We start from the raw sequence: 64,778 nt of genomic DNA, 5'->3' as shown, positions 1-64,778 counted from the left end.
ATGTTAGCAAACCATTCGTTTTATTTTCCCAGGGTTTTTTTTTTTAAGGACGACACTTATACCCTAAAGCCAGTCCCACAAAATTCCAGAAAGTTTCTTTCCCATTAATTGATTCTAGGATTGTATTTTAAGCAGGCTTAAAATGCAGTTTTATGCACACTTGGAAGGAAAACTCGTTGAATTATCTGACTGGGTTCACATATTACTTTTAAGCAGTGTTTTTAAAATTATAAAAAAAATGTTTACATCTGCAAAGAGAAGGGCTACCAGGTTAGGAATGCAAAAATCTGGGGGAAGGGGGGTGTTTCGTTCCCCCAAATTCAGTGGTGGGATTCAAATAATTAAACAACCGGTTCTCTGCCCTAATGGTATCTTCCAACAACTAGTTCACCAAGGTGATCAGAAAGTTAACCGATTCTCCTGAAGGGGTGCGAATTGGCTGAACCCCACCACTGCCCAAATCTCTTCAGAAAGGGTGGGCCCCACAGTTTCAGTTGTGGGGTGGGGGCATTTTTATAAAATATTGGACAGAGGGTCAAGATCCGCATGGGGCCTTAATTCATGCATTTCCACTCTTTATTCCCCCAAGCGCCCCCTTGTTTTGGACTGAGCTGCCATCAGTCATAGCCCCCCAAGCAAAGACCATTTGCCAGAGAGATATAATCTTGGGTGGCAGGGAAAAAACATTATAATATGCCCAAAGCAGACCAGATCTTGTGGGGTACTAAGTCTTCTTCTCGCATCACAAAGCCCTGCAGTAGTTCTTTTCTAGCTTTCACCTGTAGCTCCACCTGGCTAAACCTAAGCAGGCCTAAACACAGACCCCTGGAAGACACATTCAACAGGTTCTGACAGGCCCGGCGTGAACTCTTGGCCCAGACGGATGGAGGCCTCACCAGGTGTTTCAGAGGCACCAGCTGGTGAGCAAAAATGCAGCTGCCTCCAGGCAGCACTTGTAGATGAAGGTAAGGGGGGAAATTTTTCCACTTGATGTAGGAAGACTTCAGATGGAGGAGGAGACAATACAAATTTCTTTAAAGGGAGAACTGAGAGGGTCTGCGGTGGAGGAAGGATTAGAATGCTAGACCTGGCATTCCGTTGCCTCCTCACCCATATGACACCCACTGAACGATAATGGACCAGACATTATCCCCCAACCTATCTCACACAGTTGTTGTGAGAATAAAATGGGAATGAGCATCTTTAAGATCTTCCAGGAAAAACAAAACCTAATGTAATAACCAAATATGGGCTATATTTATGAAAGAGGAATTGCAAAATGTTGTATATTGGAATCTAGTTTAATGAAAAGAAGAACTAGGGGTGATATGATAGCATTGTTCTCATATTTGAGGGGCTGCCACAAAGAAGAGGGAGTCAACCTATTCTCCAAAGCACCTGAAGGCAGGACAAGAAGCAGTGGATAGAAACTAATCAAGGAGAGAAGCAACCTAGAATGAAAGAGAAATTTCCTGACTGTCAAACCTGAAGGGAACCTGGCTGAGGCCATCTTTACACCTTCAGGGTTGCCACAAGAGAGAGTGGGGGGAGAAAATAGTTAGCTGGGGTTTTGTAGTCAAAACAAAAAGTTTTCCTGTGGGAACCAAGGACATTCAACAGGTGGCAGGGAAGAGGAGGAAAAGAGTAACCGTGCAACCGGCCGGCACTTTTATTGGATAATGTGACTGATGCATGGGGAGAGGGAAATGGGGAACTTTCATTTTTTAATTAGGTGAAAACCGTGGGAGCTTTCAGAGTCAGTTTTCACTAGTTGTGCCAATATGGTGTATCCAATAAACTGTTCTTTGAGGAATCTGAGGAATAGGGCCTCTGGTGGCTCAACAGGCTAATGCAGCCTGTTATTAACAGCAACTGCCTGCAATATTGCAGGTTCAAGTCCCACCAGGCCCAAGGTTGACTCAGCCTTCCATCCTTTATAAGGTAGGTAAAATGAGGACCCAGATTGTTGGGGGGGCAATAAGTTGACTTTGTATATAGTATACAAATGGATGAAGACTATTGCTTGACATAGTGTAAGCTGCCCTGAGTCTTCGGAGAAGGGCGGGATATAAATGCAAATAAATAAATAAATAAATAAATAAATAAATAAATAAATAAATAAATAAATAAATAAATAAATAAATAAATAAATAAATAAATCTACCTGCCTCGGAATTCTGCTTTCAATGGGTGCATTACTTGGAACATTGACACTGACAGTTGCAACAATTAATCAGTGGAACGACTTGCTTCCCAAAGTTGGGTGCTCCAATGCTGAAAGTTTTTAAGAAGACATTGGACAACCATTTGTCTGAAATGGTATAGGAATTCCTGCCTGAACAAGTGGATGGACTAGAAGTCTTCTAAGATCCGTTGTTCTGTTGCTCTGTTATTCTGAAGCCTAAGCATCCAAACAACCACTGGCATTATATTTATTTATTTATTGATTGATTGATTGATTTTGTCACAACAGTATATATAAGCATAAGCATGAAATAACTATACAATATATAAGCATATATATAAGCATAAGTATGTAATAACTATATTAATTGGATATAATGAAAGGAAACAATAGGACAGCTTGTGCTCTTATGCACGCCCCTTACAGACCTCTTAGGAATGGGGCGAGGTCAAATAGTAGACAGTTTTTGGTTAAAGCTTTGGGGATTTTGGGAAGAGACTACAGAGTCAGGTAGTGTGTTCCAAGTATTAACAACTCTGTTACTGAAGTCATATTTTCTGCAATCAAGATTGGAGCGGTTAACATTAAGCTTAAATCTATTGTGTGCTCGTGTATTGTTGCAATTGAAGCTGAAGTAGTCTTCGACAGGAAGGACGTTGCAATAGATGATTCTATGAGTTAAACTCAGATCATGTCGATGGCGGCGGAGTTCTAAGTTTTCTAAGCCCAGGATTTCAAGTCTGGTGGCATAAGGTATTTTGTCGTATTCAGAGGAGTGGAGAACTCTTCTTGTAAAATATTTCTGGACACATTCAGTTGTATTGATGTCTGAAATGTAGTATGGGTTCCAGACAGGTGAGCTGTGTTCAAGAATTGGTCTAGCAAATGTTTTATATGCTCTGGTTAGTAGTGTAGTGTTTATGGAGAAGAAGCTACGCAAGATATACCTAAATCAACTCCCTTTTCTCATTCGTATCTGTGTCACATTATATTCAGAGGTGAGAAATCATCTTGAAACCATTTTAGACTCAAGAATTTGAACTGACATTCTGCTTTCCAATTCTGAGATGGAATCATGCCCTACCCTGTTCTGAAATGCTGAAGTATGTGACCTTGACTACAATCAAGATTATTGACTACAATCAAGGAATCAAAGAGTTTCCTTCTTACAGTCTTAGGCTGTGGCTGTGAGGATCAGTTTTGGATGAAATGCTGAATGTGAAACTCTGCTTCTAATTTCATATATCTAACCACTTCCATCTTAATCAGTGTGATAATGCTGTTTGTCAGGCTACTTTCTTCTTCTTCCTCCTGCCAAACAGCACTATTCTTTGTAGAAATGCTTCCTGAGCTCTTGTTACAATATCTTCCTTCTCAACATAGCAAGACCTGAAAATAAATTCCTAGGATAGCACATTCAAGAAGCTGTGGTGGAGTTCTGACACATGGAACACTTTATTATGTGTTCCTCACTACAAAATACTTCAAATGGCACATCCTCTCACACATTCTTGTTATTATCTTACCTGTCTTTTGATCAAATGCAGAGGAAGAACAGGAAAGCTATGCTAAGCTCTAGAAGTACCGCTACTATTTTTGTTTTACAGGAAATTTAATTTTTATAGGATAGGATAGGATTGGATTTTTTTATTGGCCAAGGGTGATTGGACACACAAGGAATTTGTCTTGGTGCATATGCTCTCAGTGTACATAAAAGAAAAGATACCTTTGTCAAGGTACAACACTTACAACACTTAATGAATTTAATTTTTATGCTGTTCAAAGAAAAGCAGAGAGTTAGGAAAACTTTGCAGAGCAATAAATGGGAGATGATAGACAAAGAAACCACTTAAAAAGTGAATTAGCCAAAAGTGATTGCTCCAGGAGAAATCTTCCAGTACTGAAACTGTTCTCATTGAAGAAAACTCTACCAGTACCATCCCATCATTCTCAAACATTAGCTATGCTGGCTGGGTATCCTGGGAACTAAAATCCCAGCACATACAGAGTACGTTAGATGGGAGGGGGCAGTGGTAGAATTCAAGTAATTTAACAACCAGTTCTCTGCCTTAATGATTTCTTCCAACAACCAGTTCACCAAACTGCTCAGAAAGTTAACAACCAGTTCTCCCGAAGTGTTGTGAACTGGCTGAATCCCACCACTGGGAGGAGGGGATGATCAGGCAGGACAGAAAAGTCTGCTTACATTCATATAATATAGACAATTATTCATAGCACAGAGATTTAAAAATTGGAATGACTCAAGTCAGTTCCCCCAGTGCACAGACAGGAATGGAGACGAAAGTGCCTTATATTCTTCTGCTACCCTGTTTAGTGTTGCTGGACAACTACAGTGGGGGGAAGGGGAAGTTTTAGCTCTGAGATAGGCCAGGTGAGGGAAAAGACAATGCAAGAACTATCGCAACTCTGTTGTTGTAGAGTATTAGAATCTCAAAACCCTATCAATTTCCCTCTGCACCCTCATTGTAGAGTACAAGTAGTCCTCTACTTACAACAGTTCATTTAGTTCACTTACAACCGTTCAAAGTTACAATGCTGCTGAAAAAAAGTGACTTGACCAGTGGTGGAATTCAAAAAATTTTACTACAGGTTCTGTGGCCATGGCTTGGCGGGTGTGGCATGGCTTGGTGGGCGTGGCTTGGTGGGCGTGGAAGGGGAAGGATACTGCAAAATCTACCATTCCCTCCCCACTCCAGGGGAAGGTTACTGCAAAATCCCCATTTCTTCCTGATCAGCTGGGACTCGGGAGGCAGAGAATAGATGGAGGCGGGGCCAGTCAGAGCTGGTATTTACCGGTTCTCTGAACTACTCAAAATTTCCGCTACCGGTTCTCCAGAAACTGGTCAGAACCTGCTGAGTACCACCTCTGGACTTGACCATTGTTCACAGTTACAACCTTTGTAGCATCCCCATAATCATGTGATTCAAATTCAGGCAACTGGTTCGTACTTATCACCATTGCTGTGTCCCAAGGTCATGTGATCACTTCTTGCAACCTTTTGACAAGCAAAGTCAATGGGGAAGCCAGGTTAGCAACTTATCAACTGCAGTGATTCACTTAACAATCGTGACAAGAAAGGTCGTGAAACGGGGAAAAACTCATTTAACAAATGTCTCACTTAACAAAATTTTGGGCTCAGTTGTGGTTATAAATTGAGCACTACCTGTATATCAAAGTAAGATTGAATTTTTTTCTCAACACTTTTCCTTCATTTGACGTTTACTAAGCAGTTCTTGCATTCGTTCCTCAAGCATAATCCACTGCCAGTAAGTGGGCATCCCTAAATGCACCGAATTGATTCAAAGAAGGCTCACCTCTCATAACTAAGTCCTAGGTTTTATCCTGGAGATTTGGAATACAAAATGATGCTTTAATCCCTGAGATTTAGCTGCATAACATTTATATATTACCTCCCCGGTGATTGTAGGCAGGCACACATTTGGACATAGAAAATAAAGACTTTATTATTCCCTTCTTTAAAAACAACTGGAGTGGTTCAGGACAGGGCTCCATTTGGATAGACCAAGTGGTTGGTCACCACTTAAACATTGTCAACTCTATATGATGGCAGAAGAGCTGCATCCAGAAACAGAAGAAATTGGCAATTCTGGTCAGTCAAGTAAGGGAGTGTCCTTCATTGTCGGCCATTTCTGGGTCTTATTTTGCCCTCTTAACTTGACTTTCCCAGATTTTGCACTCTCAGTCCCAACCTGATGGGAGGATTATGGAACTAGAAGTCAAGAGCGCCAAGATGGAGAAGGCTGGTTTGGAGCTAGCTGCAAGGGGGACTGAAGAAAAACAGAGCAGCTTGAATGAGGGAGCCAATTTGGGCAAGTCCTGGGTTTTTCTTCCAGCTGAGATTCAATTTGCAACACCCTGGCAGCTCTTTAGTGAGCCCACGTAGAAGCCCAGGCTAGCCTTCACTCACAGCTTCCCCTCCTCGCCTACAAAATGCCGAGACAGGATGAGGCGTGCCAGGCACTGGGTGAGGCAGATCTCAGTGCACCAACCAAGACCTGCCCGCCTTGGTGGATATTCCTTCCCTCGGGTGGTTGGGTGGGTTGGGTGGGGAAGGCCATTGGAATGCTGCTCAACTGCTTTGGGGTGTGCAGGGAGCCGGCCCTGACACGCGCCCCCAGCTGCTTGGCTCGTGGCTCCCTCACGCCAGGACTCGTGGGCCCCGCCTCTCCGTTTTAATCCAGGAGACGCCAGATCCTTCCACTAATCCCTGAGTTTCATAGCTAGTTATCATGGGACTTTGCATAAATATCATCCCCCATCCAGAGCAACCATTTCTTCCCATTTGCATAGGGAGATTAAACTCCAAAGCAGGGCTAGCTCAATTAAAATTTATCAGTGGGTAGCCCTAGGTTGGCTGCAGGGTCTCAGCCCCTTAAACTCAAAATAGCGATAACAAGGTATCTGCTTAATAGACTTCTGCCATCTCAAAGAATCTTATGCAGATGTAGATAAATAAGAATTTCACATGTGTAAAAACAAATGTGGAAAGAAGTATATTATATAATGGATAGACACACAGGCTATCACATCAAAAAGGGAAAGAACAGCCAGCTTATAGCCAGAGCCTTATCGTTGGGAAAGGCCATCAATTTTCCCACCCCCAGCTCCAAATTAAAGCCCCCCATCCTGGACACATGGTTCTCTAGTCCTTGTTTGAACACTTCCCAAGAAGGCGAGCCAGCTACCCCCTTGGTAATTAATGCCACGGTGAACCTATTCACAATGTTAGGCCGTCTTCTAACTGAAATCCCTTAGTCCATGTGCTCCCCTCTGGAGCAAGAGAGAACAGGTCTTAATTTTCTTCTCTGTGACATCCTTTGCTTTCAGCTATGTAAAGAATGCTTTCTCTTCCCTTCTCAGTCCTGTCTGCTCAAGATGTAGCATATCCAGAAGTCCCTCAATCTTTCTTCACTTCATTTCTCGTCCCCTGGTCACTTCTATAAGGCACCGAACTAGACTGTACACGAGCAGAATAAAATGGAAATATTTACTGTCTGTGATGCTGCTTGATGCCGTCTGAATTCTGCATTGGCTTCCTCTGTAGCTAAATCACACTGCTAACTCATACTAAGCTAGTAATTAATTGGGTTAGTCAACAATCTGGATCTGAAAAGGAAACGGTGTTTCAAAGGGCCCAAGAAGGGGAATGTTCAGGAAGTGTTCTGTTTCCCTTCCCCCAATACTCCCAGCAAAGAGTCCGTCAGAGGCCTTCCTTTTTTCCTTTTATTTACATAGATACATGTCCTGGCCACGTCTACCCACGGGCCTGCCAAGTTTCTGGAGATAACGAGGAAATTATAGATAAGGCCAGAATTACTCACGAATATATTCTTCCCTCCATTAAAACAGTTAGCTCGCGCCAATTCATTAGCTCGCGCCAACTCATTACTTTGTCCAAGACAAAAAACCAGGAAGTCCCGCCTCCTATTTATAGTCTCTGCAGATGTCACTGCATGACAATTATGACTTGGCTTTGTCCCAACTCTTCCGCTGCTGCGCACGCCGATCAAGCCTTCGTAATCTTGCGTCCCTCCAAAACTGTTCTTGGGGCGTTGCCAAATCAGAAGAAGGCCCGGAGAATCAGGCCTTGCCGGCCCCTCCCTTTGAGTGGGTGCCAGGGAGGGAGAGGGCTCAAGAGAAGCAGGGCTTGCCAGGTCTTCTCCCTCATTTTCTGAATCATCCGAGTCCAGGAGTCTGGGTCCAGGAACCTGGGTCACAACACTATACCTCACCGCAGGGCCCTTCCCCCGGGGCTGACGATCGGGATGCGGTCGGGCTGGGTTCTGCTCATGGAAGGCCTGCACCAGGTCAGGGGCATGAACGTCGGAGGCATCTACCCAGGAGAAATCAGTCCCGTATCCCTTCCACGCGATCAAATATTGGAAACGACCCTTTAGCCAGCGAGAGTCTCTTACGCTGTGGACTTCGTATTCCTCCGACCCGTCCTCGGCGACAGTGACGGGTGCTGTTGGGCACCGAAGGGGACTCGGTGTGGCCTCAGGAACCAGAAGGGACCGGTGAAAAACGGGGTGGATCCGCATGGATCGTGGCAGGGTCAGTCGGTAGGCTACCGGGTTGATGACTGCCTCGACAGGGAACGGGCCGATGAATCGATGGTCCAACTTCTTTACCGGACGGGAGGTGTTTGGTGGAGAGCCACACCCGGTCTCCAACTGCCAGCGGGGGCGTTGCCCGTCGGGAGCGGTCAGCGGACCGTTTGTAGTCCTCCTTTGCCCGATTCAGCTGCTGGCGTACCAACTGTTGGTCCGCATGCAATTCCGTCAGGAAGGTCTGCGTTCGGGAACAGGAGAGTCCGGTGGTGCCAGAGGAAGAGCCGGATGGTACCCACATTGGCAAAGAACGGGGTCATCTGAGTAGAGGTGTGCTGAGAGTTGTTAAAAGCAAACTCCGCCAGAGACAGGTAGTCGGCCCAGTTGTCCTGTTGCTGGTTGATGAAGCAACGGAGATACTGTTCCAGTATACCGATGACCTTCTCTGTACCCCCGTCGGTCTCCGGATGGTGCGATGACGACAGACATACCTGCACCTCCAACGCGGCCATCAGGCTCTTCCAGAAGCGGGCTGTGAACTGAACTCCAGCGGTCCGAAACCACCCTGTCCGGTAGACCATGGAGGCGGAAGATGTGCTGCAGAAAGAGGCGGGCGTTTTGCGGCTGTGGGCAGTCCGCGGCATGGGATGAAGTGTGCCATCTTGGTGAGCATGTCCACCACCACCAGCACCGTGGTGAACCCAGAGGACGGCGGCAGGTCTGTCAGGAAATCCATAGAGATCGCCCCCCAGGGTCTGTCGGGTGTCGGCAAGGGTTGGAGGAGCCCGGGAGGGGCCCCCGTGGCGGTCTTGGCTTGCCGGCACGGTACGCAGGATGTCACGTAGGCATGTATATCATGCCGCACTCGGGGCCACCAAAAGGTCCGTGTCACCAGGTGGAGGGGCTTGAAGAACCCAAAATGTCCTGCTGCAGGGTTGTCGTGGCACTGGGTCATGACGAGGGCTCGGAGTGGTCCTGTGGGTACATATAATCGCCCCCGAAACTTGAGTAAGTCCTCCTCCAAGGTCCAAGGAGACGTGGGGCCCACCTCCGCTCTCCTTTGCTGCGACCAGGCGTCCTGGCGCTGCGCCTCTCGCACCTGGGCCCGCAAGTCCACTGGCTCCCGTGCTGCGGCCAAGGCTTCTGCCGGCAGCACTGTCCGTGGAGGAAGGGGGTCCTTGGCGCAGAGGTACTCTGGCTTGCGGGACAGGGCATCCGCCCTCCGGTTGTGACCGCTGGGAATGTAGGTCACGCGGAAGTTGAACCGGGCAAAAAACAACGACCACCGGATCTGCCGCTGGTTTAACTTCCGAGCTGTGGTGAGGTGCTCGAGATTCCGATGGTCCGTTCGGACCTCCACCTGATGTCGGGCCCCCTCCAGATGGTGTCGCCAAGCCTCGAATGCAGCCTTGATAGCCAGCAACTCTTTTTCCCAGATAGTGTAGTTGCGCTCGGAAGGTTGAGTTTCCGGGAGTAGTAAGCGCGGGAAAAGTGTGCCACCATTCGCCGGAGCCTGTAGCAGCACCGCTCCCAGAGCCACATTGACGCGTCCGTTTCCACCACAAAAGGCCGGAGCGGGTCGGGATGCCTCAGGACGGGTTCCGTGACGAAGGCTTTCTTGAGGGCTGTGAATGCTTCTTGCTGCGGGGACCCCACGGAATGCAACCTTCTTCCTGAGGAGCTGGGTAAGTGGAGCTGTCAGTGTGGCGAAGCCGGGATGAAGGTCCGGTAGTAGTTGGCGAAGCCCAGTAGGCGCTGAACATCCTTCACCCGACGAGGGCTTCCCAGCTACACAAAGCTTCTACTTTACATGGGTCCATGGCTATGCCTCGGGCGAGATGATATGCCGAGGAATTCTATGGAAGTCCGGAAGAAGACGCATTTCTCCAGCTTCGCATTGAGTTGTTGCTCCATAGCGTTGCAGAACCAGACTGACGTGTCGAAGGTGGCTTTCCTGGACCGGGAGTAAATCAGGATGTCGTCGAGGTAGATAACCACGAACCGATCCAACATGTCTCGGAACACGTCGTTCATGAAGTGCTGAAAAACGGCGGGAGCATTGGTCAACCCAAATGGCATGACAGTGTATTCGTAGTGTCCGTATCGGGTGCCGAATGCCGTCTTCCATTCGTCTCCTTCTCGTATCCGCACCAGGTTGTAGGCCCCCCGGAGATCGAGCTTGGTGAAGATCGTGGCCTCCGCAACCTTTCCAGTAGCTCCGGGATGAGCGGCAGGGGTAGCGATTCCGCACCGTAATGGCGTTTAGCCGGCGGTAATCACAGCATAGGCGCAAGTCCCTGTCTTCTTCTTCACAAAGAGGACCGGGGCCGAGAGAGGGACTTTGAAGGCGGATGAACCCTCGGGCCAGGTTTTTGTCCAGGAAGTCCCTGAGGCGGCCAACTCGGGCTCCGACATGGAATACAGGCGTCCCACAGGCAGTGGTGCGTTGGGCAGAAGGTCCACGGGCAATCGTAGGGCCGATGCGGGGTAGTCGGTCCGCCTCCTTCTCGCTGAACACGCCGGGCGAAGTCCGTCAGCTCAGGAGGCAAGGTGATGGCAGCGGTGGGGACGTTCTGGCCGGCACAGGTGTGGCGGATGTGATCGACGCACTGCAGACTCGGGAAAGAGATGGCGTTCCGCGACCAGGCCACCTGAGGATCGTGGGTCCGAAGCCAGGCCAACCCAAGGACCAAGGGAAAATGAAGGTCCGCCGTGACATAAAACTGGATCGCCTCCTCATGGTCCCCAATAGCCAGGCGCAAAGGCTGGGTGGCGAATTTAATGGGGCCGGACACCAGTTCTCGGCCATCAATTGTCTCTACCGCATCGGAGGGTCCACGGAACCACGGGACCGCAAACTGGCTCACAGAGGCCAGGACCATAAAGTTTGTTGTGGCCCGTGAGTCCACCAGCGCATGCGCCTGGAGCCCGTCCGACTGGTTCCCCAACCATATCCGTGTGTCCAGAATCAGATGCCGAGGGGGCCCAGAGTCTACTTCCGCAACGTCCAGTGGGGGCTTAGTACGTGCCCGACCTAGGGTTTCCCCGAGGTCGGGCCTGCTCCGTTTCCCGATTGGTCACGCTGTGATTCGGGACCGGCGTGCGTGCCCCACTTCGCTTTCTGGGGCAAGAAGCGGCGAAGTGGCCGGGCTCCCCACAGTACAGGCACAATCCCCCTTGGCGCCTCCGGTTCCGCTCCTGGGCTGTTAGGCGAGGTCTGGCCGCTCCCAACTCCATGGGCTCTTCCGCAGCGGTTACAAAACGTGGGGCGACCCTGGGTGCTGGTGGTGCAGGAAGTGGGGGTGCAGATGTCGACGGAGGGTCCCGGGGGGTGCGACGGGACGGTCGCCGTTGCAGACGGGCATCGAGGCGGAGACAAAGGGCACCAAGTTGTCGAGGGTCCGCGCGCCTCCACGCCGGGCCAGCTCGTCTTGCAATTCCTCTGAGAGTCCCTCCTGAACGCGGCCCACCAGCGCTGCATCATTCCAGTCAGAGTCCTGGCACAAAAGACGAAATTCGCGATGTACTCCTGCAGGGGCGTTTCCTTGACGGAGTTCCTTAAGGCGCCTGGTTGCCGTCAGCATTCGAACGGGTCCTCATACATGGTGCGAGGTGCTGCCAAAACGCTGTTGGTCCGCCAGCAGGGGCTGTCCTGGAGCAAGAGGGGCGTGGCCCATCGAGCAGCCGAGCCGGAAAGAAGGTTAATCACGAAGGCCACCTTAGCCCGGTCGTCTGGGAAATCCTCTGGCCTCATAGCCATGTAGAGCTGGCACTGTCCCAAGAAGGTCGGGAACATCTCAGGCTGCCCAGAAAACTTATCCGGCACGGTTATCGGGCACTTGCGACGAGGAGGAGGAGTGGGAGGATGGGGGGGGGCTGCAGGCACATTCCTGGCAGCAAGTTGGCCTGCCAAGTGAGCCACTTGCTGCTGGAGCTGTTGATTAGCCGCGTGTAGCTGCTCTAACTGCTGCTGTACCTGCTGCTGATCCATCTTTGGTGGAAGATGTTTTAGTCAGGTCTTGGACAAAATGTTCTGTTTCCCTTCCCCCAATACTCCCAGCAAAGAGTCCGTCAGAGGCCTTCCTTTTTTCCTTTTATTTACATAGATACATGTCCTGGCCACGTCTACCCACGGGCCTGCCAAGTTTCTGGAGATAACGAGGAAATTATAGATAAGGCCAGAATTACTCACGAATATATTCTTCCCTCCATTAAAACAGTTAGCTCGCGCCAATTCATTAGCTCGCGCCAACTCATTACTTTGTCCAAGACAAAAAACCAGGAAGTCCCGCCTCCTATTTATAGTCTCTGCAGATGTCACTGCATGACAATTATGACTTGGCTTTGTCCCAACTCTTCCGCTGCTGCGCACGCCGATCAAGCCTTCGTAATCTTGCGTCCCTCCAAAACTGTTCTTGGGGCGTTGCCAAATCAGAAGAAGGCCCGGGAGAATCAGGCCTTGCCGGCCCCTCCCTTTGAGTGGGTGCCAGGGAGGGAGAGGGCTCAAGAGAAGCAGGGCTTGCCAGGTCTTCTCCCTCATTTTCTGAATCATCCGAGTCCAGGAGTCTGGGTCCAGGAACCTGGGTCACAACAGGAAGTATCCCTCAGACTTAAATCCATTCTTTCCAGGAACCACAAAAAAATGTGAATTATGTAAGCAGTTGTGAAGTGGACAACATCCCCTGTTTGCTTTGAGATTTTTTTCCCCCACAAATACCATTATACAACCAGACAGTGCTCCACAGACACAAACACACAGAGTACGCAAGATTTTGCTTTCTCACTGAAGAACCGGCATTTGTCACTGCTAAAATTCATGCTGCTATTTTCGCTCCATTTCTCTAACCAATCAAATTCTTGTGAAATTGACTTTTATCTTCCAGTATCTGAGTTACTCCACCCCTCTGCGGACATGGCAAACGGTTCCTCCACCTCTTTATCCGGGCTGTGTTCTTGTTCAGTCAGCAAACCAGATGCTCATTTTGGATGAGCAAATTCGAGGCATCTTTTGAGATTCTTTGCCGTTCAGCTAAACTAGGCAGCCTTTCAGATAAAGGGATAAAGTGCTGCGGAAAAGAGAACCCTTGACAAGCCTAATATACACGCTGCTTTGCTGCCCATCAGGATTTGCTGGGAAAGTTGTAAGCTCCCACATCTGAAGCAGTGTTAAATTCTAAAATAGGATTTTCCAACCTTGTGTACCGATTTAAGATCCCAGGATACTTGGTTAGCATGGCAAGCAACAATCCCATAGAGAATTATTGAATTGGTTGAGTCTAATACATTTGGAGGGCATCAGATTGGGAAAGTTTTCTTCAAAATAGAGTGCATATCTGAGCTTCTCCAGAATCAATTTAGGCAGTTTCTCTAAGCATCCTTCATTCCCATAAGAACCTCTGTCCATTTGTTATTCCAAACTCTTCCCCATCCCTTGACTTCAGAAATAATTGAACATGTGCACACAGGCATACATGCATGTGCATAACCACATGCATACAGATGCAAGGATGCGTGCACACATTGCTTGTTGCCCAGTCCAATTGAAGATGCATGAATGTTTGCTTATTATGTGGATTTCATGTCACTTTAAAGAGAAACTAGCTTGTGGCAGAAAGCTTTCCAGAATGTATCCCATGTCAAACGGACAATCCTCACATCTTTCTCCCACTCTGTAACCCCCTTGAAAATCCTCCTGCATGCAAATCCTGAATAATAATTCTCTCATTTCTTGACTTATACCAATAAGACAGTGGTGAAATCTAAATTTCTTTCCTACCGGTTCTGTGGGCGTGGCTTGGTGGGCGTGGCTTGGTGGGGTCATGTTACTGGGGGATCAAAAGACAGAAACTCACTAACAATGTCCTGCTGGAGCAGGGTTGGATTAGATGACCTCCAGGTCCCTTCCAGCCCTGGATTATCCTCTGAAGCTGCGTCTAGTGCCAGGTTTGTACTCCTTCCTTCCTCTCCTTTTTCCTCCCTCCCTCCCTCCCTCCCTCTTTCTCTCTCTCTCTCTCTCTCTCTCTCTCTCCCTTCCTTCATTCCTTCCTTCCTTCCTTCCTTCCTTCCTCTCTCTCTCTCTCTCTCTCTCAAATAAACCCCCCACCCCCCATTTTTTGCCTAGCAGGCTTCAGCTTTTTTACCTTTTAAAAAATACTTTTAAAAGTTAAAAAAAAAGCCTCTGACAATCAGGCACTTCAGCTGGGATCATCAGAGCCTTGTTTTAACCCTTTAAAAGCTTTTTTTTAACAACCTCTTCAGGTTGTTAAAAAAATGCTTTTAAAAGTAAAAAAAAAGGCTCTGATGATCACATAGCTCAGCTGGGCATGGGGGGGAGGGATTTTTGCTACTGGTTCTCCGAACCATCCGCCACCATTGCTACCAGATCGGCTGATCCGGTCCGAACCGGGAGCATTTTACCCCTGCAATAAGGCATCTTTCCAACCAACATGCTTCCTTCTTTCCATCAGTCTTTTCAGAGTCTTTGGGGAGGGCAAGTAAAGGAGCCCCCCCCCAACACACACACACAATTCAAAATGTAGCTTAGTATTTGAAATAATCATATGAACCAGTCCATTTGCTCAGTTGATTAATGGCTCTTGAATTCTTCAGAAGAGCCCAGCCTTTCTATTTGTCATTCATCAATTAATATAAAGAAAGCAATATAAAAATGAAACGAAGTGGCTGCAAAATTATTCCATTATATTCAGTTTTTCTGTATTATTTTCTGTATTATTGATGTATGGTAAAGCGATGAAATAAAATAAAATAGTTATCATCAGCATCACCAATACTAGATTAGCAAATCTTCCCCCAAATAATACAACTCTTCTGTCCGTTCCTTTCTTCTCTCTCTTCCTGTCAGCAATGAACCTCTAAATGCAGATCATTCCTCTGAAATTGATCACACATGTTCCCTAACAGAGCCAATATTTTCTACTCCTTTTGGACTCCCATCATGCCTGCCTCTGCCTTTTACTTCCATTCCAACCCACCCTGTACAAATATACACACACACAATTCAAAATGTAGCTTAGTATTTGAAATAATCATATGAACCAGTCCATTTGATCAGTTGATTAATGGCTCTTGAATTCTTCAGAAGAGCCCAGCCTTTCTATTTGTCATTCATCAATTAATATAAAGAAAGCAATATAAAAATGAAACAAAGTGGCTGCAAAATTATTCCATTATATTCAGTTTTTCTGTATTATTGATGTATGGTAAAGCGATGAAATAAAATAAAATAAAATAGTTATCATCAGCATCACCAATACTAGATTAGCAAATCTTCCCCCAAATAATACAACTCTTCTGTCTGTTCCTTTCTTCTCTCTCTCTCCTTCCTTCATTCCCATAAGAACCTCTGTCCATTTGTTATTCCAAACTCTTCCCCATCCCTTGACTTCAGAAATAATTGAACATGTGCACACAGGCATACATGCATGTGCATAACCACATGCATACAGATGCAAGGATGCGTGCACACATTGCTTGTTGCCCAGTCCAATTGAAGATGCATGAATGTTTGCTTATTATGCGGATTTCATGTCACTTTAAAGAGAAACTAGCTTGTGGTAGAAAGCTTTCCAGAATGTATCCCATGTCAAACGGACAATCCTCACATCTTTCTCCCACTCTGTAACCCCCTTGAAAATCCTCCTGCATGCAAATCCTGAATAATAATTCTCTCATTTCTTGACTTATACCAATAAGACAGTGGTGAAATCTAAATTTCTTTCCTACCGGTTCTGTGGGCGTGGCTTGGTGGGGTCATGTTACTGGGGGATCAAAAGACAGAAACTCACTAACAATGTCCTGCTGGAGCAGGGTTGGATTAGATGACCTCCAGGTCCCTTCCAGCCCTGGATTATCCTCTGAAGCTGCGTCTAGTGCCAGGTTTGTACTCCTTCCTTCATTCCCATAAGAACCTCTGTCCATTTGTTATTCCAAACTCTTCCCCATCCCTTGACTTCAGAAATAATTGAACATGTGCACAGGCATACATGTGTGTCAAATGCCATACCAAACTTGTCTGAACAGGAGCCATTCGTCACAGCGGTTATGCCACCTATTTTAATAAGGGCAGAAAAGTTCAGCTTAAACTTCTTCCCGGAGGGCTAATTTAGAGATTCGGGGAAAGTGTATGCCTCAGCCTGCCAAGAAATGCATTAGATCTCCTTAGCATGCAGGCGAGGAACCTACCTGCTTTTTTATTTATTTTTTTTATTTACATTTATATCCCGCCCTTCTCCGAAGACTCAGGGCGGCTTACACTATGTTAGCAATAGTCTTCATTCTATTTGTATATTTATATACAAAGTCAATTTATTGCCCCCAACAATCTGGGTCCTCATTTTACCTATCTTATAAAGGATGGAAGGCTGAGTCAACCTTGGGCCTGGTGGGACTAGAACCTGCAGTAATTGCAGGCTGCTGCTGTTAATAACAGACTGCATTAGCAGTCTGAGCCACAGAGGCCCTGTGAACCTGCTTGAACAAACCAAGTGTTTAGTTAGTGGCCCATGTTGAAACAAACAAGGAAGAAGTAGGAGAATCGATTAAGTACTTTTCTGGTTTTCCATAGGTATGCCACATGTCATGTAAACCTATAAAATCTGTGTTTATGATTCATCTCCGTTCCTCTTGGATGCCATAGCAATGGGGAATTCTGCAATTCCTGTGCCATTTATTCAGATTGCCTAATTCTGCGCATGCCGCACGCTCACCTTGGGCAATGTTGCTGGTCAACACGGCAAAATCATTTCACCCCAATGCATTATTTTAGTAAGTCTGACAATATTGCCTATAGCAGAAAGAAGTATCTAGCTGATCTTAGCTGATCCCTGAAAGCTAACCGAGTTTGGAATTGGTTGGTATTTGGATTGGAGACCAAAGTGAAATCCCAAGATTATAGACCAGACTTTAAAAAAAAGCAAACACATTATGGACAAAGGCAATAGTGAATCATTTATATATTATAGTCAAAAAAATTACATGGACATGCCCATATAGTCATAACATAGTAAATTTTTACCATGCCATGCCATACCATAGCCAGTGGTCCCCAATCTTCGCGGCTTGGTGGGCCGTCTGGGGGAGAAAGGGAAACTGTGCGTGTGAGCAGCGGGCTGGTCTGGTGCTCAAGCACACATAGCTCCACCCACGCAAGCGATGGGCTGGTGTGCGTGTGCGCCAGCCCACCTCTCACGCAGCCTGATTCCAAATAGGCCACTGCCCAGTAGTGGGCCACAGCTCGGGGGTTAGGGACCCCTGCCATAGCACACCATACTGTAGTATTATCCTTGCTAGATATTGGGAGCAAGGCAGAAAAGCTGAAAATATGGCTTGCCTAAGGCTACACGAATCCAAGACGTGATTTGATCTCTGGAAAGGATAGAATTTTTAGTTCACAGCTGGAATTGGAGCTGAGTTTAAGCTGACAGGGAATATTGAGAAGGTCTGGCCTGAGTTAAAGATAGATGCATGCCATGAAAAAAACTTTACGCTTGGTTTGGCTATGTTTTTCAGGGAACCTTTAAAACAGGGTGAAAGCATTGGCTTACTCAGGATGAAAACGAGGACCCTTGACTCAGTCTGGTGCTGATTTGAGCTACCTTCATATAAGTCGGCCCTTACAAAATTGTCAGGAAACTTAGTAAAGGTGATGGCAATCATCCTTGATTGGCTATATAGCCTCAACAAAGTAAGGGAGGGGGGGACATCAATGACAGTTTTATGAAATGTCTATTCCAGAAATAATAGGACCTCTGGGAAAAGAGACAGGTGGTACATTAGGAATAGCTCCTGGCATGGCAGGACCTGACATTTTTTGTTTCCCGCACACCCAGTTCAACACCTAATGTCAAAAGCAATAAATGCTAGAAGTACCTGCTTTGCTTTGACAGGAACTGAAATGAAATGATATCCATTTGTTATTTTTGACACCATTTCATTCTCCGGTGCTGCTTGGGAAATCAAATGTTTTAGCAGGAAGCTTTTTCGATGCAGCTGCCTACCTCAGATTTCTAAATGTCCACACGAACCTGTTTTCCCATTATTTTCCTATTAGTTTTTCTTACCAGAAAAAATAATAATGAAGGACAAAAAGGTGGAGTTGCAGAAAATCTTTTTTTCCTGTGATAGATAGATAGATAGATAGATAGATAGATAGATAGATAGATAGATAGATAGATAGATAGATAGATAGATAGATAGATATGTGTGTATGTGTGTGTGTGTATAATTTTATTTATTAACCTGGTAAAATACAAAATAAAAATAATAACTGAATAAGACTATCTGGAAGAACTCACAAATCTTTAACCAAGTGTGCTATTTTTAAGGCCTTAATATATCAATGCCTAACATGTTTTTTTCAAACAATGGATGACATTTGTAACATCAGCTGAATGTTTACAGACACCGGCCAAAAGTTCCAATTTAGCCCTTGCTCGCAGCCTTTCCTAGAACTGAAATACAACGGTATCCCCACATACATACACACACACCAAGGTTTCTCCACTTTTCTCAGCTGCCATCCTATTTTCTCTTGCCAGGCCACTCTTCCTTTGAGAACGAGCAGAGGTTCCACCGCCTCCCAGCCTACCGGCTGCCCACCTGTCCCATCAAGCGCAAGGCCGGCCTGGATGAGAGAAGAATCCCTGAGGGACAGAAGGCATCCAAAGTCAGGCGATTGTCATGCCGGCCTACTGCAGCGTGAGTATACTGAGTGCTCAGTAGAGGGCAGTGTAACCCTAGGAAAAAATCCGCCCCAGGGACTGAATCTTAGCATTGAAGAATGACAAGCCTTTGGGGAAGCTCCGAGGTTCTGTTCTACTTTCTGCGTATAACAACCCTGCAAGGTAGCTCAATGGTATCATCTCTATATTGCACAGAGAAGACAAAGAGGAAGGACTTGATGAAATATATGCCTTTTATTATAAGTGGGTGAGGGGGGACAAAGAAACACCATTGGGGCAGTAGTGGGTTTCAAAACCCGTTGCTACTGGTTTGCTTGTGGGCGCGCATACGCACAACACTTCTGCGCATGCATGCACAGAAGCATCTGAGCAGGTGGCCGGAGCCTCCCGCCGCTTCCACTATCAGTTCGCCAGAACCATGGCGAACCTGTAGCAACCCACCACTGCACCGTGGGGGGACAATCCATAAAGAAGCATACCTCTTTTTAAGACTTTGCTATTGGAGTTCACAAGAACAGTACAAGATTTAGACTAAAAATCTCCTGGTTTACGGCTCAGCTTTACATCCAAGAGTTGAAATCTCCTGTTGGGGATACAGTTTTACTCTGGATTTATTTCCTATCACTTAGAAACTTTTTCCGCCTATAGTAGCGTTAACACTGGGGAACTCTCAGCCTCTTACATGAAGACACATAGAGATAGTCCCCAACATACAACCTCAGCTGAGCCCAAAATTTCTGCTGCTAAGTGACAAATTTGTTAAGTGAGTTTTGCCCCATTTTACGATTTATTTTGCCACATTTATTAAGTGAATTATTTATTTATTTATTTATTTATTCATACTTTTATACCGCCCTATCTCCCTAGGGACTCAGGGCGGTGTACAGCCATATAAAAAACACATAAATATACAAAGTAAAACATTAATCTAAAAAACTTATTAAATAGGCCAAATATTTAAAATAGACATATATCACTGCAGTGGTTAAATAAATAACCCAGTTGTTACGTGAATCTGGTTTCTCCATAGACTATGTTTGTCAGACGGTCTCAAAAGGGGATCATATGATTCCGGGCAGATGTGGGTTTCATCAGGTTCTGACCAGTTCTGGAGAACTGATAGTGGAAATTTTGAGTAGTTCGGAGAACCTGTAGTAAAAATTCTGACTGGCCCCGCCCCCATCTATTCTCTGCCTCCCAAGTCCCAGCTGATCGGGAGGGAATGGGGATTTTGCGGTAACCTTCCCTTGCAGTGGGGTGGGAATGGAGATTTTACAGTATCCTTCCCTCAGGAGTGGGGAAGGAATGGGGATTTTGCAGTATCCTTCCCCTGCCACACCCACCAAGCCACACACCCCAAGCCACACCCACAGAACCGGTAGTAAAAAATATTGAAATCCACCACTGATTCCGGGACACTACAACTATCATAAATGTGAGTTAGTTGTCAGGCACTCGAATGTAAATCACGTGAATATGTAGAAGCTACAACAGTCATAAGTGTGAAAAATGCTGATAAATCACTTTTTTCAGTGCCATTTTCACTTCAAATGGTCACTAAACGAACTGTTGTAAGTCGAGGATTACCTGTACTCCCTTTTATGCCAGTCCCTTCACAACCTGCCAATGTACGGCCTTGTCATTTATAGATGCTCCAGGCTCTTCAAGATAGTTGTTATGTATTCATGTTTGTACCTTTAAATATTTGAGCGGGAAATCAGCACGTTGCTGATTGGTCGAAGCCTCCAGCAGAACTGTATAAAAGGAGAGGTTTTTCCCCCAGCCTGTTGCTGGGTTCACCCTATATTAAAGAGCTGTTGTCACTACCCTGGTCTCCAGCCTCGTTACTTCCCGAACTTAACATTGGCGACGAGGATGGGATCTCGAGGCTAAGGAGAACCAGAACCGAGCTGAAGCACGATAGACCCGAACCCAGCAAATCCAGGGCAGAAAAGCGGAGATGGCCAGTTACACTCCGCCCGCACCGTTCGACCCGGCTAAGGAGAAATGGGGAACGTATGACCCGTTCGAGAGTTTCCTAGAAGCCAACGAACTGCACGGAGTTCCAGACAACCGAAAAGGGCTTATTTCTTAAGCCACTGCGGTCCGGAGGTCATCGACATCGCGGAAGCCTGGCAGAGCCAACGCCGTTGCAGTCGGTGTCGTGGCCAACTTTACAGACTTTACTAAGAAACCGCACCAACGCCGTCCAAATACGTGTGGCGGTTTGAATTGGAGAGCGAAGGCAGATGGAGGCGAATCCATCGGCGACTACATGGCCGCCCTAAGAAGAGCGCCCAAGGACTGCGGATACCGTGACCTAGACGAGGTGCTCCTCGAGCAACTCATCCGAGGTCAAAGACATCCGTTTGAGGCGACGGCTGTTAGCAAAGAGCAACCAATTAGCCAACGCTCTGGACGAAGCCAGAGCACATGAAATGTCCTCCCAGGCGGCAGAGACACTGCAGAAGCCGGTCCCACAAAAGGCGAGCAAAGGCAACCCGTGCACCAGGAGGAGGTTCAGACCGAATCCGACGGTGAAGATGAGGAAGGGTCTGCCGACCGAGAAACGCGACAAAGGGGACCGAGATGAATGCGGAAGCTGCGGGTCAACACCAGCGCCAACGCTGCAAGTTTAAAGACGCGACATGTCGGCGTGTGGGAAGAAAGGGCACCTAGCTCAAGTTTGTCGAGCGGCCCAACCTTCCCTTAAAATTCAAATCGGCCAATCAGAGCGCGGAATCGGCAAGGCGGCCCATGATTGGCTCAAACAAAAAGGCGGATTCCAACCAAACAACTGTGGTCATAGGCGCTACCAACCAAAGTGGAGAAGAAGATCTTCACCAAGCCAAAATAGAGGGAGTACGGTGCCGGCTTGAAGTAGACACGGATCAGCGATCACCATCATGTCCTGGGACACTGGCGGTCGCTGCCGTCCGTCAAGCGCCACCTGCAAGCACAACGACTACGAGTCCACGACTACCAGGGAATCGCATCCCTGTTCGAGGGACCACCTCCGTCCGAGTCGAGTACGGTCCACATAAAGACCCTGCCCATCACGATCGCCGAAGGAACTCTGCCCAGTCTGTTGGGACTAGACTGGTTTCGTGCCCTGGGCATGGGAGTGACTGGCATCTACAGAAGTGACTGTAACCTGAAAGACATTCTCTTTAACGAGTTCAAGATGTCTTCAAGGACTGCCTGGGCAAGTACAAGGGGACCCCTATTTCCTTCAACTTAGACCCCAGGTAGCCCCATTAGGCTTAAGGCGAGGAGAGTCCTTTGCCCTAAAACCAAAAATCGATAAGGAGCTGGACAAGCTCATAAATCAGGGATTTTGGTGCCAGTCGATCACGCAAAGTGGGAGACGCCAATCGTCACCCCATAAAACCGGACGGGTCAATTAGAATTTGCGCTGACTACAAGGCGACGCTTAACAAAGCCTTACAGAAAAGCGCCACCGGTTCCGTGGTGCAACACTTATTGCACTCTTTGGGGCAAGGGCAAGTCTTTGCAAAGTTAGACTTGGCCCAAGCCTACCAACAACTGCCAGTAGACGCCCGCACAGCAAGCCCAAACGATTGTAACGCACAGGGGGCTTTCAAGTGCACCCGATTGCAATTTGGGGTCAGTGTGGCACCAGGGCTGTTCCAAAACCTGATGGAACGACTACTGCAGGGCTCCCAGGGGTAGTTCCCTACTTCGATGATGTCCTAATTTCAGGGGAAAACATGGAGGAATTGGGGGAGCGGTTACGGAAGGTCTTGAGCATTTTCCGGACAGCCGGGTTAAAAGTCAAGACAAACAAATGCCAGATAGGGGTCGAATCCGTCGATTTCTTGGGCTACCGGATAGACAAGAAAGGAATTCACCCTACTGAGAGCAAGGTTAAGGCAATTAGGAAGGCTCCAGCGCCAAAAACAAAGCAGAGCTGCAGGCATTCCTGGGATTGGTTAATTTTTACGTCTTTTAAAGAACAAAGCAACTGCTATGGAACCGCTGCATAGGCTCTTAGGAAAAAATACTGTTTGGTCTTGGGGAAAGTCAGAAAATAGGGCTTTTGAAGCAGTAAAGAACCTGCTCTCAAGTGATAGCCTGCTCATCCAATATCACGACTCATTACCCCTAGTGCTGGTTTGCGATGCCTCCCCTTATGGGGTGGGGGCTGTACTCAGCCATAGACTTCCAAACGGCACAGAAGCCCCTATAGCGTTCTACTCTAGAACGATGTCCTCCCCAGAGAGGAACTACAGCCAATTAGACAAAGAAGCACTAGCCATTGTGTCAGGGGTCAAAAATTCCACGAGTATGTCTTTGGGCGGAATTTTGAAATCGTGACTGACCACAGACCGCTACTGGGATACTGGCTGGCGATCACCAACGCCTGTGGCACTTTCGCCACGCTTGACCCGATGGACTATATTCTTAGCCGCTTATCTGCAAGCTGCAGCATCGACCAGGAAAAGAAGTGGGGCATGCAGACGCTGAGCCGATGCCCACTACCAGGGCGATCAAGACCCCACCCGGGACGCCCATCCTACTTATTGACTCGTTGACTCTGGCCCAGTCACATCAAAGGAAGTGGCTCGGCATCATACCGGACATTGTGTTAAGGACTGTACCGGTTGGGTACAGAGAGGGTGGCCGCTGCGCCGGGCTTAACGGTTCAAAGAATTTGTTAAAAACGAGATGAGCTCTCGGCTCAAGGGGTGCCTGTTATGGGGTGATCGTGTAATAATTCCTGATAAGTTAAGGCAAGGTATTGGACCTCCTCCACGAGGGTCACCCAGGCATCGTAAGGATGAAGGGGTTAGCTAGAAGCTATGTATGGTGGCCACTCATGGACGCAGAGATTGCTGAGAGGGTAGGGAAATGCCAAGCTTGCCAAGAGTCCAGACCTCTACCCCCAACGGCCCCAGTCAGAGAATGGGAAAAGCCCCAAGGGCCTTGGTCAAGAATCCACATTGACTTTGCTGGCCCTTTTCACGGCCAAACATTCCTAGTGGTTGTGGATGCATTTTCTAAATGGTTGGAGATCATAATCATGAAATCCACCACTGATTCCGGGACACTACAACTGTCATAAATGTGAGTTAGTTGTCAGGCACTCGAATGTAAATCACGTGAATATGTAGAAGCTACAACAGTCATAAGTGTGAAAAATGCTGATAAATCACTTTTTTCAGTGCCATTTTCACTTCAAATGGTCACTAAACGAACTGTTGTAAGTCGAGGATTACCTGTACTCCCTTTTATGCCAGTCCCTTCACAACCTGCCAATGTACGGCCTTGTCATTTATAGATGCTCCAGGCTCTTCAAGATAGTGGGTTCTTCCCGCTAATCTGATTTCATTTTCTACTCCTTCCTCAACGAGAAACTCCTGTTTTAAGAGGTTTCTTTCTTTAGGCAGTGACTCCAGACCTGGCTTTGTATTAGTCTTTTCTTACCTGAAAAGCAGAATTTCTGGAGAAGCCTTCGAAAAAGTCCAAATAGTTGACTTCCAGCTGTTAGCTAGAAATTCCTTCACTCTCTCTTTTTTCCTTTGGCTGATAAGATATTGAAGTGCCCTGAATAAATTCTCCTGCGAACATGTCTCCAAACAAAATCCACCCACCCTTTCTCTGTTTCTGAACCCCCATTACACACCCGAGGGTTACAAGGGGAACTAGAAAAGACAAGGAAATGAGCATAGGCGACCGGTGTGGGCCCGAAACTATGGGGACGGCCCTAGTTGGTTCGCAGGACAAATAATAAAGATAACCGCCCAAAATCGTACGTGGTAGAGCTACCAGACAACCGAGTGTGGAGGCGCCACATAGATCAGTTAAGGAAACGAATAACTGACCAAACCGAACCAAATGAAACAGATCATGACCAATACCAATTTGAATCCACAGCTGACAATGACCCGGGAGGCGCAAGACTTAGCTGAGGTCCCACCACACCAAGTGCAAAATCTGGTGCGAAAACTGGATTGGTCTGCATCTGGTACACTACAGGCTTCTCTTCCTTTTCTAGAAGATACATTCCAAATATATATATATCTCAATCATTCCTGGAACAAAGAGATATATATATCTCAATCATTCCTGGAACAAAGATCAGGCTATTACTGGAAGGAGGTGGGGTGAAGAGAGGAAATAGGCCTTTCTGTTTTGAATATCAACACACACACATCTCTGTTTTAAAGATAGCATCCATGTTAATGGGCTGCTGGAACAAAACACTGAGCTATAATCTGAGGCCTCCTGACCCCATTTTCCTTTCAAAAGTTGAAAATTCTAATGTCCAACTGATATATAGTCGTTGTCTGGAGGCAAATGTTTCCAGTTTAATAACATTCCAGTTTAATAACATTCCAGTTTAATAACATTCCAGTTTAAATGGCACACTGTGAATTTTAAATCCGGTTGCACTGGGTGAGTCATTAATCTCTTAACTTCAATTTCTCATGAATAATATAAGAGATTAAAATATGTAGGCTATCTTAAATTCATTTCACTTCAAATGGTCACTAAACGAACTGTTGTAAGTCGAGGATTACCTGTACTCCCTTTTATGCCAGTCCCTTCACAACCTGCCAATGTACGGCCTTGTCATTTATAGATGCTCCAGGCTCTTCAAGATAGTGGGTTCTTCCCGCTAATCTGATTTCATTTTCTACTCCTTCCTCAACGAGAAACTCCTGTTTTAAGAGGTTTCTTTCTTTAGGCAGTGACTCCAGACCTGGCTTTGTATTAGTCTTTTCTTACCTGAAAAGCAGAATTTCTGGAGAAGCCTTCGAAAAAGTCCAAATAGTTGACTTCCAGCTGTTAGCTAGAAATTCCTTCACTCTCTCTTTTTTCCTTTGGCTGATAAGATATTGAAGTGCCCTGAATAAATTCTCCTGCGAACATGTCTCCAAACAAAATCCACCCACCCTTTCTCTGTTTCAGAAAAAACAGAACTGGGTTGAATGTTTTCTTTGCAAAAGGACCCACTTTAGCAAACCTGACATTTTCCCTTTCAAAAGTTGAAAATTCTAATGTCCAACTGATATATAGTCGTTGTCTGGAGGCAAATGTTTCCAGTTTAATAACATTCCAGTTTAAATGGCACACTGTGAATTTTAAATCCGGTTGCACTGGGTGAGTCATTAATCTCTTAACTTCAATTTCTCATGAATAATATAAGAGATTAAAATATGTAGGTTATCTTAAATTCATTTCACTTCTGTTTGTCTTATATTAATGGAGGGGGGAAACTAAAAGAGGCCGACAGGTTGGATATGAGCCATGTTTTTAAGCTAGAAAACTATTCTGGGAACTGATTCATAGGCTAAGGGGCTTATCTTAAGATAGAAGAACACACCTTGAAATTACACAGCCTATTTGAAAGTTGCCAAGAACGGATCACTTTCTTAAGGTGACACAAAAAGAACATGATTAAATATATTCAGAGTGATTATTCCCAATGAAATCAATGGATGTAATTTTAATTAAATCAAGTTTAATATTTGTCCTGGTCCACTCCTCTTTTTTGGACCTAGCTCCCCTCTCCGTTATCTTTTGGGCTGAGGTCCCCACCACACCAAGTGCAAAATCTGGTGCGAAAACTGGATTGGTCTGCATCTGGTACACTACAGGCTTCTCTTCCTTTTCTAGAAGATACATTCCAAATATATATATATATGATTGAGATATATATATGATCATAATATATGATTGATATATATATATATATATCAATCATTCCTGGAACAAAGAGATATATATATATCTCAATCATTCCTGGAACAAAGATCAGGCTATTACTGGAAGGAGGTGGGGGTGTGAAGAGAGGAAATAGGCCTTTCTGTTTTGAATATCAACACACACACACATCTCTGTTTTAAAAGATAGCATCCATGTTAATGGGCTGCTGGAACAAAACACTGAGCTATAATCTGAGGCCTCCTGACCCCATTTTCCTTTTCTGGTGCACAAATGCAACCAAACCGATCTTGTGTCTGAAATAATAAACTGAGGTGTCTTCCACCCACATTGCAGTAAGCATACCTAATGCTCCTTCCTCCTCCTATTTTCTCCATAACAACAACCCTGTGACTCTCAAAGGCACCCCGCTGGCTTTCATGCCTAGGGCAGGCAGGACTAGAATTAATGATCTTCTTCTGGTTTTTAGCCTGGGTCTTTAACCACTAGACCAGTGGTGAAATTCAAAAAATTTCCCTACGGTTCTGTGGGTGTGGTTTGGTAGTCATGTGACTGGGTGGGCATGGCTTGGTGGTCATGTGACCAGGAAAACCAACTATCACACTTTACACAAAAATAACACAAAAGCTGCACAATTGAGTCACACACAATGCTGCTTTTGCATCACACGGCACAGCTGATAGTCACAGCTGATTGTCGGAAACTTTTTAAAACTTTTTTAAAGGATTTTTTTACTATTTCCTGAACCAGTAGTAAAAAAATACTAAAAAAATGTTCAGAGGATCAGCTGTGCCGTGTAATTGTCGCAACTTTTTTTTTTACTTTTTAAAGCATTTTTTTTACTACCGGTTCAGGCGAACCAGTAGCATTTTCACTACCGGATCAGGCGAACTGCCCCAAACCGGTAGCATTTCACTCCTGCACTAGACCAAATGTTTTGTCTTCATAAGGAAGTGTGATGCCCAACAGCAGCAGCAGGAAAGTCTTCTCTGATATAAGCAACATTATGCTGCATGATGAGGCCTCCTTGGTGTTGGACCCTGGCAGGGACATGACACTCTGCACATGGCTCAGAAGCACTTTTCTTACCACTACTCAAGTGATGAGTCTGACTCCGAAGTCACAGAAGGGAATCCCAGCCCATCTGATACGGTGTTGTATTATAGGTTCTAAAAACCCACTAGTCACCTCAGTTGTACCCCTCTGGCATTTCCAGAGCTCTCCCTGTTGGAAAAAGCTTAATCGATTTGCTTATTTTCTCTCTTGCAATCGCCCTTCCTCTGGGTTTGGATTCCGTGCAAGGGTGCCTATAGGAAAGATTCAACGGATCCAGCTCTGTAAAGGCTAGAAAGCCTCCCTGCCAATGGGTGACAGGTTTTGTGTATGTCTCTCTCTCTTCCTCTTCAGCTCTCGGGACCAGGTGGCACCTCCTGCATCTGTCCCCGTTGCCCCCATTGCCGTGTCCTGCGTCTCCACCTCCAGCACTGCTGCTTGCAGGGATTCCCAGGGGCTTCCCCCCTTCTGTGCAGAAAAACACCCACCAAAGGAGCCCATCTTGGAGCCCGCCCTCACAGTCGCCCAGCTGCAGCAGGTAAGTCGGCTCAGTGCCCTTTTTTGCTCTGCTCTGCTCTGCTCTGCTCTGCTCTCTTCTCCTCTGCCTTGCTCTGCTCTCTTCTGCTCTGCTCCCCCCTCCCTTGTCTCCTCTCCTCTACTTTACTCTCCCCTCCCCTCCTCTCCTCTCCCCTCCCCTCCCTTCCCTTCCCTTCCCTTCCCTTCCCTTCTCTTCTCTTCTCTTCCTCACTTCTTTCTCTGACTCAATCTTTCAGATGCGACCGTCAGTCATCACCTGTGCCCCACGTCGGAGCTGCCCGGAGGCGCCACCAAGCCCCAGCTCCCCAGTAAGTCTTCACGTTTCCCCACTCGCACTCCCTTTCCGTTCCTTTGAGCCCTTTGCCAACCTTCCAAGAACATTTCTCCTTTACCAACTCAAGAGTTCCCCATTGCGATAGGCCTGGGAAGAGCCACCTCTGGTGGGATGGCTGGGGCATTTTGGTTGCCAAGCACTTGAATTGCGATCACTAGACAGCAAGGATGCTGCGACGGCTGCAAGTACAAGGACTTTCATAAGTCCCCCCCCCTTCTTTAGCATTACTGTGACTTTGAACACTTGCTGAAAGAATGGTTATTTAAAGAGGACTACCTATAGATGTCTCCTCTTTCTTATAGTTCAATGAATTATGGAGGTGTCTGGTGTTTGCATGATTTCCAAAAGTTGTCTCTTGTTCTGGACTGGAAAAAAAAATTCAGCCCCTTTTAGTAATAGCAATAGCACTTAGACTTATACACCACTTCATAGTGTTTTATAGCACTCTGTTAAGGGGTTTACAGAGTCAGTATATTGCTGACTCTGTAAACCACTTACCTTATGCCTAGATTACAGTTCTTGCATATACTGGTAGTCCCTGACTTACAGCCATTAGTTTAGTGACCATTCAGAGCAGAGGTGGGTTTCAGCAGGTTCTGACCAGTTCTGGAGAACTGGTAGTGGAAATTTTGGGTTGTTCGGAGAACCAGTAGTAAAAATTCTGACTGGCCCCGCCCTCATCTATTCTCTGCCTCCCAAATCCCAGCTGATGGGGAGGGAATGGAGATTTTACAGTATCCTTCCCCTGCCATGCCCATCAAGCCACGCCCATCAAGCCACGCCCATCAAGCCATGCCACGCCCACCAAGCCATGCCCACAGAATCGGTAGTAAAAAGTTTTGAAACCCACTACTGATTCAGAGTCACAATGGCATTGAAAAAAGTGACTTATGACCATTTTTCACCCTTACGACTGTTGCAGCATCCCCATAGTCACATGATCAAAATTCAGACACGTGGCATCTGACATGTGTTTATGACGGTTGCAGTGTCCCAGGGTCCTACGAACACCTTTTGCGTCCTTCTGCGAAGCAAAGTCAACGGGGAAGCCAGATTCACATAATAACCGTGTTACTAACTGAACAACTGCAGTGATTCACTTTACAATGGTGGCAAGCAAGGTCATAAAATGGGGCAAAACTCACTTAACTGTGTTGCTTAGCAGCGGATGGGGTGGCCTTGGTTGTGGTTGTAAGTCGAGGACTATCTATCCATCAAGTTCATCTTTCTTACTGTGAAATCCTTGGTGCTCTCGGAACTTGGTTGCTTGTTTATAGACGTTTTGTTACCAGACTAGGTACCCTGTTTCCCCGAAAATAAGACATCCCCTGATAATAAGCCCAATCAGGCTTTTGAGTGCATGCACTAAAATAAGCCTCCCCCTGAAAATAAGCCCTACACGAAAATATTTAAACGCAGAGCTGGAAATCAAGTAAGACGGCAAGAGGAGCCCCATCTTGTTCCACATGCCCCAAAATAATAAGACCTGCCCGAAAATAAGGCCAAACGCTTATTTCAAGGTTCAGAAAAATATAAGACAGGGTCTTATTTTCGGGGAAACACGGTAGCATCTTCAGTCCTAGAAGGGAGAGGGATTTGTATCTTGCCCTATCAGAGCTGTTTTTTCCTTGGAAATTTCTTGATTGTTCAGAGACGAGTATCTACCAAAGATCTCTTTGATAGATCCATGAACGCAGCGCAAACTCCACTCTATAAGTTGGTATGTAGCTTCTGAGGTTAGACAACAAATCAAGGTCACTTAGGTCAGAATAGCAATAGCAATAGCACTTAGACTTATACACCGCTTTACAGTGCTTTACGGCCCTCTCTAAGTGGTTTACAGAGTCAGCTTATTGCCCCCCACAATCTGGGTCCTCCATCATCCCTCAACGGAACTTCCTTTAACTGCTGTGTCTTTCTCCATATTAGAGTCAAGGATCATGAACAACCCCTTCCAATCTGTTTTTAGAGATCAGAAGAGGAAGGAAGGGGGAAAGAGGTCATTTAGAAAAGGGGATGTGGAACCATGACCTTCCCACTGATGATGCAACACATAATGCATTGGTCAGAATGGGTACAACTATTGATAACTGAACTTCAGAGAACATCTGGAAGTAGCTCATTGACCTCGGCTAGATGTAGTCTTAGATAAATGAAACCAGAAGTGAATGTTTCCTAACTAACCTACTTCCTTTTCTCCCTAGCTCTCCCCAGCAAAGCAGAACAATGTGACCTCCAATTTTCCCCGTTCTCAAAGGCTTTGTCCATGGACCACCAGCATCTCAGCATCATTCAGTAGAGCAGCATCTCCCAGGAAGACAGTCAAAGAGGCAGATGGGAATCTCTAACCTAGCTTTTGTATAGCCTATTCATTGTTGTTGACCTGGGGGAGTCCTCTTATACCCCTGTAGCAGCCTCTCCTTCCTAGGACTGGACCCCAAAATCATGCTCGCCTCTTTCCCTTTTTTTGTATCTTGGTAGCCTACTCTGTTTCTACACCCTAAACCTGGCTCAGTGATCTCCTTGGTGGTAGCTGCATTCCTGACTTTAAATCCATATATGTGAAAGCTCCACTCCAAATAGATAATTTCTTGCTAATCTGCATGGGTGGAGAGTCTTTTAAGTTCAGCATTTCAGTTCCAGTAAAAACCAGCCATGTGTCTCACAATAGGCAAGACGTGATATTCTTTGTCCTTGCCATGTGGTACTTGGGTATTACCTTTATGTACTAAGGTCCATTTAGTTATCGTCTATACCAGCGTTTTTCAGCTTTAAGATGCGTGGAGCTGAACCTCCAAATTTCCCCAGACAACATTAAAGTTGCCAAGCTTGAGAAATCTCTTACCTAGATCAATAATCAACCAGAATCCTTTGGGAGTGAAAATGACATTCTGCAAGCAGAAGAAGGGGAGTTAGAAGAACCTCAGTCTAAGGAAGAAAAGACAAATCTAGCCCAATAATAACTGAACCCAGTCATGATCCAGGAAGAGCAGCAAGAGGGGAACAGAAAACTGGAGGAAATGAAAAGGGATTTCCTAGAAAAGGAAATGGCATGGCTGTCCAGAACCTAGCGGATTTTCTTGTAGATCCTACCTGTTATAATAATCCTCTATCAAAGAGGGTGCATGGGGTCAGTGTGTGCATAGGAGATATATGCGGGCTAATAGTACAGATAGTCCTCGACTTACAACAGTTCATTTACTGACTGTTCAAACTGACAACGGCACTGAAAAAAGTGACTTATGACCATTTTTCACACTTGTGACCTTAGCAACATTCTTACGGTCATGTGATTTACATTTGGATGCTCGACAACTGGTTCATATTTATGTCGGCTGCAAAAGGGTCACGCCATCCCCTTTTGAGATCTTCTGACAAGCCAAGTCAATGGGGAAGCCAGATTCACTTAACAACGGTGTTACTAATTTAACAACTGCAGTGATTCCCTGAACAAACGTGGCAAGAAACGTCATAAAATGAGGCAAAACTCACTTAACAAATTTCTCACTTGGCAACATTAATGTTGGGCTCAGCTGGGGTCGTAAGTCGAGGGCTACCTGTAATGAAGTAGAAAAAGTACCGCAAACTCAAATTGTTCTCCCATGTTGCACTTGGCAAGCATAATCTTATTTTCTCCGGCACGCATGCACACCAGTGGGGAAATCTTTGTAACAAAACACACGATGACTTGCAAAGAAATACAGGAAAGAGGAAACGGTGGTTGACCTAGCAATGCCTGGAAAATCAGAAACTGCAAATATCCACTTTCACTGGAAGAATCAGATGAGGAACTCCCACCGCCTAGAAAATGGAGTTCAGCTTCTCTGCATCTGTGTACCTACCTATACCTCTCCTATTTGTAATTCATGAATGTCAATAAAGTAGTATTTAACTGTGCAACGGGATGGCAGGTTGCCGTGAGGACAGGAGAATACCATTTTCTTGAAGCTTCTTATCAAACTCTACAAATAATCATTAAAAAAAAAACTAATAGAGGAGGGGGGAAAAGTTTTTAAATTATTTTCCATGGAGCTATTTTATATTATTTCCTTAGCTGGCCAAATTTTTTTTCAGCATCCATCCAGTCTAAATGCAATGCACTGCATTCTACCAAGTCAGATCTCTGCCACTTTTGTCAGGCTTCAGGATTGCATGGAGGATCAATAATATGTGGAGAAAGGCGAAGTATGTTGGTAAACACACACACACACAGACACACACACACACACCTCAAGTAGATTATTAACTGTCATCTCCAGGAGGAATAAATCAAGAGTGTGGGACTTGCCACAACTTAAACCTCTACACCAGGAATAGTCAACCTTTTTATACCTACCGCCCACTTTTGTATCTCTGTTAGTAGTAAAATTTTCTAACCGCCCACCAGTTCAGTGGGAGATGTGCGAACTATTCTGGGACGAGGCTCTTTTGTTTGCAGTCGCACTATAGTGCCATTTAGTTTCACTTACGTAACGTGATCTAAACTTATGCGTGGGCGATATAAATAGTATATTTTCAGAAATTTAAATTATCACGGGGAATTTTATGAAAACCTAATGAAAATGTTTTTAAATAATGCTATGAATTTTTTTTTTAAAAAGCCAATTAAATTAAAAAAAAAAAAAGGAAAGTGCTTCAGTATCAGACAAAACCCCTACCACCCACCATGAAAGCTGGAACGCCCACTAGTGATCAGGTTGACTACCACTGTTCTAAACAGAAATGATCCTTGGCTCCATTTGTTGAGAAAGGTATAGTTGATTAGAGGACTGAGAATCGCCCGCCAAAATCCCTAAATTCAACTTAGCTACCTCCCATTGCCCACCCCAGTATCACCAATCAGGTTCAGGCAAGATGTTTTCGTGACAGTCTGTCCAAGTGCAGTTTGGTATGTGGCTCCCTCCTTCCAGGTGGGTGACCTTGAGGCAGAGTTCCCCAATCTTTCCAGGTTAGTGACCCAGAGCAGGGGGAGGGGGGAAAGAGGAGGTGATTTTGTAAAGGGGGAAAGCATATGTGTGCGTGCACACATGAGCGCCCACGATGTTTGCAGTGATGTTTGTGCAAGTGGGGCTGTGAACACCCACAAGGCTTGCGCAAGGGGGCTGTGACTACATTTGCGTGAGTTGGAGTCCTGTGCGCGCACACCAGTTGGCCCCTCATACAGCCAACTGGTGATTCACCCACAGTCCGGTAATGGGCTGTGGATCACAAGTTGGGGACCCCTGTCTTAAAGAGAAACAGCACTTATTTTCGTTTCCTCTTCATTCTCCCTCCCCACAGTTCATGGCAGATAGATACAGATTAACAGAGTTGGAAGGGACCTTGTAAGTCATCTAATCCAACCCCCTGCCCAAGCAGACCCTACACCATTTTTGATAGATGGCAGTCCAGCCTCTTCTTGAAAGCTTCCAGTGATGAAACTCCCACACTGCCTGAAGGCAAGGTGTTCCATTGGTTGGTTGCAGTGGTGGGATTTAGCCAGTTCGCACCACTTCGGGAGAACCGGTTGTTAACTTTCTGAACAGTTTGGCAAACTGGTTGTTGGAAGAAATCACTAGGGCAGAGAACTGGTTGTTAAATTACTTGAATCCCACCACTGGTTAGTTGGTTCTCACTGTCAGAAAATGTCCCTTTATTTCTAGGTTGAATCTCTCCTTGATCAGTTTCCCTCCATTATTCCATCCTTGTCTGGCCTTCAGGTACTTTGGAAAATAGCTTGAGCCCCTCCTCTCTGTGGCAGTCCCTCAAATATTGGAACACTGCTATCATGTCTCCCCTGGTCCTTCTCTTCACTAGACTAGCCATGCCCGGTTCCTGCAACAACCATTCATCATATGTTTTAGCCTCCAGTCCCCTAATCATTTTGGTTGCTCTTCTCTGCACTCTTTCTAGAGTCTCAACATCTTTTTTATAGTGTTCTGTCAGTTCATAGCAGTTCATAGCAGTCTGTCACTTGGTAGCAGTGAAGCACAAGCAAGCATGAGGTGGTAGCTGACCATGCCATTAATTTAATAATGAAATCTTTAAAATAGATTTTTGTTTTACAAGTGTTCATGGCTTTAAAGCAAACTGACTAATCTATTTTTCAGCACATCAATATGTTCACTGCATTTTTCATTGTATCGACAAGTAAAACATTCTAATGCCAAGTTGATTCCTTTGCTAAAATATTTCTTTAACTCTTGTGAAACTCTTAAATGAGGGATCATTGGCTTAACACCCACTGAACTATACCCCTTAAACTGTAAATATAGATGCAATGCTAAAAAATATTTAAAATCAACTATGCCTTATAGTATTTGAAAAACAGAGACACAACACAGAACACATACATTTTTTTTACTGTATATAGAAGAGACAAAAGTCCAATGTAATTTATTACCCTATGATTATTTAATCATTAAAAAAAGCAGTAGATGATGGGTGCAAAAACCATAGGAAGCAAAGTCAGCATTTCTCACAGCTGCATATATTACGGTTCGCAGGAATTTCCAGTACAGCCATTTATAGCCTCCAGTTCTGCAGAATCAGTCTACAAGAAAGTAAAAAAGGGAATTGGAGTAAACAGGAAGGCCAGTCCTACTTTGAATATTCAGTGCCACATTAGAATTCAGATATTAAAAACAACGGTTTTCCTAAATGTCTTCTACCCTTAGCAGCTTTAACTGAATTGGGGAACTGCTTTTGTGCAATTGCCTTTGTTAAATAACCAGGAATCAAATCCTTGCTGCTCTAGTCTAGAGCAATTCATGCAGAACTCCGCAAACAGATTCCAAACTGCTCCCTGTCCTTTAACAGGATTTAGCCTTTGATGCAGGCTCTTCCCACAAAATGCTTTCTTTACATTCATCACTAACCAGCCACCGAAGTTGTACTGAAAAAAATGGAATCTGGGCAGAGAGCCCACAAGGATTCTGAGAGGCATAACCTTTAGGATTACAGATTTCCAAACCAATGGAGAACAGGAGCATTCTTGTGTGCATAACTGAATCCTCCCTCTGCCTCCTCCAGTTTTTTGCAGGAAAATTGGACTTGGAATACTTGGAATATGTCTAGTACTTGACACCTGCATCCTCTCTACAGTATAACCCCAGAAAAATGCCAGCAACTTCAAAACATTCCTAAATACAGGATAGTCCTTTGCAGATTTGCCCATGGTGATTCCCAAGATAGCCCAGAATTAGAAGTGCCATTTGCCCCCTGCCTCCTGAGATGAGCACACATGTGAAGCTTTGATATGTATTTTTTTCCCAAGGGAATCTCACTGTTACTTCCTCACCTTCACAAGGAGGCACATTTTGGCACCGTTTTTCTTCCACCACTTCCAAGTCTTGTCCATCCAGACGCTTACATTGAGGTTTGGGGGTTCCCCAAAAGCTTATATTTTGCTCCTTCCCGTTCTCTGCTACCAGCACCTTTCTGCAGCCCAGAAGAGAGGGGGGAAAAAAATAAGAGAATCAGAGTCAACATCTCAGAAAGATTGAATGGTACATTTTCTCTTCCTTGTGCTCCAATCTTATTTGTCTAGGATATCTAGGTTTTATACGGCACTCAGAGACCTTACCCATCCCCCAGTAGTGAAATCTAAATTTCTTTCCTACCGGTTCTGTGGGCGTGGCTTGGTGGGGGGGTCATGTGACTGGGTGGGCGTGGCTATGTGATTGGGGGATCAAAAGACAGAATCTCACTAACAATGTCCTGCTGGAGCAGGGTTGGACTAGATGACCTCCAGGTCCCTTCCAGCCCTGGATTATCCTCTGAAGCTGCGTCTAGTGCCAGGTTTGTACTCCTTCCTTCTTCTCCTTTTTCCTCCCTCCCTCCCTCCCTCTCTCTCTCTCTCTCAAATGAAAGTCCCACCAGGCCCAAGGTTGACTCAGCCTTCCATCCTTTATAAGGTAGGTAAAATGAGGACCCAGATTGTTGGGGGCAATAAGTTGACTTTGTATATAATATACAAATGGATGAAGACTATTGCTTAACATAGTGTAAGCCTCCCTGCGTCTTCGGAGAAGGGCGGGATATAAATGCAAATAAAATTAAAAAAAAACTCCCCCCTTCCATTTTTTGCCTAGCAGGCTTCATCTTTTTTACCTTTTAAAAAATGCTTTTAAAAGTAAAAAAAAAAAAAAGCCTCTGACAATCAGGCACCTCAGCTGGGATCATCAGAGCCTTGTTTTAACCCTTTAAAAGCATTTTTTACACCTCTTTGGCTGAAGAGGTTGTTAAAAAAATGCTTTTAAAAATAAAAAAAAAAGGCTCTGATGATCGCGTGGCTCGGCTGGGCATGGGAAGGCAGGGATTTTTGCTACCGGTTCTCTGAACCACCCACCGCCATTGCTACCGGATCAGGCGATCCGGTCTGAACAGGGAGCATTTCACCCCTGCCATCACCTCTTTAAAATCCCATTACCATGATCCAATCACTCTTGGCCCCCTCTCCTTTCCCCTCTGCCATAGAATATATGCTGCTCAGGCAAAAATCCCGTAAAGTTGGCTTTCTTTGAACACCTTCTTTCAAAAAGAGTTGGAATCCCAACCGGTCACTTAAAAAGTTTGATTGGCTATTGGGAATAGGGTGATGTTAAGGAACGGAACATAAAAGCATCATTCACACATTAGCAACTTATAATGCCTTTGTAATACCACCAAGCCAGATATAAAGCCTGTTTGTTTGTGGCTCAGGGGATAGAATGCAGTACTGCAGGATACTTCCGCTGATTGTCAGCTGCCAGCAGTTTGGCAGTTCAGGTCTCACCAGGCTCAAGGTTGACTCAGCCTTCCATCCTTCCGAGGTGGGTAAAATGAGGACCCAGATTGTTGGGGATGATATGCTGACTGTGTACACCACTTAGAGAGGGCTATAAAAGCACTGTAAAGCTGTATATAAGTCTAAGTGCTATTGCTATTGTGTTACTGTTATTTTGACAAGACAATAGTTGGATGACTCTAAAACAGGGGGGCCCAACCCCTGGTCCGCAGACTGCCAGAAATTGGGCAGCGCAAACAAGCGAAGCCCCATCCATTGGATTCAGGATGCACGAAACCACTCCACCTCCGGTTTGTGGGAAAACCTCTCTTCACGGAACAGTTCCTGGTGCCCAAAAGGTGGGGGCACCACTGCTCTAAAAGATGCTACAGATCAGGGCTGTCAAACTCCCGGCCCACAGGCCAGATGCGTCACGTGCTGGCCACGCCCATGGCTGGTTTACCGAAGGGAGGGGGGAAAGTCCAGATACATCCGTGACGCCGTGAGTTTGACACCCCTGCTATAGGTTGTAGTGCAGCGATTACTATGGTCTTTCCCTGCAAGGACTTAGATTCCTCCATTGATTCAAATTTACTGTCTCCACTACTAACAGAAGAAACTGCTAAGAGCAAGGAAACAATACTTTGATCAACACCATTGAGAAAATAGAAGGGCCCTAATCTTGCCTCCTGACAGGATTTAATGGGGACAAAGTTAAAGACCCTCTTTCCCCCCCCCCACACACACACACCCCAAACTTGAATGCCATTCTTGGTAGTCTTAACTGGATATGCTAGACAGCCCATCCCTCACATGAAAACCACACATAACCACATATAACACTCCCACTGGCCGCCTGGGACAAAACAAGATGGCACAAAGAAGCACCCTATCTCCATTTACAGGAGGGGTCTCCAACCATGGCAACTAAGCCTGGTGGACTTCAGCTCCCAGAATTCCCCAGCCAGCTTTGCTTTGCTGGCTGGGGAATTCTGGGAGTTGAAGTCCGCCAGGCTTAAAGTTGCCAAGGTTGGAGACCCCTGATTTACAGAATCCGATTAGATGAGCAGCTGACATTTCGTCTTGCCATGGGCTGTTGTCTTCTCCTGAGCCAGAGGTAGGCTACATGTCAGATCTACTCCTGCTTTCCAACAATTTGCTGCTGCTCCCCACCTTCTAGCAGCAGCTATTTCATTGGGACTCATGACAGAGCTGGCTGTGGGGCACAAAATAGCTTTCTGGCTTGGGTAGCACAGGAAATATGCCATTGTTTTGCATTGCTTTCCTTTTTTGTGCTGTGAGCATCAGGGCTCAAATGCTACCATTCCTGTGACATCAAGGAGCGCGAGGCACTTCCCTGAAAAGAAAGCTGAAAGGGAGAAAGCAAGAAGACCAAACAGATGGAAAAATAAGAAAAAGAAAGAAAGAAGAAGAAAAGAAATCACAGAGTAAACCAAATCACTCCAAGCCCTGCCTCAAAGTATGGAAAGCCAGCTCAGAGCATCCCCAGTCAATGTCTTTCTGGGAAAGAAGCAAGCCAATAAATGAGGAGGTGAGAAATGGACAGGGAGCAATAGGAACTGAGAAATGCCAAGAGCGATGGCAGAAATTGCTCTTTACCCAGAATCATTTATCATAGGAACTGATTGCTGTTGTGGCTAAGTTGTTCAGGAGAGCAACAAGTTGATGCTTCTTCCACCAGCAAGAATCGTTGCTGCCCTTGTCAGAGAGCTCGGCTGTCATACCTACAATCCTTTTTAATTGGTTGGGATTTGCTTTTTATTGATTGGATCAAGACATGGTGCTCATAATAGGACTCCAGAATGGCTGCCAGTCTGACTGACTCTTCTCATTCAGAACCGGGAGCTACCCTGCCAGATAGGAAGCTCTGACCACACAAAACCAATGGCTTCCTTTCTGCAAGTCCAGCAATCACTAAAGTCCCACAGGGGAACCAGAAGTCTGTTAAAGAATATAGCAGCCCTCATCCTCAATGTGATGCCTATCAGGTTCTTCCCATTAGTTTGGCTCAAGAAATTGGATACTACGAAGGCAGCCTTTTCCACCTGCAGAAATTCCCCAAATTAGCAATTGATTATTGTACAGTAATACTTCAGCCCCGGGGAAAACAACAGCATTATCCTTTACATTCGTATAAAGTACTTAAGGGGTGCAGGGAAGGATGCATGAAAAGCATCTCTCCCAAATACCCCCAGACCAGTGGTGAAATGCTACCGGTTCTCACCAGTTCAAGCAAACCGGTAGTGATAAAAACTACTGGTTCAGGCGAACCAATAGTAAAAAAAAGCTACTGGTTCCTCCAAACAGGTATTTCCGACGATCAGCTGTGCTGCGCGATTTAAAATAGTAGAAAGCAGGAAATCCTGTTTTCTAATGAATCTAAATCATGCGACACAGCTGTTCCCTCCCCTTGCTGTTCTATTTACCTTCCCAAGCCTCCTCTTTCTGTGTGAAGCGTGTGTTTGGTGTGTACTGTGCATGCGTGCACACACGGAGTGCATTTGGTGCACACTGTGCATGCGCATGCAGCATGAGTTTGGCGCGTACTGCGCATGCGCGGCCAGCAAACCAGTAGCAAACCGGTTTCAGATTTCACCACTGCCCCAGACTATGGTTTCCCTTGTTCCTTTGAAACTAAAAGAGGATATTTCAGAATGAGATGCAAAGGGCAGAAGAGCCAGAACCCACCCAAAATGTTTCTTTTTACCGGCCTTCTCTAAGATGACACCTTCCAGCACATTGGGAATCCTGAGAATTGCAATCCCCATCAGTCCTCAACCATTTGGAAAGGCTCCAAAGGAGAAAAAGCTGCTTTGGGCAATTTTTAGGAATGCTGAAAATCCCCAGTCATAATATGCTATTCATACATATGAGGGTGTGAGCAGGAGCTCGTTCTAAGTTCTGCTTGATGGCAAGTGCAGCTGAATGACCGTTACTGAACTAACTTCATAAAAACAAGTAGACTGAGTTGTAGCAACAATCTAAGAGTTAAGAACTAGAGTAAAAGTTTTAGTTCAGTCCTAACTAGGGGTGAAATCCAGCAGGTTCTGACAGGTTCTGGAGAATCGGTAGTGGAAATTTTGAGTAGTTCGAAGAACTGGGAAATACCTCCTCTGGCTGGCCCTAGAGTGGGGTGGGAATATCCTTCCCCCAGGAGTGGGGTGGGAATGGAGATTTTGCAGTATCCTTCCCCTGCCACGCCCACCAAGCTACGCCCACAGAACCGGTAGTAAAAGAATTTGGATTTCACCACTGGTCCTAGCCTTTTTTTCCCCTTCGGTTTAACATTTTTATTGAGTTACAAGATAAAATAAGATACAAACTATGAAAGTAAATAGGAAAGCAGTGGGGAGGAAGAGAGGGAAGAGAAATGAGGACAGGTTAGGAAAAAGAAAAAGAAGCATTGACTTCCAACTCTCTCTATTGCAATAAAATAAGACATTAACATCAAATCACATAATATCATAATATTATGATCATGATAATATCATGATCCCCCCGGTTTGCACCAAATATCTGACCTTCGGACCTTTCGTCGGGAATTAAAAACTTATTTATTCATCCAAGCGGGACTGGACTGATTTTTTAGATTTTTAAATTTCTAAATTTTAAAATTTTAAATTTTTTATATTTTCTGTAATTTTATATGGGGTATTTTAGGTTGGTCAATTCGACGGTTTTAATTCGGCCACTATTGAATAGGTATTTTAAATTGATTTTTAACTTTGTATATTTATTGTTTTTTATCTTGGCTGTACACCACCCTGAGTCCTTCGGGAGAAGGGCGGTATAAAAGTTTAATTAATTAATAAATAAATAAATAAATAAATAAATAAATAAATAAATAAATAAATAAATAAATAAATAATATAAGCTAACCATTTCTATAAGGAACTATCAATCTGATCGGTAAAACCCAAGATCAAAGTTTCATTCTTTCCCACTTCAAGCGCAAAGTTCAGAAACGGTGGTGTAGTCCTAACCGTTGACTGAAACTGTTCTAATTTCAACCCTCCTTCCTTCCAGATTTTAGACTTACGGAAAATTAGGATAGATGGGCGCGCAGACTCTCTTACGAGACCGTTTAGGTTCAGGTCCACAGGCTGGCTCACAGAGACCCCAAGGGCTCCAAGCTGTCCAGGCTCCTGGCACTGAGAAGAAACACACCAATCAAACCAGCAGACTTCATCGGGGGCAGCCTTCACCACTGCCCTTTATCTAATATAGGACCACGATTGACACCTCAGGCTGGGCCCAGAAAGACATGAGTGGGAATCCCTGCCTTATCATAGAGTTCAGACATGTGTAACCTGGGTACTATATTAAGCAACCTTTTGGCTTTCCATTAATCAACCAGATGAGTTTATGTTTGCCTGATAAAATAAGCCTCCCATAAAAATCTTAACCCAGTTTAACACTAACCAAGCTTACTGAATGATTCTCCTAGGTTTGTAAGTAAGCTAGCTAAGGATATCATGTAAACACAGCCACACAAAGACTTTAAGCAAGTTGCTATCCCTCAACCACAAATTACTTGTGAAATTAGAAGGGGCCTAAAAAGAACTCCTTAGAGGACTGATAGGGGAAATAGGATATTGATCCTATTTTATTATGAGATGATGAAACTATATGCCAAACACATATACAGCATTAGGGTGGCACAATCCCCCTAAATTTGTGAATGGGTGAGGTAGCGATTTTGGAACACGGAAGTATAAAAAGAGAAGTCATGGAAAGTCAATCATGAGGTCATGAGGTGAGCACAGTTTGCTCCCAGGTTTGTGTTATGAATAACAAAAGGAGCAGTTAACGGAATACAGTATTGGCTTGGTGAGCAATCTTCTCCCTTATTTACATTTTGAGGTTTTAAAAGCATTGTGTGATTTACCGAGGAAACGGTTCATTTGTCACTTAAAAGTGAATACAATAATGTTTTTCTGACGCCATATTAAATGCAAAATTCTACAGGTAGAATGTTTTCTAGATGATGTTATGGAGACCCATCAGTGAGCACTGCTTACAGTTAACTTCTGCTGCGAACACACAGAAAGAGCCCTTCAAAATTAATCCCTACTTCTGTAAAGTTCTTGCTTTCCCTTTACTGCACTTTTGACCTTACCACGTGCATCAGTTAGTGCACAAAATGCTGGAGCTCTGAACTTTTCCAGCAGATAATTGATAGGCTCGCAAAAAGATAAAAAAGATAAATTCTACCTGGACTCATGGTAGCCAAATTTGGCCCTAGGTTTTATTTATTTATTTATAATTTAATTTCTATACCGCCCTTCTCCCCAAGGACTCAGGGCAGTTTACAGCCATATTAAAACACAAAATAGAAATAACAAAGTTAAAAACAAAGTTAAAAACAAATATTTAGTAGGCCGAAACAATTTAAAACGGTCATAGACCGACATAAACCCATATTAAAATTACAATTAAAAATTACACTCAGGCTAGTCCCGCACGATGAAATAATAAAGTCTTCAGTTCATGTTTGAAGGTCCGGAGGTTGGGGAGTTGGCGTAACCCCGGAGGCAGCTCATTCCAAAGGGCTGGTGCTGCCACAGAGAAGGCTCTCCCCCTGGGGGCTGCCAACCGACATTGTTTGGTCGACGGCACCCTGAGCAGGCTCACTCTGTGGGAGCGCACAGGTTGTTGGGAGGCTATCGGTGGCAGAAGGTAGTCTCGTCCGGTCCTAAGCCATGGAGCGCTTTAAAGGTGGTCACTAACACCTTGAATTGCACCCGGAAGGCTACCAGCAGCCAGTGCAGGCCACGCAGGATAGGTGTTATATGGGAGCAACGTGGTGCTCCCTCTATCACCTGCGCAGCCGCATTCTGGACTAGCTGGAGCCTCCTGGTGCTCTTCAAGGGGATCCCCATGTAGAGAGCATTGCAATAGTCCAGGCGGGAAGTAACGAGGGCATGAGTGACCGTGCGTAAGGAGTCCCGGTCAAGGAAGGGCCGCAACTGGCGAACCAGGCGAACCTGATAAAATGCTCCCCTGGCAACAGCCATCAAATGTTCCTCTAAGGACAGCCGATTGTCCATGAGAATGCCCAAGTTGCGTACCCTCCCGCTGGAGGTCAATACTTCACCCCCAACAGTCAGTGATGGCGTAAGCTGACTGTACCGGGACGCCGGAACCCACAGCCACTCAGTCTTGGAGGGGTTGAGCTGGAGCCTGTTCCTCCCCATCCAGACCCGCACGGCTTCAAGACACCAGACCATCACATCGACGGCTTCGTTGGGGTGGTTCGGGGTGGAAATGTACAGCTGGGTATCATCAGCGTACAGATGGTATTCCACCCCGAAACCACGGATAACCTCACCCAGCGGCTTCATGTAGATGTTGAACAGGAGAGGCGAGAGAACCGACCCCTGTGGCACCCCACAAGTGAGGCCCCTCGCGGTCGACCTCTGCCCCCCTGTCAACACCGTCTGCGAACGGTCAGAGAGATAGGAGGAGAACCACCGATAAACAGTGCCCCCCACCCCCAATCCCTCCAACTGCCGCAGCAAGATACCATGGTCAATGGTATCAAAAGCCGCCGAGAGATCTAAAAGGACCACGACAGAGGAACATCCCCTGTCCCAAGCCTTCCAGAGGTCATCCACCAACGCGACCAAAGCCGTCTCCGTGCTGTATCCAGATCTGAAACCGGACTGGAACGGGTCTAGATAGACAGTTTCCTCCAGGTGCTGGGGAAGCTGATATGCCACCACACTCTCAATAACCTTCGCCAAAAAGTGAAGGTTGGAGACTGGACGACAGTTCGCCAATACAGCTGGGTCCAGGGAAGGCTTCTTGAGGAGGGACCTCACCACTGCCTCTTTCAAGGTGGTGGGGAAAATGCCCCCCAACAAGGAAGCGTTGGTAACTCCCAGGAGCCAGCCTCATGTAACCTCCCGTGTAGCCAGTACCAACCAGGAGGGACACGGGTCCAATAAACGTGGTGGGATTCAGCCTACCCAACAACCTGTCCATGTCATTGGGAGTCACAGGATCAAACTCAGCCCAGGTAATATCCACAAGACCCGTCCCCGCCATCCTGCCCGAATCTATCCAATCAGCATCCAGTCCATCCCGGATCCGAGCGATTTTATCAGACAGATACTGTACAAAATCCTCAGCACGCCCCTGCAAGGGGTCCTCCCGAGCCTCCTGCATAAGCAGGGAGCGGGTCACCCTGAACAGGGTAGCTGGGTGATTATCTGTCGATGCAATAAGAGCGGAGAAATAATTATGTTTCGCTGTTCTTATCGCCACTAGGTAGGTCTGAATGTATGACCTCACTAATGTTCGGTCGGATTCGGAGTGGCTGGACCTCCAAACACTCTCTAGGCGTCTTTTCTGGCGCTTCATCTCTCTCAGCTCCTCGTTATACCAAGGAGCTGGTCGAGTTCGGCGCCGGGTCAGAGGCCGCAAAGGCACGACGCGGTCCAAAGCCCCGGCCGCTGCCTCCTCCCAGGCGGCCACCAGTTCTTCAGCCGAACCTTGGGCTAATTCCCCGGGAAACGGCCCAAGCTCCATTTAATTAACTTTAATTTAACAGGTTCTGCCTAGGTTTAACTTCCCAATAAGCAACTAGTCGGGAGGTCATTTAAAAGCAGTTTATTAGGGTACCCTGATAAAGTGAGATCTCTATGAAAAAGGAGAGAGAGAACCTCGAGTCCCATGTTACATTCATTTTTATAGTTAACACAACAAAGAAAAATGAAAGAGGAAAGTTGGTTGGACAAGATAACAGTAACCCCTCCTTGCACAGTAAATCAACCACAAACCTTGTTTGAATTTAAATAACCAGATGTTGGTTGACAATAAGAAACTTTTTCTTATCAGAAGATAGTATCCAGACATCCTTCTGTAAATTATCTTTTTAGTTTAGGAATATTAAAAGCTATCTAACGAATGAATCCATACAAACATAGGATAAACATTTTCCTACATTCCAATCTGTAATGAACCTGAATATAGCAAATAAGTCAAATTAAAATAAAAAATAACTGTGTTAGTTAACAAATTACAAAATCCATGTCATGTGCCCCTCACTTAGGAAGATTTTAATATTCAAAACACATTTCAGTGGAATCCCTGTTACTTATTAGAATAGGGGTCTCCAACCTTGGCAACTTTAAGCCTGGAGGAATTCTGGGAGTTGAAGTCCTCCAGGCTTAAAGTTGCCAAGGTTGGAGATCCCGCCTTAGAACTTTCTCAGGATTGTGTAAGAGAAAAACAGCCACCTTCTGGCTTTTCCAGATGTGCTGGAATTCAATTCCCAGGCAGTGAGCTCTTTGGACAAAAGGAGACTAGTTAATGCCAGGCACTTGGAACCTACCTGATTGGGGAAGACTGCTTTGGGACATGGAAGCTCTTTGTACTTTTTCTGATACTTACCAGGGCATCCTTTGATATTGTAGCAGGTCCTGAATTCATTGGTAGATCCCGGACAAGACTTGCCTCCATTGCGCCGTCCAACACACTTCCTATTTCTTCTTTGAGTGGCAGGGATTTCCTGACACTCAATATCAAAATCCGTTTCTAAACGGCTACAATCGCTCCAAGGTAACCATTCAGTCCAATGACCATCCACTGTGGGAAATGTATAAAAAAGATCTGGTCAGTGCAGAAAAGAGTTGAGGCCAGCAGGCAGTTGTCCAGCCAGATTCTCTGAGAGAGAAGAATCTAAGCCCAAAGCCACCACAGTTTTACAGGAAAAAAAATCATCTCTCCCCATATATCTGGGTCCTATCTCCCGCAGTGTACCCAGAAGGGCGAAGACATTTCTGCTGAAGGCACCTGATGTTGCTAGCCGAGAAGTACTAAGGACTAGGCCTAAAATATGGTCCTGACTCAAGAGATCCCATTAAACCCAGGGCTGTTTCTCAGCGTTCAGTTTACCCCATCCCTTAGTTGAGCAGAAATCACATCTAATTTAGATTCCAATTTATGCAAATGTTAATTTGGTTAAAGCTTTCTAGAACAGGGGTCCCCAACCTTGGCAACTTTAAGCCTGGTGGACTTCAACTCCCAGAATTCCCCAGCCCTCCAGGCTTAAAGTTGCCAAGGTTGGAGACCCCTGTTCTAGAACAGAACAGATACATAACTGGGAGAGGGGGTGGACCTCATTGGATTCAGCTACCTTAGAAGCAACTCTCTGTGTTCAGGTTGTGGATTAGTCTCTCACAGGTTCTCCCTATTCTTTTACCTTCTTAGTTTTCCCCATTACCTGGGCAGGGCACCTTGATGGTGCAGGGTTGTCTACGTATATCCTCCCCAAGGCAAGCCTTCCCTCCATGCTTTGGTGAAGGGTTATCACATAGACGCTTCTGCAAGATTTGGCCGACCCCACAGGTCACACTGCAGGGTTGGAAAGGTTTCCAGATGCCCCAGTTGCCATCCTCTGTGGGAGAGAAAATGGTGGAGTCAGAAGAGAGAAAAGGCAGGTCAGGGGTGAAATTCATTTACTTTCCCTACCAGTTCGCAAATGTGCCCATGCCCCAAAGCCTTCTGTGCATGCACAAAGGCTTAAAATAATCACAAAAAAGTGACATCACCCATGCCTATATGGGTGGGCGGACCCTCCCTCAGCTGCTGCTACTGGTTCACCCGAGCCGAATAGAACCGGCTGAACTTCACCCCTGCGGCAAGTCTTCATAATAACTTCCTGGCCCCCGTACTTGTTCAGCGAAACACCATAAAAGCATATTATATCTTTCCTGCTCCTAAAAAGTATCCAGGACTTGCTTTCTTGAAGCTGGCACTTTCCAGATGTCCTGGAGCACAGCTCTCCTCAAGCCAAATCAAGATGACCAATGAGCGTGGTTCAAAATATGAGCGAATCTGAATGGGCCAATGGGTCTATTCACCTCGAACTAGCTGGCCCAAGACCCCCAAGGAGCACAGCCTCTGGTCTTCTGAGAGGGTTGTCCTATGGCGAGCTATAAAGGGAAAGAGCATCTTCCTAGGAGTACTAAGTTGCCTTCTACACCCTGCTGGTTAGGGATGACTGAAAGTGTGGCTTCCTTCTCTTACGTGGGCAGAAGGGCAGTCCTGTGCAGCTTTGGGATTCCCGGCTTGCTCCTGGACATGGCCTGCCTGGAGGACTGAAAGAAGGCGGAGGATTGTTACACGGACGGGATCGTTGTTGCTGAGGCTGTGAAGTTGAGCCTTCTACAACGCAATTATGGGAGCAATGCTGCCAAGGCCCCCAGCTGCCCCAGTTTCCATGAGCTGCATTGAAAAGAAAAACATGAAAGAAGAATGAAAATCAGAAGATGCTGGGTCAAAAACTTGTGGAAGAGACCAGGCATACAATTCATATCAATCATACTTCTTTCTGCTATCTTGAGTTAATCTTTTCTTCTTTCTATCAGGCCTCAATATATATCTTCCTCTCTGTCTGCCTGATCTGGTCAAACTGATCTACCACTGAGAGTTCCTTTAATTCAGATTTTCCCAGCTGGTTCCTCCCAAAAGAATCCAGTCATTTTGCAAAATCCTGAGAGCTGAAGTTAGAGGAGTTGAAGTTGCTACCCTCAGTCAGGGCTATATGGAATCCATATAGTTTGTTGTCAAACCTTCAGCGACTGGTTGCCTTCCAGCCCAAATCCAGTAACATTTGAGATGGGGCCTTCAGGAAAGCCATATGCAGACTGCATTGCCCACCCTAAATTAGAGATTGAAATACAATCTCTAGTAAACATTTTTCTTCATCACGCTATTTTTCACTCCAGATTGTTCTTCAAGTATTTAATTACCCCAATTTGTATGTGTCTGTGTGCGTGCGTGTGGGGGGGGGGTGTTTGTAGATGCACGCCAAGTCCCTACAGTTTTCTTGACAAGATTTCAGAAGTGGTTTGCCATTACCTGCTTCCTAGGGCTGAGAGAAAAAGACCGGCTCAGGGCCACCTAGATGGCTTTGGAACTAAGGCAGGCCTAGAACCTACGGCCTTCCAGTTTCCAACATACACCTTAACTACTACACCAAACTGCCTTTCTATCCCAACTTACTCGGGCAAATCTGCTTAGTATCGCATGGCTTGGTTTCTTTGCTGACTCCTGTGCAAGTGCCTCCACAGGAAGGGGTTGGATTGGTGCAAGTTCGTTCCCTTAACTGGGTTCCAGTTTGACAGGTCACTGAGCAAGGTTTCCAGGCACTCCATGCTGACCATCCACCCATCACTGCAAGGAAAAAAGAGATGACATCAAGGTTCAGGCACGCTGGAGACTCATCAGCCCTTAGACATAATATAAAGCAATCCACATAAAAGTACGAACAAATAAATAAATAAATAAATACATTCAACCAGGGGAATTACTAAATTGCAAAGTCCCATTTCCTTAGGGGGTGGGGATTCCAAAAAACATACACACCAGTGGTGGGTTTCAAATTTTTTTACTATGAGTTCTGTGGGCGTGGCTTGGAGGGTGTGGCATGGCTTGGTGGGCGTGGCTTGGTGGGCATGGCAGGGGAAGGATACTGTAAAATCTCCATTCCCTCCCCACTCCAGGAGAAGGTTACTCCATTTCCTCCTGATCAGCTGGGAGGCAGAGAATAGATGGGGGTGGGGCCAGTCAGAATTTTTACTACCAGTTCTCCAAACTACTCAATTTCCACTACTGGTTGTCCAGAACTGGTCAGAACCTGCTGAAACCCACCTCCAGTACACACATGAGGAAGTGAAAGTATCAAAACAAATTATCACATCGGAAATGGTAATTTGTGGGCTTATTAGCCATCATTTTCTGGAGCTGTGCCAAAAAAATGCAGACACACGGGACCATTGTTCCACACAGAATCACCGATGTCCTGTGCAAATCATCAAACAAAGAAATCTGTCTTTAAACTTTCTGATTACAGACATTAAAGGAAAACAATGGAAAATTTTGAAAAACAAAAACAAAAAGGTTGTTTGCCTGCTTTCAATTGTCTATTGTAACTCTCTTTAAAACAATTTAGCCTGCTATCTTTAACACCCAAGCCAACACTTGTCTCATGTTTTTCTGCCCATCAAAATAGTTGCTGAAGACTTGAAGAATGAAAATGCTTCTGGTGTTTTTCTTCTTTCTAGTTCATTAATAACCTTATTTCATAACCTATAGAAATTCTGTCAAAGCCAGTATTATCCACATTACCTAAATACTCTCCCAAAGTGGGTGCCTCAAACTGATTACCGTATATACTCGAGTATATACGGCTTATACTTGAGTCCCCAGTTTACCCCAGTTTTGGGGTAAATTAGACCTCGGCTTATACTCGAGTATATACGGCTTATACTCTAGGTTTTTTTTAAGCCTCGGCTTATACTCGAGTATATACGGCTTATACTCGAGTTTTTCTTCTTTTTCACATTTTACCGACGGAAGCCCTGCGGTGCAGTGAGAGGCGGGCGGGGAGCCAGCCTTCTCAGCTGAGGAGGAGGCTTTCCCCAACCGGTAGGTGCCTCATTTCCCACCCTCGGCTTATACTTGAGTCCCCAGTTTACCCCAGTTTTTGGGGTAAAATTGGGGACCTCGGCTTATACTCGGATCGGCTTATATTCGAGTATATACGGTATCTCTTTGGGAGCCCTAGTGGTGCAGTGGTTAGAATGCAGTATTGCAGGTTAACTCTGCCTGCTGCCTAGAGTTCAATCCAGACTGGGCTCAAAGTTGACTCAGCCTTTCATCCTTCCAAGGCCAGTAATTGAAGACCCAGATTTTTTGGAGTCAATTTGTTGATGTTGTAAACTGCCTGGAAAGTGCTCTAAAGCACTATGGGGCGATATGTAAGTCTAAGTACTATTGCTTATGGTCATAACTAAAATGTTCTAAGCTTATACAAGTAGCCCTCATTTAACAATCACTTGGTTCAGGGATTGCTTGAACTTACAACAGTGCTGAATGAGAAGAGTTACAACCAGTTCTCATAGATGCAACCATCATGGTGACCCCCGAGTCAGAAAATTATGGTTCTAGCGCTTGCAGCCAGTTCATAACTGCAAATAGTTGCAACATCCCAGCAGTCATGTGATTGTCATTTGTGACCTTCTCTGCCAGCTTCCCACAAGCAAAGCAAAAATCAGTGGAGGAGCTGGTAGGAGATCACAAACAGCAGTCAAATGATGTCATGCCCAACGACTTCATGGAATTTATTTAACGATGGCAACCAAAACTACCATAATGCCCATTGTAATTTTGGCACAGTCACCTGATGTTATGCTTTACAACCACCTTGCTTAGCAACAGAGTTTTGGTTACAATTTCCATCCTTAACTGAGGATTGCCTGTATTTCAAATAAATAACATGAGATGTTGCTCTCCCTGAAGCTAAGCCCAACTGTGTCTAGTCCAGTTACTCAGGAATGAGCTTGTGTTTTGCTCAGTAGGAGTAGCTGCCAGGTACATGGATGTAAAATTGCAGCTACTGCGAGAATCTAATTGTAAGCAAATAGGATGCCATTGCTACTAAAGCGGGCGAGAGACCAAAAGCCCTCTAGCGCCTAGATTTGGAAGGATGCTCATGAAGTCCAATTCACATGTACCTTTTTCTCTCCAGGGTACATTCTACAAAAAGGAAACATTCTGGAACATGGCATTAAAAGTTTATTGTGATTGGTGCCGACAAACTAACACTTGTGATGTCACAAACACATCTCCCCCACAACTTCTGTTGTTTTTTTTAATGAGGAAAAGCAAGACTGGCATAAATGAATATGTATTCAGGTGGTGCTTTGGAGGGGGAAATTCTCGAAATATCACTTAAAATAGCGTGGGTGGGTAGGTGGGCAGGATAGACAACACTGCCAGCTAATTTAGAATCCTGCTTTGGAAGACTACAAAATCTCGAAATTCAAGGTCGTGCAAGGATAAAGAAATGACCCCGGCTCCTTTCTAGCTTCAAGCTTAGGCAAAGATCAAGAGGAGAGAAAAATGCTTACCAGGGCAACATTCTTTCAGAAGGCAGGATTTCATCTCCCACTTACGTGTACCACTTGGACATGTATCTCCATAGTAGCCATGACATACGCGCTTGCGCCGCTGGACACCCTCAGTGCAGGAGACCGAGCATGAACTCCATGAGGTCCATTCACTCCACTTAGCTTCGCTAAAGGAAAAGCAGAGCAGAGGTAACTGACTTGGATCAGGGTTTCCCCATAATGTAAAAGACAGCCATGAAGGATTCCATTAGGTCAGATCAAAGGTCCATCTAGCCCAGCATCCTGTTTCCCAACAACAAAGGAAATACTTAAGGAGCTTCAGTGGTGGGTTCCAAAGATAAGCCAACAAGAACCACGTTGGGTTAGAGGAAAGACCCATCTTTCCCTAGCATTTTGATCCCATAGTAGCTGCCATCCAGATGCCTCCAAGGAGAGCAAGATAAGAGCAAGCTTCTACTCAGGGTAGACTTAACCATTATTAATCTGTCAAAATGTTGGCCAAATTTTTCATCATCATGACACGTTCTGTAATTTAACTAGGAATTGTATATAAGAGTATATTATATCTGTGTTCCACAATTCCACAAAGAACATGGGGGTGGGGAGCTGATTGCCAGAGTGTTGATTCAATGAACAAGAACAATATTTAGTTTGAATCTGCCGTTACATTTCTTTAGAAGGAATAACGTGAAATTAAAACAGAATGTTTTCTTTCTCTAGGTGTTTCTCTGTACTCAGATGTAGAGAAAGCTATGCATTGGTCACTTAACCAAATCCAGTGCTAGATAAAACAACAGGCAGAGAGAATGGGGAAAAAATCTGGAAGTTATAAGTACAAAAATACATTAAATAAAAAATCTATCAGAATGTAGGAAACTGTCTTATACAGCCTGGGTTTACAACTACTTGTGGCTCATAATGGCTTCAATAAACCATTGTTTAAAAACCCTGGCTTAGCATAATTCATGGAGACAGATCAATGTTTAAATTAACCATTTTAATTAATTTTGATAACTGGTTTTAATTTAGGTTTTGATTCTAACTGCATCAATGTTCTTATGTTTTATACGCCTCATTTTTATTGAAATAATAGCAATAGCAATTAGACTCATATACCAGCCCACAGTGCTTTACAGAATACTTTAGGTGGTTTACGTTGTCAGCCTATTGCCCCCAACAATCTAGGTCCTCATTTTACCAATCTGGGAAAAATGGAAGGCTGAGTCAACTTTGATTGAACTCCGTCAAGATCGAACTCTAGACTGTAGGTAGAGTTAGCCTGCAATACTGCATTCTAACCATTGCGCCACCAGGGCTCTTCAATAAGTTTTTCCTTAGTGATGGGTCAAGTATAAACAGGAAGCCTGGGCATAAATTAAACAATTCTGTCAATGGGGCATGTGGTGGAATATTGTTGTCACTGACCAATAGGAGCTTTTGAATGTTTGGGCAGGAACTTATTTAGCCCTGCTTGGAGATAGCAGGGATTGCAGATGAGAACTGCATGCTGCTGTATGCATACTGCATGCGACTATCCTATAGCCTCTCTTCCTGTAGGGGAGATGGGATAAGCAACCTTAAGGGAAGATGCCCAGCACTCCACCAATGGGCAATATTTGGAGGGTTCGAAGAAAGTAGGCTTAGGACCACTTGTGCAGTACATGACAAATATGCAGTTGATTAGAACTGTTGGTGTTTCACTTACCTGCAGGACTGGCAGGGCTCATTCTCAGTCAACTGGAAACCATATTGATGGTTTAGGCAGCAGTCTTCCTGGGAAACATCATCTCCCAATAAGTTACTGCAAGCCCCTGAGATTTCATCAAACGTTTTGTAGCATAGACCATTCTCAGCCTCTGAAAAAGGAAGCCCAGTTTAGCTCTGAGATCAGAGAGCCACTTCCCAGAGACAGACATTTTTATTCACACCAGAACGATCCAAAGGAAGTTGTAAGAGCCAAGGAAAAGACAGCAAAATAAAAATCAGAAAGCTGAGAAGATGCTTGTTTCTTAAAGTGATTGTTTCATTTCCATTTTCTACCCTTCATAACTATACTCAACATGAGTATAGTTTATTTGTCCATAATAGCAGTTAGTCCCATAGCCGAGTAGGTATTCAAAATCAATAAAGTCAGTTTTGCTCAAATATCTGAATTTTTAAAAAAAGCCATTTACCTAGGACACAAATAAAATAGACATAGAAAAAATGAAAGGGAACAAGTCCCGTCTGAATGCTCTCCATAGGCGAAGGAAGGTAAATATTCATGTCCCACAATAATGTTGCAGGATCTAATCTGGGTTAGTCGATGGGACCAGAGGTTTTCTCTTCTGAGCTTTTGGACTCTTGCTAGAGTCCATCCTTCTCAGGAAACTTCTCTCTAAGGGCTCCAGTGCAAGTCCAAAAGCTCGGAAGACTAAACCTCTGGTCCCGTTGACTAACCCAGATTGGATCTTACCCTCCATAGACATCCAGATTATTAACGTGGAGAATAACCCAAGGCCGCACATTTTGTTTCATCAAACAGAAAAGCCAGGTTTGTTATGAATGAAGGAGCAGATTCAATATACATAGTTGCAGAAGATGATATAAAAAAAACAACCTTCTCATTTGGGAGCCAGCTTGACTGGCTGTTGAATTTTCTGCCTATTCTGGAGATGGGATGGTATCCTAGAAGCTGATCTAAGGGCAGAAAACTTGCCGTGTGTGGGGTACTGGAAGTAAAGAACCAGTTCTGTTTTCCAAACAAAAGAGCAGCTGGAAGACGGGGCTAGGACATACAAAACATACAAAACATGCAAAAATATATGGACTTCAAATCTCGATCAAGGCAAATCAATAGATGCAATCTACATAGACTTCTGCAAAGCTTTTGACTCAGTAGTACACGATAAACTTCTCCTAAAACTAACATCCTATGGCATCTCAGGACCCCTCCACAAATGGATATCTGCTTTTCTGTCTAACAGACAACAAGTGGTCAAAATTGGCAATGCTTTATCAAATCCTGTTCCTGTCAAGAGTGGCGTTCCTCAAGGCAGCGTCCTTGGACCAACACTCTTTATACTATACATTAATGATCTCTGTGACCACATCTCAAGTAATTGTGTTCTCTTTGCTGATGATGTCAAACTATTTAACACCACAGACAATACTTCTATCATTCAAAACGACCTTGATCATCTAACCGCTTGGTCTAAAACTTGGCAGCTCCAAATTTCAACCAGCAAATGCTCAGTCTTACATATAGGAAAAAAGAACCCAAAAACTAAATACATACTAGATGGACATTACCTTACAGATGACCCCCATCCCGTTAAAGACCTTGGAGTTTTCATGTCAAATGATCTAAGTGCCAAAGCCCACTGCAACTACATAGCAAAAAAAGCTCTAAGGGTTGTAAACCTAATTTTGCGTAGCTTCTTTTCCAAAAACACCACACTACTAACCAGAGCATATAAAACATTTGCTAGACCAATTCTAGAATACAGCTTACCTGTTTGGAACCCTCACCACATCTCTGACATCAATACAATTGAACGTGTCCAGAAATATTTTACAAGAAGAGTTCTCCATTCCTCTGAAAACAACAAAATACCTTATCCCACCAGACTTGAAATCCTAGGCTTAGAAAACTTGGAACTCCGTCGCCTTCGACATGACCTAAGTTTAACTCACAGAATCATCTATTGTAATGTCCTTCCTGTTAAAGACTACTTCAGCTTTAATTGCAATAATACTAGAGCAACTAATAGATTTAAACTTAATGTCAACCGCTTTAATCTAGATTGCAGAAAATATGACTTCTGTAACAGAATCATCAGTGCTTGGAATACCTTACCTGACTCTGTGGTCTCTTCCCATAATCCTAAAAGTTTTATCCAAAAACTTTCTACTATTGACCTCACCCCATTCCTAAGAGGACCATAAGGGGCGTGCATAAGCGCACAAACGTGCCTACCGTTCCTGTCCTATTGTTTTTTTTCTTTTCTTCTTCCTATATATATGCTTATACCTCCTTATATTTACTCATATATGTGTTTATATACTATATAATCTTTGTATGATGCCTAAATATATTGTTGTGACAAAATAAAATAAATAAATAAAATAAATAAATAAAATAAATAGGAGCAACTTCTGGAGAGAAGGTCTACCATTCCTGCTCCCTACCCTCCAATTACCACCATCACCTCAAATTGCTGAACTTGGTCACTTTTTAAAATTTCCCACAAGATACTCAGATAGCAGCACCTCTGAGTACTTTGCGGAATTTAAATGGTGGCTAGATTCAACCACTCTAAATTACTCCAATTAGGTCTTCTTCTTTTTTTTAATGGACCAAGATTGCTCTGGTCCTCTATCTTTCCTTCTCCACCTGCTTCAGTCAGATTAGGGTCTTCTTAGCAGAATCGCAGTTGCCCTCAATCCTTCAGTGATCAGTCATTTGATAGCTATGATGTTTCAATTTTAATGAATGCTCACCAACTGCACTTTTTACATGCCTCTGCAATGCATCTTCCCCTTCCCAACTGAGCAAGGGTAGCATTTCATATGCCTAAGGAAGTGGACATTGATCTATGAAACCTTCTGCTGTAGTAAACATAAAAATGTCATCGTGCTTTATTTTATTTCTGATGGTAAAGACTTCAAGGTGGGATTTATGGAAGCTCGCTCCAGAGTGCAATTTATAAATCCTAATTCTATGTTGTTGACAGTTGCCCGATAACACAGACAATAAAGAGGAGAGCTTGCATTCAATAAAAAAAAGGCAGTACGGGGGGAAAATATATTTCTGAATCAAAAGTAGGAAGTTTACATTTTTACACCAGGTTTTTATATTCTCAGAAGTTTATAATTCATTATCAACACAACACACCCACTCATCTTTTTAGTTCCTGTTAGTCGGCCTTTCTGCTATGGTACAAGTAATGTTCAAGTAACAGATGGGGTTTGGATTGTTATTTTTATCATTATGATATTCTTACATTAACTACTTATGATTTGTTTGCTGGAAGGCTATATGCCAAAACTGCAATTAAAAAAATAAATATTCCTAACAACTTCGTAGTGTATTGTACTATTTATTTCCAGGAGTAATTTCTGTTGGCTCCAGTGGTACTTATAGCCAAATCTGCTCCTAGGTTCTGCCTTGGCTTACCTTCCCAATAAGCAACTGACTTGGAAGATCATTTAAAAGCAGTTTATCGGGGTAAGTGGGATCTCCCTATGAAAAAGGAGAACCTCGAGCCCCATGTTCCATTCCTTTTTATAATTAATACAACAGAGGAAATGCAAGAGGAAAGTTGATTGGATAGGATAAAAGTAACCTCCCCTTTGCATAGGAAATCAGTTACATGTAGTCCAGGGGTGTCAAACAGGCAGCCCACAGGCTGGATGAGTCACGTGTAGGCCACACCCATCCCAGCTCCGCAAATGGGAAAAATATCATGAAATGTCACATGACGGCAACATATGATGTGGCAAGTTTGACATCTGTGATGTAGTCAAACATGTTACCTATTTGCATCCCATAATATCACACATGTTTATTAAAATGAGGTCTGACAAGAAGGGGAATAAATTGTAAGGGAATAAATTGTAAGGGAGTTCACAAAAGAGATAAACCCCAGTTTGTACCGACAAACTTTTTCTTATCTGGAGCTAGTCTCCAGCCTGTTTATCCAGAGGTGGGTTTCAGCAGGTTCTGACCAGTTCTGGAGAACTGGTAGTGGAAATTTTGAGTATTTTGGAGAACCAGTAGTAAAAATTCTGACTGGCCCCACCTCCATCTATTCTCTGCCTCCCAAGTTGCAGTTGATCGGTAGGAAATGGGGATTTTGCAGTAACCTTCCCCTGGATTGGGGAGGGAATGGAGATTTTACAGTATCCTTCCCCTGCCACGCCCACCAAGCCACGCCACACCTACAGAACCGGTAGTAAAAAAATTTGAAACCCACCATTGTGTTTATCAGTTTAGGAATGTTAAAAGCTAATCAATCTAGACATCATTTTAAAAGAGAGAAAATAAATCAAATTAAAATACATAGTAACTATGTTAATTAGTTACTATGTATGTTAGTTACTAAGTTACAAAATCCATGTCATGTACCTCTCAGTAAGGAAAGGAAAAGAAAGGAGTCTGTGTGAACTTTACTCCGCTAGTCATTGCCGACTATAGGGGGTGAACTTATCTCCATTTCAAGGCCATGAGTCAGCAGCCTCCAAATAGGTTTCTGCAGTCATTCTCCCCACCAAAGTGGTACCTATTTATCTACTCACATTTGCTTGCTTTCGAACAGCTAGGTGAGCAGGAGCTGCGGCAAGTAAAGGAATTCACCCCATCACATGGCACTCAGTCTCAAACCCGAGCTGCTGGCTTTCCAGCCGACAAGCCCAGCATTTTAACCACTGAGCCATTGTGCTGCTCCTCATATACTGTAAACCCAAGGAATAATAAATAATAAAATTACCCAATATATAATTAGATTATATAACCTTTAACTAACCTTTAAAATAGATATTTTTTTATATAAAAAGTTTTTTATTTCCATTTTCCAACATCATATTTATGTACAATCTATTATCTATCATTAATCATTAATTTTTATTTATTGCTAATTCGGGTCTGCCCGACTGCCACTTCCTTTCTTCACACCTCCCTCTATCTTCTACTACTTTCCCCTTCCTTCATCTCCTTCACTTTACTACTTCCTCTCCTCTTTCTCCACTCCTCCCTTCTTATAATCTTCTTAGATAAATTTTGAGAGCACAGCAGAGTGAATTGCCAGATTTCTATCAATTATCTTAACTGATATTGAACTGACCCTTTCCAATTAACATAAAAGCCTATAGTTCAATCTTACATTATATAAATGTTTGATGGGGAATTGGAGTGGAGCAATTTCCCACAACTGGACAGAAATTCTGAGAAAAATATTAAGGTTATTCTAGCCAAATTTTCAAAAGTTTTTTTAAATTATTATTTGATGGACAATTTATAGTTGATTGATATATGGAAGCAGAAAAATGGCAGTTTAAGAGACAATATGTACTTTTCTGAAATATGTAAGTCTTTTTCAATAATTTGGACATAATTTGGACGTCAAAGAATTTGGCTACTAATTCAGATGGTAACATCTCTGTTTCTAAAACAGAGATGTTACCAAAGAGTTTTTCAGATCATAATCCTGTGAGTTTGATTTATGTAAGAAAATCTAATTCTTTTAGATGGAGACTAAATGATATATTGGTATAGAAAGAAGCAATTGTGGAGGACTGTGAAAAGAAATTAAAAGAATTTGTCAAAAACAGTTTATGTAAATGTACTGATTTAGGAAAGGTTTGGAATGCAAGTAAAGCTTTTATTAGAGATTAGTTTGAATAACATGGCAGTGAATTTAGAAAAGTCAAGAAAAATGCAGGTTATGTTGAATGAAATAAGCAGGATTCAGGGTATGAATTGAGACAACATCGATCATGCTTTTGGAAGATCTCTGGTGAGAGAGGATAGGGGTAGTGCACCCATCCTTGCTCTTCTTGACCTCTTAATGGCCTTCAGTACCATTGATCATGGTATCCTTCTGAAGCAGTTTTGGGAGTTGGGGGTTAATAGTGTTAACAGATATTAATAGACTAACAGACTAACAGAGTTGGAAGGGACCTTGTAGGTCATCTAGTCCAACCCCCTGCCCAAACAGACCCTACACAATTTTTGACAGATGGCAGTCCAGTCTCTTCTTGAAAGCCTCCAGTGGTGAAGCTCCCAGAACTTCTGAAGGCAAGCTGTTGCATTGGTTGATCATTCTCACTGTCAGAAAATTTCTTCTTATTTCTAGGTTGAATCTCTCCTTGATCACTTTCCATCCATTATTCCTTGTACTTTGGAAAATAGCTTTACCCCCTCCTCTCTGTGGCAGCCCCTCAAATATTGGAACATTGCTATCATGTCTCCCCTGGTCCTTCTCTTCACTAGACTAGTCATGCCCAGTCCCTCCAACAACCGTTCATCATATGTTTTAGCCTCCAGTCTCCTAATCATCTTGGTTGCTCTTCTCCGCACTCTTTCTAGAGTCTCAACATCTTTTTTATAGTGTGGTGACCAAGTGGTGGGTGACACAATGTTGTGCTAGTTTTTCTCCTTCCTTTGGTGTCAATTCCAGCTGCTGTTGGTGGGGTGAAGGATATGCCCAGACCATAGCTCCTACTCTATGGGGTTCTGCAGGGCTCAGTCCTCTTTCTTATTTAAAACTTACATGATTTGATGGTTTAAAGAGATTGTTATGCTGATCATAGTCAATTTTATATTGCAACCCCAGACTGCCTTATTGATGCTGTGGATGTCCTGTCTCAGTCTCTGGAAGCTGCATGGGGCCTGGATAGGGCACAATGGGCTTTGGATGAACCCAAACAAGACTGCGTGGTTTGGGGTAATTATGCCTTCCAGTGTCAAGGTTTTTCCACCTTTGCTCCTCGAAGGCATGGCACTGGTACATATTCTGAGGGTCCTTTTGGACTCATAGCTTCTACTGGAAGAACAAGTAGCAGCCATGACTAAGAGGGCTTTTGCACACCTTTTGGTTGTGGGCCAGTTGTTCCCATTCCTGCTTTTGCTGTGACTCATGCCCTCGTGACTTGCCATCTAGATTACTGCAACATGCTCTATGTGGGGCTGCCCTTGAAGAGCATTTGGAAACTCCAACTGGGACAAAATGCAGGTGTATGAGTAGTAAATGGTGTCAGATACTTGGCACACATAACACCAGTGGTGGGTTGCTACCGTTCTCACAAGTTTAGGAGAGCCGGTAGCGGAAATCTTGATATGAGAGCAAACCGGTTCACTCCTAATGTCACCTGGGCCCGCCCGCCCACCTCTGCGCTATACCTACCTTTATTCTTTTAGCTCAGCTGTAAGGCATGGCAGAGTGGATTGCCATGCCTCAGCTGTTTTTTTACTCAATGCGCTTGCACTAAACGCAATTTTGGCGTGCGTGCGAGCGAAGCTAGCATGAGCACGGTGATCGCGCACAAAGCAAGTATGTGATGCGAACCGGTGGTAAAACTGGTTAGAACCCACCACTGCATAACACTATGGTTTTTTGAGTTGGCTTAGTTGCCAATGTGTTTCCGATTTGCAATTCAAGGTGCTGGTTGTCTCCTTTAAAGGCCTTCATGGACCCTCAGGGAACATCTTCTCCTAAATGTTTCTCCCCCTCCAAATTTGGTCAGTAGGATGGGCATGCTCTGGATCCCATCAGCCAAAGAATATTGACTGGGAGGAATTAGAAAGCATATCTAATGCCAGGAAAAATGACCTAATGGTTTATGTTTTAATGATTAGGCTGGATAGAAAGAAGAAAGTAATTTGTAAGCACTGAGTAAGAGGTAAATATACAATTAAGATAAGATAAAAGAAGATTTATTGCTATTGACCAGTATACACAACACATTAAAATGAAATTCCAATGCTCCACTCTTGAAAGAAGGAATGCCACCCACGAAGCAATGTCACCATCCCAAGATAACAATAATAATATAATAACAGCAGCAGCACCACAAATGCCAAGTTATACAAAAACGACACCAAAACCTATACTAAAATTAGAGTCTATATTGAATACATAGTGGAAAAAAAAGTCTTGAGAGTTAATTAACTCTCTTAAGGGCCTTCTCTGTGGGGGCTCCCACCCTCTGGAATGAACTTCCCCCAGGACTCCGCCAACTTCCTGACCTTCGAACCTTTCACCACAAGTTGAAGACATATTTATTTATCCACGCAGGACTGGCATAGAATTTTAGATTTTATTTGGTTTCTAATTTTTAGTGGGTTTTACTGTTTTAAATATATTTTAATCTGGGCCAATTTAATAAGTTATTTAAATATTATTTTATCTTGTATTTATTCTGTTGTTCTGTTTTATCTGGCTGTAAACCGCCCTGAGTCCTTCGGGAGAAGGGCGGTATAAAAATCTAATTTAATTAATTATTTAATTAATTAATTAATTAATTAATTAATTAATAAGGTTAATACTATATGGAACAAAGCTGTTACAGAATCTAGTTGTTATGCTTCGGATACCACAAAGCCTCCTCCCAGAAAGCAAGAATGAAAACTGATCATAGAGAGGATGTGTACAACACTACAGACAACACTATGGTCAAGTAGCACTTATATGCCATGTCCTGATAAAAGGAAGTGAACTTCCAATAATCTTTTCTGCCCCCCTCATCACTCTCTGCAAAGCTTTCCTGTCCAAAGCAGTAATGCTTCCCAACTAACCATAAATACGATACGATACAATGCTTTCAATTGTCCCTCTATAGAAAGTGGTAAGGATTGTATTTATAACTGTATTTATAAATCAGAAAGTTTGTATCTTTTCCTTTTTTTATTTTTCTTTTACTTTTCCCCTTTCTTACACTTTTTAGCTTTCTCTTTTATGTCTTCTTTTCTTGTTCTTACCTTATATTAGTTTCTATTAGTTTTTAATCTTCCTTTTCCAAAATCTTTTAATAAAAATCATATTAAAAAATAACATTATATAAGAAGGTTTCCATTCACAGACAGAAGCCTTTCTTAATGTTCTCTAAACTCTCTTCCATGTGTGTTTACCTTAGCTTATTAAAATATGCATCATAAAATATATGATCATAAAATACATGATCAGGGACCAAACACACAAAAAATGTTAAAAAGCAAAAAAAAAAAAAAAGTGCATAATATGCGTGTTTGTTAAAAAATTATTTAAGGCTGAGCTAAGCATCCCTGGGCAATTGATCAAGTTCAGAAAATCTAACTGCCATTGCTATATTACAAAGTTTGGCTACAGTTCTATATATTTCAGATAATAATTCAGAATAATTTGAATAATTTGTCTTATTATTTCAGTTTCAGTGCCTGAGCAGATACAGCAGTATAAAACAATTGTTATGACTGTATTATAGATTTTTTTACACCAAAAATAGATATTTAAATAACTATCAGTACTTCTAAAGAGATTTTGAATCGATTTTGCTTGGACAGCAGTCGGTCTCACCTGAAACCAGGTATTAATCCAATTTCTAAACAAGAGACTTAAAAAGAATCAATATATCCGTGGGAAGCACATTGGAGGTGATATCTCAAGTTCCGTGGAAATATTTTTCACTATAGTTTTCAGCTGAAGTTTCATTTCTGCAGGTTTAAGTTACTTTCCAAAAAGCATTCTACTTTGAATGGAGTAGTATGGAGAGCCAGTTTGGTTTAGTGGTTAAGGCATTAGGCTAGAAACCAGGACACATGAGTTCCAGTCCTGCTTTAGCCATAAAAGCTGGCTGAGTGACTTTGGGCCAATCACTCAGCCCAGTCTACCTCACAGGGTGGTTATTGTTGTGGAGAAAATAAGACGAGGGAGGAATATTAGGTACGGTTGCTGCGTTATTTATAAACATAATAAAGGTGGGACATAAATAAATATACACAAAACTTTAAAGGAGAATATTTGTAGCTCAGGGTTGAAATAAGGGCCCCTTGGTGTTCTCTGAGCTGGGTGGCTTTCTTGCAGACGTTTGACTACCCAAACTAGTTAACAGCAACAGGCGTGAAATCTAGCAGGTTCTGACAGGTTCTGGAGAACCGGTAGCGGAAATTTTGAGTAGTTTGTAGAACTGGTAGCAGAAATTTTGAGTAGTTCAGAGAACCAGCAAATGCCACTTCTGGCTGGTCCCAGAGTGGGGTGGGAATGAGATTTTGGAGTATCCTTCCCCTGCCACGCCCACCAAGCCACACCACACCCACCAAGCCATGCACACAGAACCGGTAGTAAAAAAAAATGATTTCACTAATGAAAAGCAACACAATATCACTAGCATTGATGATGTTACCTAGTTTGGTAATGAAATGCCTGCAAGACAACAACCAAGCCCAGAGAACATCAAAGCACCAAGGACTCCCATATATCTTTCTTTTTTCTCTCTCTCTCTTTTCCTTTCCTTTCCTTTTTTTTCTTTTCTTTTTTTCCTTTCTTTTCCCCTCTGCTTAACAGGTACATGTCAGGCAGAAACTGAATAGGAGAAAACCCTGGCTGAACTGCCTTCAATGGAACTAATCCAAAGTACACCAGTTCTGCTGTGGCAACAGAAAACTAGTAACCAGTGCAAAGTGTCACTGAGGCTGCCACTTTTTAAAACTTGGATTTGTTCCTTTGCTTCTCTTAGTTGGTGGTTCATACATGTAAAGCTTTCCCACAAGGATGGAAAACAATAGGGTAAGGGGCTTAATTTCTTACTGTGATGTTAAAGGCACAGGTGCATGCATAAAAACCTTTCCCTGACCTCTCTTCTCTCTTCCCTTTTACCTGCAGGGGATTCCAGGCTCACAAAAAACCAGCATACTATCACGAGGAACTGCAAACTCTTCCACCACAGGGTCTCCATGATGGGTTTTGACTCCAGGAAGAAGCATAAGAAAAATGGAAAGGCTTTTAAATGAGCCACAGGGGAAGTCCCAAGACTGTGGGTGACTCCACCCTGGTAGGTGGGACATCCTAAGGATTTTTAACATCTCTCTCTGGGGAAGCCTCTGTAAGCAAGGGGCAGGGCCAGTCCTGGCCAGGGACAATGGACAGTGTGCAGGGCTATTGGAAGGGAGTTCTGAGGTGTCCACAGAAAAACAGTGAATGCACAGTATATAAGATCATCAATATTTTAAAATGCAGTAACAGGAAATAATCCACCAAGAGAAGGATGCACCTGATGTAATTTCTACTCTGATCAACTCCAAATTCTGCTGTAATTAATCTAGCTGATCTTTAGATGCCCCATAACTCCGGGCTTCCATAGGAGCAGGCCTGAAACGGTAGTAAAAAAGGCTACTGGTTCGCCGAACTGGTAGTAAAAAATGTTTTTTAAAAAGTTCCAACGATCAGCTAAGTGACACACGATCATCGGAACTTTTTTTTTTTTAGTTTTTAGGTATTTTTTTACTACCGGTTCTCCGGAATCGGTAGTAAAAAATGCTTTAAAAAAGAAAAAAAAAGGCTCCGACGATCACAGCTGTGCCACATGATCGTCGGAGCCTTTTTGTTTTACTTTTTTAAAGCATTTTTTTACAAACTATTTGGCGAATAGGTTGTAAAAAAATGCTTTAAAAAAGAAATAAAAGGCTCCGACGATCACAGCTGTGCCATGCAATCGTCAGAGTCTTTTTTAAAAAAAAAATTAAAGCATTTTTTTACAACCTATTTGCCCAATAGGTTGTAAAATAAATGTTTTTATTTTTTTTTATTTTTTTTAAAAAGTTTTATTCTTACAATCATATCAAATAGTTCATCCAATGTACAGTTATATACAATTAGTCGGGCTTGCCCAGTCACCTTCCAGGAAGGTCTGGAAAGTAGAAGAAGGTAGAAGAGGGAAGAGTGTTAAAAAGGGGGGTGGTGGTAAAATAAATGTTTTTAAAAGTAAAAAAAAGACTGTGACGATCACGCGCCACAGCTGATTACCCACACCTGTTCTACTT

General features: G+C 44.2%; 1 protein-coding gene across 1 annotated transcript; it reads right to left on the bottom strand.

The window, feature by feature from the left end:
* Positions 1 to 34,965: 34,965 nt before the first annotated feature.
* CFP (complement factor properdin) lies at positions 34,966 to 63,769 on the bottom strand. Its single transcript, XM_058169993.1, has 10 exons — positions 63,616 to 63,769; positions 52,989 to 53,139; positions 51,284 to 51,450; positions 48,375 to 48,545; positions 47,397 to 47,594; positions 46,591 to 46,764; positions 45,759 to 45,953; positions 41,401 to 41,512; positions 35,874 to 36,013; positions 34,966 to 35,126 (listed from the first exon to the last, which is right to left on the bottom strand). Exons 1-10 carry the CDS (start codon positions 63,692 to 63,694, stop codon positions 35,122 to 35,124), a joined length of 1,392 nt encoding a protein of 463 aa, XP_058025976.1. The 5' UTR covers positions 63,695 to 63,769; the 3' UTR covers positions 34,966 to 35,121.
* Between the last annotated feature and the right edge of the window lie 1,009 nt (positions 63,770 to 64,778).

This window comes from Ahaetulla prasina, chromosome 2 (genome assembly GCF_028640845.1).
Source record: "Ahaetulla prasina isolate Xishuangbanna chromosome 2, ASM2864084v1, whole genome shotgun sequence".
NCBI lineage: Eukaryota > Metazoa > Chordata > Lepidosauria > Squamata > Colubridae > Ahaetulla > Ahaetulla prasina.
Note: the sequence above shows the minus strand (reverse complement) of the source record. Positions and strands in the feature narration are given on the sequence as shown.

Excerpts from the sequence above, each read along its gene's own strand:
- CFP (XM_058169993.1), bottom strand. The coding sequence starts at position 63,694 with ATGGAGACCCTGTGGTGGAAGAGTTTGCAGTTCCTCGTGATAGTATGC. Across the intron at positions 53,140-63,615 it reads GAGCCTGGAATCCCCTGCAG|AGGCTGAGAATGGTCTATGC; the intron begins GTAAAAGGGAAG and ends TTCCTTTTTCAG. Across the intron at positions 36,014-41,400 it reads CCCATCTATCCTAATTTTCC|AAAGGTGCTGGTAGCAGAGA; the intron begins GTAAGTCTAAAA and ends TCTGGGCTGCAG.